Genomic DNA, 71,065 nt, shown 5'->3' with positions numbered 1-71,065 from the left:
CTCGTAAATCCCAGCCAGTCAAAACAATGGTTGTGGCGGTAGCCTGGGTTGCCCAATGCTCTGAGGCCCTTTAGAATGCGCCTCGGATGTGGAGTTGGCGCTATGCTCCAAGGTGGAGGCACCGTCTCAGACTTCCCCTGCGCGAGAGAGAATCATGGGAGGCTGACTGCAAAGAAGGGCGCGGCGCGGTTGGTCGCAAGATGGAGCTTACCTTCTAAGTTCTGTAAATTTGGAGTTTTTTTGGCAAACAAGCAAGACAATCTTCAGTGCTCCATCACTGAACAGCGAGAAGCCCATGTCCACCGTACCGTACGGGCGTACGTTAGGGTGGAAAAAGTTCTGACACACGGAGGACCAGCTGACTAGTTGGTGAAAGGCACTCTGGACCGCATGGCCAGTTTTTCAGCTGATGTCACAGCTCCACCACGCCATGACATCACTTGTCCACCCAACCGTTCGGCCGTACGATAGGGTGGACATAGAGGTGCCCTCGGACCAAACACCAGGCGTCGGACCCCCCCTTCCTGTCAGAAAATCCCCTTTGAGGCCAAGCAGGCAACACCACCCCTTTGTGCCTCCAAACCCGATTGATGTGTAAGGCAATACTTAAGCTGGCTGTCTCTAGCTTACAGTCCTCCTAAGCCACCCATCGCCTCTGTTTCCCCTTCCACAATCCCCATGTCTAACGCCAATTTTCGAGATGGGAAACCACCAGGCACAGTCGCCAAGATCAACGCAATCTATTCGACGTTGCTTCCAAATTCCAACTCGCCCTGCTCTCGCAGCGTGTCAGCCTTCCTCAGGACTCTGCTTAACTTGGTTCCTTCCAAGAAGAAACCTCCGTCGGACGAGTGGAAGATACGTCCCCTGCCACACAGCTTCCACGTCGGCTCAAACCTGCCGGACTCCATCCCCGTTCACGCAATAGATCCGATTCCAGAGGCTGCGCTCCTAGTCAAATCTCAAACAGTTGACCCGATATTCAGAGCTCTGTTTCAGCAAGACCTGTCCCGCTCTCATTTCCCAGGTCAGACCTTTGCCTGGGATCACCCGTGGGACGCGCACTGGAATCAAATTTTCGCTGCTTTTGTGTTCAAACACTGGTCGAATGCGTACAAGGAAGGAGCGTTCAGTCAATTTTTCATTGATCCCGCGGATGCGGGTTCCAAATCCGTCGTACTCGGCCTGCTCCACCGCTGGTTCATTGGCAGGCAGGAAGGACTTTGTTTGGGTCGATTTTCCGCTGTGAGACAATCAAAAAAGCAGAAGTCTGAATCAAAGACAAAGATACAAATGCAGGTCAGGAATTGGCATCCTTAGTAATTGTTCTTTCCTGCATCCTGATCACTCATTACCACACCACCACAGATCCAACAACATCGCCAGGAAACACTCTCCAAGCTTCCAGTCGATCCTGCTCTCAAAACCTTGTTTGACAACATCAAAGCAACCTCTGACACCAAAACTACACCTCCACGTTCTCTGGTCAAGGTGCCTTTGGCTTGGCGGTCGGACGAGTTCACTCGCTTTGCTCAACAAGTTGATGCGATTTATGCTCAGAAGAAAATTAACACCAAGGGCCGGGTCTTTGCGCAAGGATACATATTGGAGTGCCGGCGAAAACCCTTGGATTCAATTCCGACTATCGGCATCAAGCACGTTGTCCGCAGTCTACCCGTCAACTGCTATGACCCACAATACTTATCTACACTAACTCAATCCCAAAGAGCGCTCCTTGACGAAAAACCAGCTGCAGAGTGGCCAAATCTGACCATCCCGCACTAAAAGAGCAACTCCTCAGTGAGTGTGAGGTCTTCATTCCATGAGGTTTGTCATTAGCAGCTGTGCACACTCATACTGCTCGTTTACTGCAGCCGGTACACTTAGCCTGTAGTCCAGTCTCAACATTTATCAGCACCCAGAACATCAACACACTGGTGGAATTGTGCGCTTACAAAGTCAACTCCCCTTTCCGCCTCTGCACTTGAAAAATGTTTGTTTCCAAGCTCACATCCATGTAGTATTGGTACACGCACACCTGATATTTTTGTCCCAAACGATCAAGTCTATCAATTGCTTGGTTTTCACTTGCTGGGTTCCAACTCGGTTCCTTGAAGATTGAAGGACAATATCAGTCCGTGTGAGCCTTAGGCTCAATGAAATGCATGAAAAAACACTGACCATGAGATACACGTTCTGAGCGCATCGCAAGTCAATACCCACTCCTGCTGCTTGCAGGGATCCCAATAATACATTACAATCGTTATCGGCCCTAAACCGTCTGAGGTTGTCATCACGCTTGCTCGCAGTGAGATCCCCTGTGAGCCGTGTGAAAACCATCTGATTGTCTTCCAGAGCGCGTCCAACGCTGTAGTCGGAGGCAATCAGCAAAATTCATTCATTGCCTTCGGAGAAAAAACCCCTGCTTACATTTCCAAGTACCCAACAAAACTTGAAAATACAACAGCCTTTGGTCGTTTAATCCCTCGGACTCCACTCAAGAAGTTTTCCAGACTACTGATCAGGTGGAGAATCTTGCCTGAATCCTCCCATCGCCAGGTTGGTTGAACAAGCAGCTCGCTTCTTGCAAATAAAGGATGGTTGCAAAACTGTCTCAGCATCGTCAGCTGTTGAAAAAACTCGGTGTGGTCCCACTGCTTGCCAGATGACCGTAATCTTCCAAAAGTTGCGACAAAAGTTTGATGCAACTCCCTTGAGACTTCTTCCCATTGTGGACTGTTCCTGACAATGACAGCATGCTCGACCTTGTCAGGCAGGTTCAAAATAACCTCTTTGGTTCGTCTCAAGCAGACCGTCTGCATTAATGATGTCAGACTCCTGATTGCTTCTGCCGCCCTGAGATTCATTCGCGGAATCAAGCATCGCTTCCAAATCAGATCTTCATCCCACGGGGCAATCCTCAACGTCGTAATTAAACTCTGCAGGTCTGTCAGGCGATTTTGGACTGGCGTGCCTGTTAAGCAAAGTACAAACTCGGACTGGAGTTGCTGAATGTTCCGGGTTCGGTTTGCATCTGGATTCTTCATCAGACTAACAATAAATTTTAGCATTGCACGCGCTGACAAGCGGAAGGAGTAATTGACTCACTGGGCTTCGTCGATGACAACTCTAAACCAGCACAAATTAAGTGATTTGACCGTCAGCTGATCTTCCTGTGACCCATCGGCGCTCCCGGCAATCATCTCATATGTGGTCAAAGCCACCAGGGCTGACTGTAGGTCCTTCCTACTGCACTGTTTCCGAGACGCTCCATGGAAGACCTGGTAGGTGATGGCGTTCTCTTCAAAGTGGAGCCTGATTTCGGCCTCCCAATTAGACAAGGTTGCGAGCGGGCATATGACCAGAGTCGCTGCGGATCGCTGTATCCAATCGGCCCAGTGAAATTGAACAGCTAAGTCACTAGTTGACAAGATATGAGCCAGAGTCGTCAATGTCTTGCCCAAACCCATATCGTCCGCAAGTATAGATCCCCGGGACCTTGACACCTTCAATTTGGCCGTCGTTTCAATCCCGGCGCGAGAGGTAAAGCTCCGAAGCCAGGCGTTACTCGGGTGATTCCAAACCAACGACGGGTTCTGGTGGGAGGACTCGTTTTCTCTGAGGAATCGGAGGGCAGTCAGCTGGTGCGGTTTTAGCTTGGTACGACAGAGCCAAAGAGCGGGTGCAAGCCAATCCTTTTTAGCAATACCGCCATCTTGCGCACTGTTATCAGCATAGTGTGGAATGTCGAAGAAAACACTGGGATTGTGGTTCCAGATTGTTGTTAGCTCCACCTGCGCAGCTTCGAAAGCCGACTGCACAAGGGCTACATTCTCGTAACGACTAAAAACGCAACCGCGGAGCTCAAGCTGGGCGCCAGGAAGGGTCACTACAAATGCTCTTATCTTGATGACATCGGGATCGGTGGGGGAGATCTCGCGATTGGTCACCGGAGTTGAACAAGTTGATACTGGCCCTAGTAAAGGACCCAGATTTTCGCTTGCAGTATCGCTGAGATCTCCGATTTGCTTCTGTGGTGCTTTATACACGTGGACTCTCCGGCGAACTCTTTGCAGAAAGCCCACCTGTGGGATGGTGCTGCCGGGTAAGTGTGTCGGAGACGAAATAGGAATTATGAATTGTCCAAGGCAAAATGTACTCCTCATTGCTTCGGAAGGATTGGAGGTCACTTCTGCCAGGACTAACAGGTCAGTTCGGTTTACACTGATTTGCTTACTGTAGATTTTCAACAAATTTGGTGTCAGCATCCAGGAGTGTTGTGATTGATACATCCACAAAGCGTGTTGTTCAGGTGGCAATGTTTGGCTGGTCAGCTTGGTATGTTAGCCATCTGTTTGGACCGGAACGCAGAAAATCATTACACACATGTCCACAAGTTACCAACATGCTGCAATACCAAACATTACAAACAAGGAAACATCATCACCAATCTCACTCACAGCTGGGCTAATGGTCAGCATTGCTCAGGTGCGAGCGAATCCAATTCAACCATGACACAATTGTTCTGGAGACAGGTGTTCTGTGAGTGACTACAGAGTGGGAAACTTTGAGCTATGCAGCGGGGCCCACCCTCATGCAATGGATGATTGCTCATCACATAACATTGACTGCTATTCGATCATCCAGAAGTTGTAGGATATCATTACGCTGCTGCCATTTAGCTGCAGCTCAACCTTTCCACCTGACACACAGCCTGACAGGGCCATCCGCTGCTCCCCTGATTGAGTGCAGTGAAACAAGCTGCCCATGCAAAATAGCGGCAATTTGTACCCTTGTGGTTTCAAAGAAAGAAAGCCAAGGGGAATTTTTGGGGGGCAGAGGCCCCCACTCATTCAAGGGTTAGATGGGCTGAACCAAGGAGTCCCAATGACATCTTTCTGCAGCCTGGCGGACCCCGCCGTTGGGCCAAATTCAACTTGCAATCAGAAACAAAGCAGTGATCTGCCTGAAATAAATCAAGAAGTGCACAGGAATTTCAAGCAGTAACAAGAACTTTTCATAGAACTCCCCTTCTTCCGCAATGGCGCCTTTGCATCTCGCATCACATTTTCCCAGGTTTGTGGCATGGAATTTACCATAGTGTGTCACAGGTTGTGATTTATTCTGTGCCTCTGCCCATTCAGAACTGATCGACACCCTGGATGGAAGCAAGGTTGCCCAAGAACACATCTCCTAGATTGTGGCTCAGACCAGATTGATGTGGGGAGCAGGAATTCCACAACAAGAACCAGTCATCCCAAAAAGCATACGCCCAAATAGGTTCAAATGGAATGCAAGGGAAGCTGAGTCATAAACATACAGAATGAGTTAACAACAACAACACCATGCTGTTGTCTGCAATACACAGTGGGTTGCAGGGAAGGTTGGACCTATGTTGCAGCTGGCACATCAGTCACATTGGACCACTCGACACATAAAATTATGGTTGGGCACTCTCTAAAGAGTGCCACACTTTCTTCCCTGGTGTTTTGTAGCGGGCTTGGCGCTTTGCCATTTGCTACATTTTTTAAGGGGAAAAAAATAAAGAAAATAGTGTGCTTTTTTTAGCGCAGAGTAGCGGCAATCCGCTACGCTTCTTGCTATAGTAGCGGAAAAACGCTACTGTAGCAATTTTTCTGCGCTACCATAGCACCATTCAAACATGAATACTGCACATCATAAAATGATGGAGGATTGATGTTTGTGTACTATTTCTGGCATTTTCCACCAAAAGGCAGACATGCCTGCTATGCTTTTGGCACAAAAGCGACCCGGTTCGCTACGCTTTTGGCGATAAAAAGCGCTATTAGCGCCAAAAAGTGCCAAAAAGCGTCAATTTTTCCGCTGCGCTAAACTGTAGCGAAGCGCCAAAAAAAAGCGCTTCGCTACGCGCAGGCCAAAACTGCAGTAGCGGTTCTGGCGCTTTGCTACCGCTCAAAGTAGTGATTTTCCGCTAGCGCTAACGCTACTCTGGATCCAGAGTAGCGTGTTTCCGCTTCGCTACGCAAAAGCACCGCTTTTTGTAGCGAAGCGTAGCTCTTGCAGTGTTGCTTCTTCCAAGTATGTACATCTCTATTTTGGTACAGGGACATCCTCAGGTGGTCAGATGGCCTACTCAAACCTCTACCAGCCGCTTTAGCCGCTGGATCAATGAGCTTACTTCTCCTCAATGGTCTTTGCTTGCTTTGAACTCCTCCTCCCAAAAACTCGCCGCGCTAAACCAGCCCATGCTTCATTCCATCTACACCAAAATTATGCCTCCCCGAGAGGACCAACAAAAGACACCTTCAAACCTCCTGCCTGCTCACAACAGTGTAAGCGCTGCGCTGCAGATAGCACAGTGCAGCGGGTAGCGCAGCGCGTTTTTGTTCTGCTGCGCTGCGCTAATATGTAGCGCATTCCCGCTTGCGCTTGCACTTTTGGGGCTTAAGGCAAAAAAAATGGAAATTTTTAGCGCGCTACAATAGCAGGGTTGTAGCGCTAGTGCGCTACGTTTTAGCGCATGAAGCGCGCTTTGCGCTAAAAAAAGCGCATAATAGCGCTGCTTTTCATTTTGTGTATGAGTAAATAAAAAATTAAAAAGGGGCATAGAAGGGGGGGGGGGGGGGGGGAGTGCAACAAATTAGGGGCATAAAAGAGGGGAGTAGAACATTTTCATGATCATTTTCTACTGTAGTATTTTATCTTCTTTGCCAACTGTTTCTTGTCCTTCACAAATTTCTTGTTCTTCTCACTAGCTTGAATTACCGCTTGACAATCCAAGAAAGGTCCGCCAAGCTTGATCTTATCACGTAGCCACATGTGGCTGCTTATACATTGTTTGATTGTGCGTTTGGCTAGACCAGACCTACCAGAAGGGCATATCCTTGCTGCTGCTGAGAAAGTACGCTCCACGCTTGCCAAGCTTGCTGGAAAAGCCAGATAATCCCTTGCTAAGGAAGCTAGAACAGGGGAATCCTTGGCATGTACCTGCAATATGAATCATTGATGATTACACATTAAAATTCAGAACCAGGAAAAGAGGTGTCACCTTCCACCAGCCCAAAAGGTTGCCTTTCTTGTCCAAGAGAAATTTGCCTTTATTGTAGCGCTCAAGCTTGTTGTTGATCTCAATGGTTGCCAAGTTAGTAGGGTAGTAGTTGAATTCATCCTCAGATTCAGACTCGGTTGGGCTTCCATTGTTTTCTGACTGTGTAGCCTTTGATGTGGATGGTTCTGGTTGAAGTATTTTGATTTCATCTTTCAAATCATCAAACTTTCTGTGAACAAGCTTGGTGATGCAAGAAACGTGAGTCTTGAAGCGCATGGTGAATAGCATCATCCACCATGCCGGATGAAGAAAGGTAGCCATGATGACGTTATCACATTCCTGATAACTTATCTTGGCATGAAGATCATGCTTGACAAGGACATTGACAAATGGGGTAGCTAAATACTTCCCATTGTGATGCCAAGATATATACTTGAGCAAGAGGTGTTGGCAAATGTACTTCCATTCTTGATTGATGTAGCAGCAGTTGATACCGATGGAGGCTTTGTGGCTTGCCTTTGTGGTCCACACGTCCAATAATAAAGAGATTTGAGATTCTGATTCCTAAAATGCACGTCCAAATCCTGTTTGTTATGCAGCTCAAGAAACAGCGTATAACACCTTATCCCAGGACAAGACCAAGCAACTGCAATAGCAAACGCAAGCTTGTAAGCCTAGGTCTTGTAGCCACATAGACAAGACAGAAAGAAGCTGATGTTGAGGAGATTGTGGCCGGCGCACTGCAGTTGATGATCTACAACGACCACTGCCCCTCGCCCATCTTTCTCCAAACTCACTCAAGCCACAGGCACTTCTTAGCCTGCTTTCAGGTACACAGATAAAGATTTATATTCATTTCCTTTATCTCACAAATTGTACCTAGAATCTAATGGAGAAATACATATTTCAGTTGCTCCATTTCTTCTAATTCCAAAGCTTGATCTTTCTTTTCTGCAGTGAGATCTGTGGCAGATGGGGGAAGTATGGCGCCAGCTTTGATTGCATCTGATTGGCCAGGGCAGGCTGGTCGTGGTCGAGCTGCTTCACTAGTTGCCCCATTGCAATGAATCTTGAGGTTGTAATTGGATCTTGAGGATGCTTTGAATTGATTTGGGCACCATTGACATGCAAAGGCATCTGAGCCGGCTTCCTACACAGATTAAAGGTATTGATAAGGCATTTTTTAAAGGAAATAATGGTTCAAAAACCTTGAAACAAGAATAAGCTTACTTTCTTGGGTCCTTTGCCTGCAGGGTAGAAGTACGACCAAATCTTTGAAAAGCCATCCTTGTCAAGATCCAGGTTTTTGGTCTTGTGCGCTGGTGCCTTTTTGTTAGCTTTGTCTGAGTCCTGCGCCGTATCTATAGTGATTGAATTTCCAGTGCGCCTTGCGACTTGTTTGACACCTGCAAAAACCTAGAGATGATTTGATGTATGCAACTAATATAGTACATCAAGCGCGTCTGGGCACATGCCCCAGTCCCGCGCGGCCGAGCGCCACCGGGGGTTTGGGGGGTGCCCAGGGGGCTTGATCGGGGAGGTTGGGCGGGCCGCGGATCTTGGCACATGCCCAAGTCTTGCCTGGCCGGCCCCAAGCTCTGGGCCGATGAGATCACCGGCAGCCGTGCCGGCAACTACACCTCAACCACCCACCACACCCACTCAACAACAACACAAGAACAAAAAATCTTTCCAGGTGAGTAAATTTCTACTACTTAGTGACTGCTGAGTCCATTTTTCTGATTGAGGGTTTTTTTCTTGTTGACCACTTTTTTGTAGATGTCCACCTCCGAGGAACTGGAGCTCAAGGCAAATCAAGAAAAGGCCAAGGCACTCGTCGAGGATCTGCGGGATGTGAACAAGAAGATTGCTCAACAGGAAGTAATCAAAAAGGCCAAAGCCAAGATCGATGATAAACGAACCTACGAAAACGATCGACTTGCCCATAAAGAACAAAAACCAAATGCAATGATTAAACCCGAGGTCCGCGAACTCATACGCGAGAATGTTATTGGAAGCAGTATGAAGGTGGTTGATGCTGAGAAAACCTTCAAAGTATCGCGACGTCAAATTCAGCGTATCAAAGCTGAAGATCCAAACCTTGTCAAGACGCAAAAAAAACGCCCCAGCAAGTTCACCGACGAGATGAAGACTGAGATCCTCATGCAGCTTGATCAGCGATCCTCGACTACACTTCCAGAGCTTGCTAAGTTCCTCAAGGACGAGTTCGACGTCAAAATATCGACTCAGGCAATCAGCAACCTGATCCATGATATGGACATATCATGGAAACAGGCTACCAACATACCGGCGTCGTGGAATCAGCCCTACCTTACTCAGCAACGGGCTAATTTTGTGAATCGCCGTGGGCTTGATCTTGGGCGGAAGGTCGTGTACGTTGATGAGGCTGGATTCGATCTTCACTCGGGTCGATCTCACGGATATGCTCCCTCCGGTAGGTGTTTTCTCTTCCTTTCTTTTTTGGTTTCTTGCTGACTTTTGCGTTGAATCAAGGCCAACCTGCTGTCTTGAGTCTTGTACCCAAGGCAAAGCAGGTGACCTTGATAGGTGCCCTGTCGGAGGAGGGTTTCGTCTATCACAAACTCCTCAACGCGGACAACACCAAGGCTAAGGGGGTAGGCGCGGATCAGTTCTGCCTCTTCCTTGGGAGCCTTGGTGCTAGGCTTCCTCCCGATTCTATAATCATCATCGATAATGCTCCGATCCACCGAGGCGAGCGCTTTGACGAGGTCCGACAATCGCTCAGCACCTCGAAATCGATTCAGATCGAATTCCTTCCGAAATACTCCCCGTTCCTCAATCCAATCGAGTACAGCTTTCACTCGATTAAAACCTATGTCCGATCAAAAGAGCCGCCCAATCAAACAGCTTTAGTTACCGAGATCAAGAACGCAATCAACGAAGCAATTACCCCGGAAAAGTCAACCCATTTTTTTTCTCATTGTCGGCGTCTTTACCGCCCATGTTCTGAATACCAGGAAATCACTGGGCCCATCTTGGCTGCCCCTTCCTAAAATTAGGTATTCTAATGCTTATTACTATTATTATTATGTATTACACATCGATAAATAAATAAAAATAAAAATAAAGATAAAAAATGTATCTAAATAGTAGTAATATACATCTATGTGATATAGCTAGCAATGAATAACCCTAACATGCAAATCTGGAAAGTGATGACAGTGAGGAAGGGGTGCGATGACCCCTTCACCATGGAATGGTGAGCTTTAGTGTGCGTGGCACCCTCGTTTGGCCTCGGCCAAGCGGGGCTTTGTGCCGAACCCCGCCAACTTGGCCATGTGCCAAGCGGGGGTTTTGGGTGTGCCACGCGCGCTTTGGGCTCGGCCAAGCGGGCTTGGGCTTTTCACCCCCAAACTTGTGCATGTGCCCAGACGGGCTTGATGCACTATAGTTAGAATCAAAAAACATATTATCATTTTAATTTTGATTAAAATAATTGTTACCAATCCTTTTGTTGCGCTTTTTTCCTAGCTTGGAGAGCATTCTCTTTGGGTTTGGAGGCTGATTCATCTTCAATGACCATGGCGGCAGATGGTTGCTTTGACTTAGTTTTCTTTGGGGGGGGGGGGGGGGGGGACAACGGCTCAGCAAGAGTCGGATGAGGTAGGTATGAACCCAGGTTGAGACATTTATGGTGTTCAAAGTTGGTTTGCATAATTTTATGCATGCATAAATCATAAAATCATAGAATCTTTTTTGCAGGGGATATGACTGTCTGATTATGTGATACAAAATTTCCTCACCAAAATATTTTTATGACTTTATGATTTATGCATGCATAAAATTATGCAAACCAACTTTGAACACCATAATTGGTCTGCAGAGACAAGTCGATTCACGTCGAACAGATTCAGGTGCTCCGGGGTTGGAATTGGGAATATTTGGGGGGGTTGACAGAGTATCATCATTGCTATTGGATATATCTGCCATGCCTGGTTGAGCCAAGCGTAGGGTAACCAGATAGCGGGGATGAGATATGATCATATGAAGGTTGAGGATATGGTCCTGGACAGTATATCTGCCATGCCTGGTTGAGCCAAGCGTAGGGGAACCGGATAGCAGGGATGAGATATGATCATATGAAGGTCGAGGATATGGTCCTGGACAGTTGATCAGGTTGGGCTCAGGCCCACCGGGGTGATAGACGTGCGCGTCCATATGGCTGCGCAGTCATAGCGGGTAGCGCTCTTTGGGTATAGGCAGGCGCAGCCGTATGCCGCTGCGCAGTGACAGCGGGTAGCGCTCTTCTAGCGGTACTTAGCGCGCTTTACGGCGATTGCGCTCTCGCTGCGCAGTTTTTTAGCAATAGCGCAACGTTTTGCGCTGCGCTGGCGCTTTTGGAATTCAGGCGAAAATATTTTGCGCTTTTCTTAGCGATAGCAATAGCGGAACCCGTGTGATGCTCGCCGGTTTCGAGAGCGGGAAATATACGAGCGAACTGGGTTGGTGTTCCATTGCAGGGTAGAGAGGTTCTATTTATAGATCTAGGGGTGGAACAGCTCGATAAGAGAAGACAAAAGAGCTACAAGGGAGTCTCATTGGATGGATGAGCTCTATAAGGTCTCGAGAGGATACAAAGGGAGTGGCCGGACTTGGAGAAGTCCGTTCGCGAATAAGGTAATCTAGTATACAAGGTTTGGATAAACAGAGGTCTCATAGATGACCAAGGAAGCCACGAAGGCTATATATAGGATATAGAGCCGAGAGCGGCTGGAAGTAGATAAACAGTCTTCGCCGGGAGCGGCATACAATGAAACGGAGATGCCGAGAGCGGCGGGCAGCAGGGTTGAACAGATACATGGAAGAGACCGAGAGCGGTCAACACGAGGGAGAAGATGGCCAGAGGCCTTTACCTTAAATAGAGAAATGGTAGGGTTTACCATACTCGGAAGTGGGAGACTTCACACCCGCTACTGATCCGCTTTTTGCACGCGCTGAAAGCGCGGCCGCGCTGCGCTGCGCTATATCAGCGCTTTTTTTAGCGCTGCGCGGTGGTTGTTTGCCAAGTAGCCCAAAGACGTCACTGGCCAAACGGTTGATTGGTTTCTTTGGGCAACACAGCCGGCCGTTGAGATGTCTCAACTTGAGACAGCAGCAATCTTATCAAACAGGCTGGTGTCAGGAGATCATTGGCTTACTCTCTCTAGCTTTTGGTTGTCACTAAATGCTTGATATGAACATACAGTTATATTCATGGATATATGTACATAAACTTACACCTCCAGTCTTATTTTTTGAAAAATAGGGGGTAGGTGATTAATCAAAACTCTGTTTTCTTTTTTCCTTTTACTTTTTTTGTGGGACTGAGATCACTTTCCATAATTTGTTTCATAATCTTGAAGCCGGCAAGAAATGTATACATTTGCATTTGTGGTATCAGAAACTTCTACCATTAAATTCATGGTATGGGGTAAAACCATTGGAATTCCTTTGCCAAGACAGTTGGTGTAGAATACTTTCAATATTGTTTCTACAGCAAGACTTGGTGTTTCTTAGATGTGATTTTTCTCATACTACTTGATGCTTTTATTGGTGAAATTTAGCTCAGATACATACTATTCACTGCAGATATGATAGAAACTTCATGTGATGTGTAAATGAATCAAGTTTCTTTCATATTTGAGCCAAAATGCAATTCAAAATTCAAAGTTGGGGGGCAGGATCTCAACTGGCTAAGGCCCAAGGGCACTCAGGGGGTTGTCAAGCTGATGCCCTTGAAAGTACGGCGGCATAGCCACCTTGGACTCTAGTCTAGCACTTACATTCACCCATAAACCAGTTCTTTGCTCACGAGTCCCTTCAGTATATTGACACCCTCATCCCAATATCCTGATTATTAAAATCTCTTATATCCTCTTCTTATCTCATGATCTTGCACCAGATCCATATTCTCATTATTTTTCACATCAGCGTATCTCCTGTATCACTGCCTGTCACAATGCAATCCTGCTCTTAGGCAACAATGGGAGGTTACTTTATCCGTAACAAAAAGTAACAGATAACGTAATTGAATTGGTGCCGTTATTGTTGTGCTAACGGCAGCGTTGTTTTAGTTACATTTTTTTTTTCTGTTTTATTAGACCCGTTACGTCATCCCCCGCAATCTGGAGAGGATAACGTGCGGATAACGCGGGTTTTTTGCCCATTTTACGGTGCCTTTACGCCAGATAATGCAGTTAGCGCGTTATCGGCGTTATTTTTTGCGGCATCAAGGCAGAAAGTCCCCTCCGTTACGTTATACATACAAGCGCAGGAACATTTCACCAGATAACAATAACGCGTTATCTAGTAACGGTGGGAAGTTATGTTACAAAAATCCCGCTGGATAACGTAACATAAGTAACACTGCATAAATTAATTTGTCGGACACGCCAGGCTGACGAGTGCTCGGACTGGGTTTGCCCGACGAGTTCTGCAGTTTGGCACTGCTGGGCTGCTGAACTCGTCGGACCAATTCAGTCCGATCACTCATCGGACTTGCTTGTTCAACGAGTTACTTCATGTGGTGTAACTTCCCATTGTTGTCTTAGGTATGAAACAGAGCCCACCATTTACTTTCTCTTTCCTTTTCTAAATTTTGCTCTCATCTTTTGTACAAAGACCTGATGAAATGCATTACTCTTAGTCCTTTGAAGTCTTGCAGATTTACAGTCTCAGTCTCAATGAGCCAGTGATGTCTCCAGCTTTAATTTCAATAATGTTGAAATTATGAGTTTTGAGGATCAGAATCAAAGGACAAGGCAAGAGATGGGTCTCTTAGAGACCAAGAAAAAGGGCAAGTGAGTAGGAGATCTCACTGGATGTGGTTCAGGAAATGGCGCGGATAAATGGAGGAGGAGAACCGATGTCTTTTAATTGCTGGTTTTATACTAGGTTTAAGTAGACTAACAACAGGCGGCCAAAATGTGGTTGGAAGAAAAAATAAAAGGAAGGTGACTACAAGACAAGTTTCAAGTATTCTATCTCAGAGAATATGCTTTATACACGTATGACAAAATTTTATCTACTACTCACGGTTCTAGACTACATGGTGTGATAACCTCTGTACTAACGGTGACTCTGACAATGCTTGAGAATGATATAAAACAAGTTTTGGAGGTGAAAGTAAAAGGAATCTGACAGAATTCCAACAAATATTAAGGGACAAGTGGGCAAAATGTGGTTGAGGTAAAATGAATATGCAATGAAAATAAAGAAGCTTTCTAGAGCATTTCACACAAAAGTATATGCAGCGCTAGAGTGTTGATGAGCCAGGGACACCGGGGTTCAAACACTACACTGTGTATTGGTCAGACATACATAACAAGAAATCTAACAGACTATGGTGTATGGATGACTAAAAGCAGAAAAAATAAACTTTAGGAGTTGGGAATTTGGAGTGAGAAATGAAGAAGAGACATAAATTCAACACTTTGTGAAGTTCATATACTGAAATAGAATCCTTTTTTCCGACTCTTCAAATCCCAAAAGCAGTTGAGTCAATTTTTGATGATCTTTCTCCAATGAGTTTATCCCTTCAAAATGGGATTTATCTAATTCAATAGCCTCTTGGTAAGCTTTCTCAATGATTTTCTTTTCATGAGGATCAAATGCTACCAGCAAAGCGTCCTTGTTCTTATATTTCAAAAATAATCTAAATGTGTCCAAGGAAAAGAAGTCTTTCTGCTTCTCTACGATTTTCCAAAATAAATCCTGTTGCAACTTGTTGGGATACTTGGCCAGTAATTCCTCAATTCTCTTGTAGTAATCCCCAACTGAATGTTCCAATATAAGTTTGTAGAACAATTCTGCTCCCTCATTACCCAATACCCTTTCTAATTCAGACAAGTCTTCTGGCAGTTCATGCAAAAAATACCGTCCTTGATGATCAGGTATGTTCACTTCTTTTTTGGATGACTTTGAGTCTGATTTTGTTTTATGATAAATTTTGGATCAAGTGGTCATTATTGCACATTCTTGTGTCTGAAAATCAAAGAAGTTGTTTTGAAATTTGGAAAGGTGCTTACCACTTAAAAAGACCTTGGATTCACTGGTTTCTGTAGCTTTAGATTTTAATCATACAGTTATCATTCCATCCTAAGGACTTAATTTATTCAGATTCAAAATACTGACTTTGGGATGATCCAATTTCCATTTTAATTAATTTGCCATCATTCTCTTCCCTTTGTTGATTTGAGCATAAAAAACTACTTTCTCCATGGAAATTTTCTTTCATCTCTGGGGAATCTATTTTTATATCAGTTTTGGTTGATCTATCTGTTTCTGATAATTTTGAGGATTCATGAATAACCAATATCTATTCGGACTTACTTCGCGCACTGCGAAAAGCTCTTTGCGCACTGTGCAGTGCGCGAAGTTTGCAAACACTTTGCGCACTGCGCGTGAAGGGCGCAACTTTTTCAAATTATTTTTTGACCAATCAATAGAAAAGCTTATTATTGTCCTCTGTGAATTTATTTGGAGTTTTTTGAAGCTTCTCTGTATGCTTAAAAATTCCACCAATAAAATGAACAAGTACAGTCACTTGGGGACCTGGAATCCATATTCCCACAAGTAAGAAAATCCAAATAATTTAGTGAATCATGATACATATGAATTCAAACTTTTTAGAATTTTTTTGCCACTTTGTGCAAGAATAAGGCTTTCAAAAATTAGAAAGTTCACCACTTACTGGCGCATTTTGGCATATCTTGAGAAAAAGTTACTGGTTTTTGAAAGCCTTGTCCTTGTACAAAGTGGCCAAAAAGTTCTAAAACTTTTAAATACATATTTAATATGATTCACTAAATTATTTGTATTTTTTGGCCTGTGGGAATATGAATTCCAGGTCCCCAAATGGCTGTACTTGTTTTTTTCATTGGTGGGATTTTTAAGCATACAAGGAAGCTTCAAAAAACTCCAAATAAATTCACAGAGGACAATAATAAGCTTGTCTATTGATTGGTCAAAAAATAATTTGAAAAAGTTGCGCCCTTCACGCGCAGTGCGCGAAGTGTTTGCAAACTTCGCGCACTGCACAGTGCGCAAAGAGCTTTTCGCAGTGCGCAAAGTAAGTCCGTATCTATTATGAGAGGAGTTGTTACAAATTATAAAAGTGTACAAATTTAAAATTTTGGCACTAGTTTGTGCAAGAATGTACATCTCAACATCAATACACATAACATAATTTCTGCAAAATTTAAAATATCTGATTTATAACCAGGTCTTCCAAACAGGGTCTTAGAATGAATTGCCACTTACCCCCACTTGTTAAATCATTTTGATTGTCTACCCCAGATTTTGCAATCAAGTTTCAGAAGTCTTCATATTAACAAAGTTAATGTGATATAAAAAAACTAACCTTGTGGTCTTTTAGATTTCTCAGAAGCTAAAGAAATCATAATTTTCCAAGAATATTGACCTTTCATCAGCAAATTGTGGTTGAGCCCAAATCCACAGTTTTGGCACAAATTAGGTCAACAAGAAAATTGACTTACAGCTTAGTTCTACATCTTTTCCATGATCAGCTGATAGATGATATAATACAAACCATATGAAATCAACATTTGAAATAAAATTGGGAGAATCATTTGACATGAGCCTGAGAAAATTCACAGGTACCAGCTACTTTGCCAAATTGTGATTTTTCTGATCCTGTGTGTGCAATATCTTGGATATTGTCAGAAAGGGCTCTCTTTTCAAGGGTGTATGAGGGTGAAATGGTGCGGGATGAAACATTCTGGTAGCTTAAGAGCTGGATTGCAACTAAGATCTTTGTTAACAACATGTCTGTCAATGGTCAACCCTTGATGTGTTTTGTTTGGCTGAAATCAGGTAAGTAAATGGTGAGAAATATGCTGAGGAAGATGGGATGTTGAAGCGGTTCAAACTGTAGAAAACCAGAGCCCTTCATAATCCCTTGTTGCAGTGGTTGCCTGCACAGCCATGTATGCTGTATACAGTCCATGAAACTATTTCACATTGGTCAGGACTCAAAACAAAAAAATGAAACTTGGAAAAAAAATCAGATGGACAGTGTTTCTCTTTTGCTGGACCAGAATACAGTTTGGCAAATTTATGTGGCTTGTACTTGACACTGCGGCCGGCACCATCAGACGGTCCTTGTTCTTAACGGTTTGTCAAATGATGTACATAGTACAGGCTGTCCATGAGACAGACCAACACAGTCAGAGGTTTCATGTTTTCCTAGTTCCTGCAATCAGCACTGCAAGAGCTACGCTTCGCTACGAAAAGCGGCGCTTTTGCGTAGCAAAGCGGAAACACGCTACTCTGGATCCAGAATAGCGTTAGCGCTAGCGGAAAATCGCTACTTTGAGCAGTAGCGAAGCGTCAGAACCGCTACTGCAGTTTTGGCCTGCGCGTAGCGAAGCGCTTTTTTTTGCCGCTTTGCTACAGTATAGCGCAGCGGAAAAATTGACACTTTTTGGTGCTTTTTGGCGCTAATAGCGCTTTTTAGCGCCAAAAGCGTAGCGAACCGGGTCGCTTTTGTGCCAAAAGCGTAGCGGGCATCTCTGCCTTTTGGTGGAAAATGCCAGAAATAGTACACAAACATCAATCCTCCATCATTTTATGATGTGCAGTATTGATGTTTGAATGGTGCTATGGTAGCGCAGCAAAATCGCTACAGTAGTGGTTTTTCCGCTACTATAGCAAGAAGCGTAGCGACTTGCCGCTACTCTGCGCCAAAAAAAGCGCGCTATTTTCTTTAATTTTTTACCCTTAAAAAATGTAGCAAATAGTGAAGCACCAAGTCCGCTACAAAAAGCTTAGCAAAGCGAGGCTAAAACCGCTACGCTGCCGCTTTCTGTAGCGTAGCTCTTGCACTTTTCCTGCAATCAACGGTGGGCGGCTCCGCTAAACTATCCGTAGCGTGCGCTATCCGCCAGTTCAGTGTTGCGTAGTTCCTGACACAGTTCTGCTAGCTGTAGCGCCCGCTCCGGGCGGCTAGGCTACACTAACGGGCGCTACCAGCGCGATCAGCTTTTGTAGCGGTTGTGACAGCTCTGTTTATGAAGCTTAGGGCAAAAACCCGTCAAAATAAGGGTTTTTGGGCCCTAGCACTATAACTGTGCTGATGTAAACACTAGTAATGTAAATTACTAAACTTGTTTCGTGGTAATTTAGCCACTACAAGGGTTTTAAACACTCTTTAAAAAGAGGAGGATTTATTATGTAATTAATAATATATAATTATTAATTACAGGGAATAAATTTGGCGTAAAAAGTAGGTGGTAAGCGCTTAAGCTGATTGGCTGCTTGTCAGAGGCGGGGGTCTTACGGCAACTACTTTTAAGGATAAAGCTTGTAAATATGCTAATAAGGGATTTTTGATATTTAAAGGTTTAATCCAGTGGGTTTTACGTGCTGGGGATGGTTTAAAAGGAAAAGGGGATACAATAGTAGCAGAGGAGAATATTCACGGCAAACTTACAGTTTATGGGCGGTGAATGGTCTGGGGGATCTTTTCCTGAGGGCCAAAGAGGCCTCTATTTATAGAGGGGACTTCAGAGGGCGTAAAACACTGAGTCCTTTCTCCCTATGGGAGTATCCAGGGCTGTAGCCGTGAAAAGGGCTTGGCTGTGGGTATTTTAATTGTATTGAAATAGACTAATTTCCCTGACTCTGTCACATGACATATTTATAACCAATTGTCATGTGAAAGAGCTTCTGTAGAAGTCTACATAATACTTTCACGGGGTATTTTTACACGAGTAATATTACTCATTATTGTACAACAGTTTATTTTTATGTACTTTAATTGTTTTACTAAATTTTTGTATGTAATACTATTTTTGGGCGCTTTCTGTGGCCAATTCTTATTTATACAATTAGTACATGAAGGAATAGGAATAAGGGGGTACTTTGAGTGGGTGACCCCCCTTAATTTATGATGAGGAATCTGATTCTGCAATAATAATTCAATAATTATTATTGTTTACTGAGTTATTGCAGTCTTTTGGATACTTAATGTATCTCTAAGGCTGACAGGTTGGATAGCACTGCCCGCGCTGATAGCGGCAATAGAGGCCCTGTATTTCCAAGGGGTGCCTGTTAGCGGCAGCAGGCACACACTTCTGGCTACCGGAAAACCCCATCATTTGCAGATTAGATCCGCTACGATGCGCTGAACTACTGACTGAATTTAGTGTAGCGGCCCACCATTACTGCAATCCAGCAAATGCTGTTTGTTAAATACAATTTTTTCTGATGTCCCATTGCACAAGCTCTGTATAGTGCACGGCCATCATGGCCCTCACTCAGCCCACTCCCTCCTTGGGGGAGCAAAGCAACCTCAGAATGAGGGACTTACGCACTATGTCGCCCCTGAGGCAGCAGAGAATCAGGCCTTCTGGTGGGGCCTTTTTTAAACCCAATCTCCCGCACGAGTTTCTGCACCTTTTTAGCTCTAATTTTCATTTCTGGGATGGCCCCAGCTGTCTCCATTTTTCTGCTATTCTTTCTCACCCCCACTCTGCTAGTTACGCTGCAACCAGTGTTATAACACCATCCATCTCAGATTCTGGACCGCGCAGTCAGTCACAAAAGACCATCATCTCAACAGCCTCCCAAGGCCCTGAAAAATAGTGGTAATATGTGCAAAGATTATTCATGATCTTGTGTGTTTTCTGTTCCCTCAGAGTGTCATTGCCCAGTGAGAAATGGTGTGTCCAGACAGGATCAAAAAAATGCCATTTTCCTAATTCTCTCAGGCCACGGGGTTGGCTCAGGAAGTCCCTCCTTCGGAGGGTGCCTGCGGGCCCTCCAACAGAGAGACTCCGTCAAGTCAGACCACAGCCATTGGCGCATCATCATGCAGGAGTCAGGCTCGCATGCACACACTGAAAAAACAGATCATCCCCGTCGAAAGCCGCCCACCGTGTTCGGAAAACGACGACGAAAAAGAGGAGCTTGGGCGGGACGAAAAAGGGACGGGAGATCTAATCTACAGCGGCGGGGGTTTCCGTGTAAGCCCAGGCGGGTCTAAGCATCCACGCACGGCGGGCGATGAGTGCAAAACGAACAAGAGGCTGAGCGAGAGAGAGGGGGCAGGGATAAATACAGCAAACCAAGACGGGAAGGAAACTCTAGATAAGGGCGGGGGGAGAGGAAGAGGGGTGCTTTGAGGGGAGTGATTACAGATATCATGGTGCGAGAGCGAGGAGCGAAAGGCCGAATGCTTAGAAGTTTTGTGGTTCCGGAGAAAGAAGAAGCTCTATATGTTGAAGACGACGACGCGGTCCCAGATGCGGAGGATATTACAGCCCATGGACAGATGGTGAAGGCACACGACGAGAAGAAGAGAAACGCGGGGTTTCGAGCGGATCCCATGCGATAGTACAGCGCGCGGAAGCGCGAATATATATACAGGTTTTCCAAGACCAGTGGAGCGAGAGAAGCGGCTGAAAGCGGGGGAGGGAGGGGGGAGGATGTTTCCAAGACCAGGGAAGCGCGGAGGGGAAACTCAGTAGTAGCCTAGTTTATGTTTGGTGATCGACGACGAGCGGCGGCAGGGCGAGGAGATGGTGCCCGTCGCGGGGTGTGGGGGGTAGGCGGGGCTGGCGAACAGGCGCAGGGTCTTCCGGAACCGGCGGCGCTCGACAACCATCTTGAGGATGCCCTGGATCTTCTCGAACTTGACAAGCTCTTCGATCTTCTGCTTCGTCGCCTTCCGGTCCAACAATTCATGCAATCTAGAAAAACCCAAAACCAAGAAATCATTAAATCCGGCCTGGGTTTGTGCTTAGGGGGGGGGGGGGGGGGGGGGGAGACTGACTGCATCGCTTGCTCGTCCTCGATCAGCGTGTAATGCGCGACCAGCAGCATCATCCGATTGAACGAGATTCCGCGCCCGGCCTTCTCGGTCAACAGCGCCTCCTGATAGAGCTAGATGGCGAGAAGCCGGTCAGGTTTCTCCGGGATGAGGAGGGGGGAAAAAGGACGGACGTGGTTGAAGAGCTCTTTGCGCTGGGCGACTTTGGCCCAATCGGCCTGTGCGAGCCGGCCGTTGAGCTCGTCGACGTCGAGCGAGCGTGCAGGATTGACAGCACTGGCGACCGTCCACGCGCCGCGCTTGGCCTCGGCGCCGATCCCGGCGGCCCCGTCGACCAGGTTCCTCATCTTCAGGGTGTCCGGGTAAATGCTCACATCAAACGCCCCGCTCAAACGCTAGAAAAACCCATCCCATCTCACATTGTCAGTCTTTCTGGTCTTAAATACGGGCGGGCTGTGCTTACCGAGAAGAAGGGGATGAATTGGTGCCGAGCCAGGTATCCCGTCCGGTCGCGGTCCACCTCGGCCCAAGCTTCCTTAAACCTGCGCACTAAACCGGCCCGGAACCATGAATTAGCCTCCTCTGAATCCCCCAGCAACAGACTCAACTATGCACCTTCTTCGCGATCGATGGCTTTGACTTTTCCAAACAACTGGAAGACGTAAGCGAAGTTATCGACGACCAACCCGGTGAACATGTCTGCGAAAGCCAGGCTCGATGAGCACGAAGATCTGTCCCGACGGGGGAAGGGAGGCCAGCTTACTGAGGACGATGTACATCGAGATGACGTTCCACGAGATGAACAAGATGTAAGCGGCGGCGGCGCTCCCGCAATCGTTGAACAAGAAGTTAGGCGACGAGACGCAGTACGGCGGCTCGACGGTGTACTGCGGAGGAGAAGAAGTCAGTCGGGCGCGGGCAGTGAAAGAAAAAAGGGGTGCTGAGAAGCGAGGAACTGACGTCGTGCATGAAAGCGTTCCATCCCTCGCTGAGAGACAGTGGGAAAGAAGTTTCAGTGGATGATTGTGAGCGAGAGAGAGAGGGAAAGTGAGAGAAGACGGACCCAGTGCTTTGGATGGCGAGCATGACGAGGGCGTTAGCGAGGCTCTGGTAGTTGGAGTAGCGGGTGAGGGAGGTCGGGCCGGCGCGGGTGAGGCTGAAGTTCTCGACGAAGAGGATAGCCCAGACGAGGAAGAAGACGATCCAGAGGCCCATGAGGTTAGCGATCGAGGGCAGGCTGGACAGGGCGGTCTGGAACAGCTGGTTGAGCTCGTTGTTCTTCATCACCAGCTTGAACGCGATCGCCACCAGGAAGAACTTCTGGAACTGGATCGTCACGTTCGTCACTTGTCCCGGCAACACGATCGTCGGCACCGTCGTCCCAAACGTCCCCGCGATCACCACCACGTCGTAGATCCGCCACCCGTTCTGCTGGAAACTTATCCAGCCTAAGCCCAGCAGTCCCACCACCACATCCACGAGATAAAACGTCGCCAGAACAAGAAACGCTCCGTCTGTAAAAAAAAAAAAAAGTATTTCAGCAATCATCATGGCAAGAGAGAGAGAGAGAGAGAGAGAGAGTACGAACCGCGATAGACATCGAGCTTGGTATTGCTATTAGACCTCGCCAGGGTCATCAACAAGCCGACATGGATGACGTAGAGGGTGGTCATCATATTGGACCACCAGCCGTGCTTGAGGGTAGCCTTCTGGTAGCACCAGTCGCGGACGGAGCTCTGGGGTCTGGCCTTGGGGCGCTTGGAGGGCTGCTGGAGATAGATGAGTTTCTTGAGGTTGATCCACTGCTGTTGCTCGGTGGTGAGGAAGGCGGAGCCGGAGCGCTTGAGGAAGGAGTTGATGATGACGGCGAGGAAGAGGGTGAGGACGATGGTGGCGCCGAAGAGGTTGTAGATCAGACTGTAGATCGCGTTCCATTGCGAGCCGTCCTGCTGGGGCTGGCTGTCCTTTCCGGTGATCGACATCAGACTGGTCATCACGCTGATCCAGCCTTCCTCGGAGATGATCTCGAACAGGATCGACACCGCCGTCCGGAAGGAGTCGAAGGAATACACGTAGGGGTTCTGCCAGGCCCGGGGCATGAGGAAGGCGAAGGCGGCCGGGGCGCCCTCGAGGCTCGGCGGGGCACTCACAAACTCGTCGATGCATTGCGCCTTCGTCGCCCTGCTCGAGTCGTTGCAGCCGTAGAGCAGCCCGGCAAACAGGTTCTGGCCCCAGACGGCAAACGGGACGATGTACATGATTGTGAGGACCGAGGCGTCCATGAGGTTCCCAAAGCCGAGGATCAGCACGTTGTAGAACGTCTCGCGCATGCTCATCGTCAGGTTGATCATCCGCAGCGCCCGGAAGGCCTTGAGCGAGCGCGTGAACCGGCTGGTCAGGCCGCCGTAGACCAAGGAGGCCAGGATATCGGAGACCAGCGTGCCGAGGACGAGGAAGTCGATGCGGTTCCAGGTGTTGAGGAGGTAGGCGTTGGGGGTAAAGATGAAGCCGTCGGCGAGGACCTTGATGACAAACTCGAGCACGAAGAACAGGCCGAGGATGACCTCGGCAAGGGTGAACCAGGTATAGATCGACTCGCCGTTGATCAGATAGTAGTGCTGCTTGTAGACCGGCGTCGCGATGGCTGCGACGACGACGCTGCCCAGGATGGTGCTGAAGACGATGAGCTTGAAGACGATGACGCCGATCTTGTTGGCCGGCCGGCCGAAGGTCCGTTCGCCGTAGGAGGGCTCGACGAGATACTGGCAGAGCTTGCGGAGGGGGTTAGTCTGGGAGATGTACCAGAAGACCTTATCGTAGGTCGGATGGTCTTTGATGAACTGGGCCTCTCGCTCGAGCTTCTCGGTGTTCGAAGTGATGTAGAACTGCTGGCGCTGGCTGGGGTTCATGGAGAGGAACTCCATCTGGCGGGCGGCCTCGGCCTTGGCGCGTTCCTCGGTGGTGATGTTGGATTTGAGCAGCTGGGGATCCGAGAAGGGGCCGTCAAACGGGTCGAGCAGGAAGGCTTTGCGGGCCCGGCCGACGAACGAGCGATGGTCGGAGTTGGACTTCTGGAGGCCGGGATAGCCGTCGCCCTTGGCGCCGTGCGGGCCGTCTTTCGGATGCAGGAAGTCGCGCACGACGGACTTGCGGCCAGGCAGGACGGTCTCGGCGGGAAGATCGTCGGCATCGAGGGTGATCGTCTCGTTCCGACCAAGCTTGTTGTTGGAGGACGGGCGGAAGTAGGGGTTGAGGCGTTTGAACCAGGCCGGGAGCTCGGACTGGGGGTTGGAGCGATTGATGAGCGCGCGGATCTGTTCCTTCTTCTTCTGCTCCTCGGCGACGGCGAAGCCCTCGGAGATGACGGCGATGAACATCTGGAGGAGGACGAAGTTGGAGAAGAGGAACCAGAGGGAGAGGAAGATGGCGGAGATGAACGCCTGGCCGTAGGGCGCCTGGGCAGCCATGCCCGAGTACAGCACCGTCGTCCAGTTCTCCGACGAGAAGATCTGGTACATCGCCAGGAACGCGTTCCACATCGAGTAGAACGTCATCTCCGTCTGGTCCGACTTGGGGATCACCCCGCGGAGGTATTGGGCCGCAAACAGGGCCGCGAAGAAGTTGATGGCGAGCAGGAACAAGATCATGTTGACTAAGCCGTTGAGGCTGCCCCTCAAGCCTTGCTACGAGACCGAAACAAGATCGTCAGCATAGTTGTAGGGGTTCAAGCTGTTGAGACGTACCAGAAGGTTTCCGGTGCGCGGGAAGGCGACGATGACGCGGTAGAAGCGGGCGATCTGGAAGACGGTGAGCCAGGGATAGACGACGGAGCGCTTGATGGGGGGGATCTGGATGAGGCTGGTGAGGATAGCGAGGCCGACGTCGGCGAGGTTGGTGCCGGAGCGGAGGAAGAGCCGGGTGGAGGCGGGCAGGTATCCGGCGAAGCGGAGCAGGATCTCGGCCAGGAAGACGATCGTGAAGTAGGCCTCGATTTGGTCTGAAAAAACACACACAGTCGTCAGGCTATCCCGCTTCGCGAGAGAGGAGGAGGGGGGGAAGGCTGACCGAGACGCGCGGCCCAGGCGGGGTTGAAGGCGCTCCGACTGGCTTGGAAGGAGAATTGGGCGAGGACGACGAGGACCCAAGGGTAGTAGAGCTTGTTGTTGAGCCGCCTGAGCCAGCCGGTCTTGAGCTTCATCTTCTGTGTCCGGGAGAGCTTGGGCGTGTCGGGGGCGAAGTCGGGCGGCGCAGGCCCGGAGAGAATCGGTCTGCAACAAAGCGGCGTCAGGGGGGGGTGCGGGCGGGGGCTCTGGAGGGGAGACGACTGACGCAGAGCTGACGGCAAACGCCGAATGCTTCGTCTCGTCCATGATCTCCGCAAACGTGTTCGTGATGACGGCGACGAGGATGTTGAGCAGCCAGAAGTTGAGGACGAGCAGACAGACGATGAAGAATGCGCATGAGGCGTAGTACTCTGCATCCATCAGACTGTACATCATGTTCGACCAGGTATTCGCTGCAAGAAAGGCACAGGTCGTCAGCGGGGATGGCATGGGTAGGACGGAGACAGACGGACCGGAGGCGATGATCACCACTTGCATCGCCGCGCCGGCGACGTTGTCGAAGCTCTGGGTGCCGTTGTTCGGGTTCCCCGTTTCCTGATGACGACCGTCGGCAAAGGATGAGCTGGCTGCGGGGGGCGGGGGGCAAAGGAGGAGGAAAAGACGGACCATGCAGAGTTGGCCCTGGGGGCAGATGTAGCCCTTGGAGGAGCCGAAGAGCTTGCCGGTGGCGTAGTGGACGAAGCCCTCCTCGAGGCCGGTGATCGGGTTGTACTGGCCGCCGCAGGACTGGGCCTGGAAGGTGTAGTTGCTCTGGCCTTGCGGGTCTGTGTGGGGAGGGGGAGCGGACGTCAGCGGGGCCCCGGAGAGAGTCTGGGGAAGAGAGACTGTACCGATCCAGACACAGTGGCGGTCGAAGGAGCCCTTGAAGCTCTGGACACCCACGATGCTGAACAGGGCGGCGGCGAAGAAGATGAAGAAGACGACGTTGACGAGCAGCGGCGAGGCGCGCTTGAGCGAGTTGAGGATTCTCTGCGAAAAAGCATGGATCAGGGAGAGGGAGGAGGAGGAGGAGGAGGGAGGGAGGGAGACTGCTGACGGTGGTGCCGGAAGTGACGGTGAGCAGACGCATGAGCCGGAGCACGCTGAGGGCGCGGAAGAGGTAGATCTGTTTGGCGGCCTCGGCGCCGGAGGAGGCGAGGACGAAGGCGATCCAGAAGCCGAGGACGGCGATGAAGTCCATGCGGTTCCAGGACTGGCGGAGGTAGGCGGTCTGCTTGATGAGCTGGCGCTGCTGGCGCTGGATGCCGGAGTGGAAGGGCGCGGCCTGCTGGGAGAAGAGCGGCTTGGCGGAGGCGAGCATGGCGACGGGGAACGAGTCCTTGCGGGTCGGCTGCTCGGCCGGCCGGCGAGACGGGGGGAGCAGGAGGCCGGCGGAGCCGCACGACAGGCTGGGCGACGGCTGGGCCAGCGGCAGCTTCCCGCTCGCAGCCCCGTACGGCGACGCCGGATAGCCGCCGTCGAGCGCCGTGAACGGCGTCCGCGGGCTGAAGCTTAGCACCTCCGTCGAGCCCTCGCCCCGCCCCTCGTACGGCCGCCCCGCGCCCCCAATCGCTAGCTGCCGCACCGCGCGCTCCTTCCGCCCCAGGATCCCCGCCCCGCGCGCCCGCATCGCGCCCGAACTCAGCTCGATCCACGACTCCGAGTTCAGCGCGAGCCCCGAGACGATGATCCGGGCCATACATTCGAGCCTGCGAGAGAAAGTGGTTTGAGTATGCTGACACAGGGAGGGAGGGGAGGGACGTACGTGAAGATGCAGAAGAGGATGAAGAGCACGGCGTCCTCCCAGGTGTGGAAGTAGCCCTTGGCGGGGCGGGGATGGTCCCAGACGGACTTGGAGGCCTGGATGGTGAGGACGACGGCGTCGAGGATGATGAGGAGGAAGATGAGGGGGTCGATGTGTCCGGCGTGGAAGGAGCGGAAGAGGCCGAGGCGGAGCGGGTGGCGGGGGCCGAAGAGGCCGAGGGTGTTCCCCTTGAGCTGGGCGGGGAGCGCGCTGCTGAGCGAGAGTCTGCGCCGGGAGCCGCGCCGCGAAGGCCGCAGGTGCTCGTCGGAGTCCTCCGAGTCCTCGTCGCTCGGCTCGTCGAGCCGCGGCTGAGGCGGGCGCGAGAGGCCCGCGTAGTCCAGCTCGATGCTCGTGCGCGACAGCCGGGAGGGCGAGCGGGGCCGGGTGGTGCGTCGGCGTCGCCGGGGAGAGGGCGCGGGCAGGGGCTCGTCGGCATGGTCTGTGCCGGAGAGATTGACGACCCTGCGGCTGGCGGAGCGCAGCAGATGGGTGGCGGTGCGGAGGGTGGACCTGGAGGGCTGGAGGCCGGCGCCGGCGGGGGCGTGCGGGGCAAGGGCGGCGGGGGCGAGCGTGCTGGCGAGGCCGTGGGCGAGGGTGGGGCAGGCGGCGAAGGCGAGGTCGTCGGCGGGCTGGAAGGACTGGGCCTTCTGGGAGCGCGGGCGCGGGTCGGATGGGGCGAGGGTGGCGGGGTGGAGCGGGTGGCTGGGCGTGCTGGCGGAGGCGGAGTCCTGCGAGGCCATGGGGATGGCTGGGTCGGGCGGGCGGAAGGTCTTGCTGTGGCGCTTGTGCAGCCCGTGGGGCGATGGGGATCTATCGGCTGGTGCTGGTGCTGGTGCTAGTGCTGGTGCTGGTGCTAGTGCTGGTGCTGGTGCTAGTGCTGGTGCTGGTGCTGGTGCTGGGCATGGCTGGTCGGGCTGTCTGAGTGCGCTGGCGTAGGGGGCGGCGCTGTCGAGGTGGTGGTCGGAGTAGGCGGAGGCTTGATCGGAGGAGGATGCCAGTGAGGATGCGCGGGAGGGGGAGAGCGGCTGCTCGTGGTCGTTGTCGTTGCTGGTGAGGCCGAGGGTGCGCATGGTGTGGCTGCCTAGTCTCGGTCGCTGGCCATGGCGGGTGCAGCGACGATAACTATTGGCTACTTGGTGCCCGAGGAAGTGGTCACTCAGCTTACATAATCCATCCACCCTGAAAAAAAAAAAAAAAAAAACTGCCATAAACTCAAAGCCATCAGCCGGAGGAAAAGAATGGGGGTACAATACTATGTATTTCTGCAGCTCACCCATGCCCATGTGCTCAAGAAAACACTGGAGAAAAGAGAACGACAAACCCAGCACGCAAAGAAGCACAAGGGGCTCTGCAGCATGCACATGCATCAGCCACAAACAGCTGTGCTCACCCTCTGCTCACGTAGAGCCAACCAAAGAACCAAGCAACACCAACCCAGCAGCAGAAACCTAAATATCCCTCTGCACATCCAGATCCAACCCATAACAGCTCCCACCTCAGCAAGCCCCAGCCACGCCAGGAGGCTGTCTGGAGAGCACCCAGGCCGCACGCCCAACACTGATCAAGTGCAGTGTCCTCCACCTCCACTAGGCCCCTTGATGCTGCGGGCAGATCAATAGAGGGGATCACAGCCTCCACAAGGAGAACACCACTTGGCACCAAGGCTGCCCAGATGAGAGCCCAAAAGCCCAAGAGACTCCTCGTAGTTTTGTCTGTCTTGGCAATCAATCCCCTTCTCTTCTCTACTCAAGTGGAGACAGACCGCAAGCCAGATACATCTTGTTTCCTTTCTATCTCTGTCATTGATCCATAGTCCTGAGTCATAGCTTGTCAAGAAATACAATCCTAGAATTGTCAATTCTTTCACATTTTAAAGGAGAGAGCACTGTGTGGAAGCTGCCAGACCTTTTCTGTGTAAAAAAATACACAGTTTGGGTCTTTTTGATGTTGTTTGGGGGTTGGAGGAATGGATTGAGATATCTCAAATGTGCAGGAATGGTAAAAACTAAATTTATGATATCCCTTTGGATAGAAGCATTACAAAATGACATAGGGTACCCAGGTTTTCCACGTTTGTACCCGGTTTTTGCAGACCCCCTTTTCCATAGGTACCCTTTGTTTTCTGCTCATTTCTACCCAACACAAATCCAAGTCTATTAAAACCACAGCTTTGTGGAAACAAAATCAAGGGTTCCCTGTAAGAATCGGATATACGTACAAGTTTATTAGTCATATCACACACAATGACATTTCAAGATTACATAGCTGTTATTTCAAAGTTGTCAGCTGGCTACTATGGCAGAGCCACCGTGACATAGAAATAATACAAACAAAACCATAAAAAGTAGTGTTACATATGAAAGAGACATTATTACTCTTACATATGTAAAACTACGCAAAAACATTAAATACATATATAAATAATTAATTACTCAGCTTTATGTAATTAATATGTGAAATATTATAGAAGATTCTTATTCTACGGGTAAATTAACCTAGGGTACCTCACTTACAAGTACCCTTAATTATTACCCCTTCCTTGTGTAAACTAACTACAAAGTTTACGCACGTGGATGCACTTGTATGCATATATATATATAAGTACATATATTTACAACCATTTCCAGTGACGTAACTGAGGTGTTGTGTACAGTTCAAAAGATAGCTTTATTTGTTGCGTGGCGCACCCAAGCCCGCGTGTTCTGTTGCCTAGAGCTCAAGCCCGCGCCCATAGTGTACATATATGCATAATGCATAAAGTAGCCCGCAACCAAAGCGCTCAGGCTACCAATAAGTAAGAATGAGCCAGAATACGCCCCAATAACAAATATTACATGTGTTATAGGGCTTGTACACATGTAATTAATCACCAAACAAAATGTAATTACCACGTCATTCAATATAAAACATTCTAGATGGAAAAGAGCTCTTGCAGCGTGCACAGGAGACACTAGAAAGCGCCCCAGCTTCTCCCAAGCCTCACTACACGTAAATTACAACTGTAGTAAATGTGTAGAAGGGATCAAATGAACTGGAGCACTTAATAAGCGCCTCCAGAACATGTATGAAGCACTGCTTGCACGTGTACAAGTGCACAGAAGCCAGTTCTAGTACCTTCTGTGGCACATTTCCACGGAAATGAGCGTCACAGAACCCCCAAACCAGCCCCCATGACGTGTAAGGCATGTGTAAGATCACGCAGAACCTCTGTAAATGGTCCTTGGCAACCCTTGTATCCAAGCCCCAAGGTTCCACGACCCACAGCGCCTTCTAGCGCAACCAAATTGCCTCAGAATGCGCCCACAAGTGTCCCCATGTCCCCTGGGCGCCCCTGGAGGCCTGCCTAGGCTATAAAAAGGGCCCTTTCTCCGCCCAAAAGGAGATTCCCCAGCTTTACATTACATATTAGAATTTTACCCGCCTTCAACAGCCTCATTTAGCCTGTGATTTGCCAGGTAAAATACCTACTTTCGTGATTTTTAGCCCTAATTTCCGCCCTGAAGCTGTCCAGTAATCACCCTGCCCTCAAGATTACCTCCTCTGAGCGCCTCCAACTGCCCAACTTCACGCCTGAAGAACCTCAAGTGACTCTAGGGTCTTATACTAGTAAGTTTAAGCCCCTTCTCTTGAGATTCTCCGCCATTTCTTTCTGGGATTTGAAACACCCCTGTTTACAGGCCCCAGTTCTTCATTCTAGAGGGATTAAACACCCCTGATTTATCAGGCCCCTCTTAAAAATTAATTATATTCATTTTATTACGTCAAATTGGCCCAAATTGGCCCAAATTGCCTTATTCTTACGCCATAATTCCCAACAATTACGTTGGAATTAACCCTTATAACCTTGTCTTAGAGTTTTGTAACTCTAATCTTTTGCTTTGCACCACGTGTAGCTAGAAGGATAATATCCTTGGCATCAGGTAGGCTGACAAAAGTTATGAAGCTGACAAATAATGGATAAGCTTATCTCTTAGCAGTAAACCCAAGACAATAGGATTTACAATGAATCACATTCCCTAGGATCGAAAGCATCATGGTTTTCCTGGCTTATCGTGTTCTCTCTACCTTTTCATTGTTTTCCTATAAAAACCCTAATGCGCGCATCACTTCTTGTATGTCCCTTATCGCAATATTTTGTTATCTCTACTATCATCTTCATTTTTTGTAGAGTCACATTCAAAACCATAAATCTTATTTACCATTTGAGTTTGTGAGAGATCTGCCAATTGTTATCACTAGCTTGTCTGAGATATTCTGAAACGTTCTGTTTCTGGCACGTGTAGTATTCTAGTCATTACTTTCCCCTTACACTAGAAGAAATTTACAAAAAAAATGGCAGGGCTTTCCAGCCCAAAAGACAAAAAAGTACACACAAATTGAAAGGCTTTCCCCACTGAATAAAAGCAGGAATTATGTATTGTGTTTTGATAAATGCTTGGACATTTGATGGCTTGGAGTTACGTGGTTATGCTGCACAGCAGCCTTTTCTGCCTTGGGGTTTTGCCACCCACCGCGGCAATTCATGATATCACATGCCTTGCTGTGATTGAACATTGGCAAGCATCCCACCCCATGATCCAATCACCTCCACGACCAGCAGTCTGGCCAGTTGCTTCTCTCAACAACAATGGCCTCACACTGATCCTAAAAGTACAATGGGTTTCTTGTTGGAGGCTCTGAACACCAAAGTGGGGATCACACAAAATGTCACTCAACTAAGGGGCTGCACACCGGCGCTTGTCATCCGGAACATCTGTGGGCAGACCATGGTAGAGAATCTTTCTATAGACCCGTGGCAGGTACATGCCTTTGCCTTGTGGCGCCTGTTTTTCTGGAAAGAGCGCTGTGACCCCTTGATCAGCCTCAAGCACTTCCCTGGATGGGACGGGGGCTGGTACATGTGGGGCTCCTCCCCTCCCCCAGACCCCGTCTGGGCTGCCGAGTCCCAGACAGGTTCCTCGGATGATCGTCAACGACGTCACAATGTTTGACGCTATCAAACACAGGTCGAAGTCCGGTGACAAGATGGAAGAGAACGACCAGGGCGGAGGCGGCGATTAGCGCCGTGTCCGATGTTGCGCCTCCTTCAAAATATCGTCTCTTCTCTTTTTTGGTGGCCAGCTGCTGACTTGTGACTTTGTTTGATTCCACAACTCAACAATGATACCAAGTATGATACCTACTCCCCATCGGCACATCAGACCCTCTGCTTTTCATCCCCCTCCTCTGTTGCCTCGTGGAATCTGCTAGATTTTTAGACGGCCCTGCCGCCCTTGCTTCTCTCACACCAAGATCTGTTTTCAGCAATTATTTCACAATGACGAATACTTTAAGCTATTGCGCTTGACTCCCGTTGGTTGATGTTGCAAGAAGATAAACAAATTGATGATTGTATCTGGTTTGAAGATGTGAGTGGCCACCCCGAGTTTCTAACATTGGCAATGGCCGCGGGGCTGTCCTTCACGCAGGGGACACATGATCCCCCCCATAGGGCATAAGAAAAATCTGGCTGGGAAGGACTGGGAGCTTTGTTTAATTTTCATAAACAGCTCTGCCTTCGAAACTTCACTTGACACGCATCTCTCTATGTAGTTCCTCAAAGATCACTGGCGGGTATCTTCTCTGCTGCAAACAGCTAGGACCTGCAGCATCATCATCTCACTGCTTACTTCAAAACAAATCACAACTGTCTTAAGAATCCATTTGATATGTCCTGCAGAAAAACACCCTGCATCTTCCCGGCTTAAATTCCCCTGTTATGTGTACTTCTGCCAAGCTAGAGAGATGTACAATAGCTAAAATAAAAGCTCAGCCAGTCGGACTGGGACCCGCTTGTGATGCACCAGGAGAGTGACCAGAACTGCGACGTAGAATTAATGGTAGGAGCCATGATGCACCGGTTGGTACGCGGACTTATCATTGAGCGCAGCTAAAAACTTATTTTTAGATACTTGTTGAGACCCATAGTTGGACCGACCAGGGCCGACCGCCTCCTTGTCTCACGGAGAGCTTGTATTTAGCATGCAGCATTTGCCATATCGCAAGAACCAGGAAAGCATGCAAACTCCGGCCGCCTTTCCCAACTGGTTTCGTCTCACGGAAAACTTCTTCTATCTAGCAAATATCATTTGAAAAATTGCAGGAACAGTACATGAAAACCAAGGCATTTTCCATTTGTCTTTGTCTCATGGAGAGCTTGTATCTAGCAAATATCATTTGGAAACTCGCAGGAACCAGATGAACATGCAAACTCGGCCGCATTATCCAACTGGTTTTTCTTGTATCTAACAAATAGCATTTGAAAAATTGCAGGAACAAGGTACAGCAGCTTCGTAAAAGGAAGGCAACAGGGTAATGTATTTTCCAAGCAAGGATTCTCCTCACACACCCAATTTTACTGCTAGATTTGGCACTACTGCCAAACTTTGAGTGTGCAGAAACAACACATGTCCTATACAGGCCCCCACCAGGGTGCTCTTTTGCCCTGTCAGCCATCCGCGAGTCAAGACTGCACAGAAACTGACAGAGCCGCTATGGCTAGCGGCTTTAGCCTTTCACAAATTGAAAGAGCGCGGATACCCGCAGCAATTGAAGTAACAGGCGGATGCCAGGTAGCAAGTCATCCTCCGGTGGGATATAAGCACGAGCTTCCCTCCGCAGAGAGGGATCTCCAGTTCAGAATTCTTGAAAAGCAAGCTTTGTCTGGATGAGGAAACTCATTATTTGGAAAATACATGGCCCCATTGCCATCTCTTTTTGAAACTGCTGTAAGCATGAAACCCAACTCGGCTCAGACTGAAGTGCAGACAGTTCCAAGACAGGTACATAACTTTGTTGGGTCAAATTTTTTCTTGTCTTGACAAGCAGCAGCACTTGGTGTGGAAGCTTTTGTAAATCAACCTGGCCATTTTTTTCTATATAATTTTTATGTGCTATACATTCATGTACTTTATACATTTGTTTGCATAAAATAACTGCAATATGACTATAAATAGCCTTGTATTCATACATTTTGAAACTCCTTGCCATACAATCTTCCCCCATATCATTGCCACAATCAATTTACTTCATTTGAACCAAAATAAAAAATTCAAGAGTGAAAAATATATAGAAATGTTGTTAACAAAGATCTTAGTGTCCATCCAGCTCATAAACTACCAGAGGGTTTCAACCCATGCCATTTCACCCTCACATACCCTTGCAAAGAGAGCTCTTCTTGATAATTTCCAAGAAACTACTCACACAGGAGAAGGATCAGTGATTGGTGAAGTAGCTTGTAAACATGAATTTCCTCAAGCCATTTTATAAAATGCTTGCTCCAATTTTCAAGTCTGACAATTTTTGTTCTCGTTTATTAGCTGAACATGGAAAAGATGAACAATTATGCTGTTTGTTATTAATTTTTTTTGCTGGCCTTCATACTAACATTCTGGATTTGTGATCAGCAGTTGCTGATTAATTCTGAATATGTTTGATGGTACTGATTTCTTCAGCTTCTGCAAACTTTGAAACTGCTCAAGGTTGGTAATTTGTATCAAATCCCTTGAGTTTTTTACCATGAATACTTCTGAAAATTTACTGCTTACCATTTGAAACTGGGTTAGCCAATGAGTCTGGATTAGCCAATGAATCTGACTTGAAAACCAGCGGTAAGTAAAATGGCAATACATGCTATGTATCCCACTCCCCTGATAATATATATTGGGTACTCATCACTATCTAATCTGACCCTTATGGGAAACAGATGAGCATGTATCCTATGAAAGTTTGAAATTATTTGCAGAATCACCACAACCAGAATGGTTCTACAAAAATATCTGGAATTCTTTCACTGATGCAGAAAAAGATGCACATGCACATGCTCGCTACAAAAGTGCATTTTTCATAGCAATAAAGGAATTATCAGCTTTATCAACTGAAAAAGCTGAAAAAGAAATAAATGAAGTGCTTATGAAAAAATTAACTGAGCCTGAAAAGAAGATTTTATTCAAGTATCTGAAAATGTCAAAAGATGCTATATAAGAAGACAGATACTTTGGTTGCCCAAGAAAACAGTGCATATATGATCAAACCTAAGCCTTTGCCTCCGGAGCTGACCCTTTCAAACTATCCTTTTCTGTTAATTCAATCAATATTAAAATATTTCATTTCTCTTCCCACTTGACCATGTTTTATGTAGTCCTCCTACTTGCAGGCTACCATTGACGGTGGGCAGGTACATCATGTGTTACAGTACCCAATTTTCAAAAATGGATAAAGCAATTTAAGTTAAAATATCCATTATTGCAACTGATATTACTAGAGGCCAAGGCGGCTGCGCCGCTGCAGGGCATTTATGTCCCTCTTTGCAATTCTGCATAATTTTTATGACTGAGTTCTGGTGAGGGGGATCTGGTTCTGGGTTCAAGATCTTTTGTGTATATTGCAAGTTGCAGAGGAATTGGGTTCTCTCTCCAGCATGGCTCTATAGAGATGAGCCATGATATGTACAAGCATAGAGCCCTCATGACTCATAACAACAATTCCCATTCCCCTGAAACTCCACAAACCCTCAACACCAAAAAACTGTGTCTCACCATCACTTCTCTCCCCAAGGAAAGCAGTTGTGAGCTTCCCCATTGATCTTCTGTCTTTGTGAAAAACAGCCCAGTGCCTGGTCTACCTCAAAAGTCAAGCCAGGCAAGCCAAACATTTCAAGGTCTCTGGTTACATTCAAACTAACCTTGTAAATAGAATTATTGCAGAGTTGAATGTAATAATTTGTCTAATTTCTGTTTGATGCCACAACCTTGGTGAATCCTGTTAAATTTTAGAGTGGAGCCAAACTGATGGTTTCAGGTTCAAAAATAAATCTGTTCAGGAACAAGAATGCCCAAAGCCTCCCAAGCACAGGCTAGCTTGATATTGAGTGATACTTTAAATTGCTTCAACACTCTACTTTTCAATGCCAGAAGATAGCAGAAGCTGACAATTGCAAGTTTAAGCAATATATTTGTATCAGGATTGGCCAATTTGGGCTACTGAGGCTTCTTGCTCTGCAGGACACATTAATAAACTTATTAAATGCTTGTGTGCATCAAAAAGCTGTTGACAACTGGATTAAAAGGCAAGGGCCTTAAAATCCATACAAAAATCAGATTCCATCCTTGATTACTGGAATCATGAGGTGGAAGAGTAACCTCAGGCATATTATTGTGTCCAATTCCCAACCCAGTTTAAAGCATGTAGGAATTCAAGATCAAGTAGGAGCCCAGTACCACAATTTGCAAATAAAAATTTCAGCTGGCTTGATTAAATTGGATGACTCTTGGTTATCACCCAAACAAACAAACAGAACATCTATAGTCTGATACATCAAACAACACGATTACATTACTACAAGCAACCAGGCAACTACACCATAACCAACAAAAAAACCATTAAAGTAAGCTAACAGCAACAGCATGTCAAGTGTTAAGAAACAAAATTGGACTATTTGGTGGTCATGTTAAAAACTGTCATAAAACTGCCTGCGTTGTGTTTTTTGGTACTATCCCATGAGGCGAGTGGCTTGTGAAGACAAAATTGGGTGCAAAAGAAAACACTTTGAGGGTGTATGTGAGAAGAGACAAGAGATATCAGCTTCACAAAGGAAGGAGCTTGACAGAGGCCTTGTTGGAGTCATGAGAGCCATTGGCAGACAGCTGATTGTCTAAAGCCGCAGACCAAGGGATCTTAGAATTTTCCAGTTGGGAAAAGACGGGGCACTCTTTGTGTTTTGTAGTCAAAGTCTTGGGTATATAAACCCTCCTCTTTTCCCCCTTTGTCTATTCTCTCCAGTCATCCAGTTTCATTTCATTGTATAGCATTTAGCATTGTTCCCCTTCCATATTTATGGTATTCAAAATTGCATATGTCACTATTTAAATACATAAAATCATAAAACCAATGTTGGCTGGGAGATGTCAGCGTGCATAAAACTTAAAGTGACATCTCCCAGCCAAAATTGCAGTTTATGATTTTATGCAAAAAAATCTTATGCAATTAAGGTGTTCAAAGTTGAAATCATAAAATTTTCAATACATAAAATCATAAAATCATAAAACTTTCAAGTGATGATTTCATATGTACCATCCTAGAAATGTTGCTGTAATTTGAGTGTTTGGGTGGTACATATTTTTTCAGTTTAGAATTTTATGATTTTATGGTGTTATGATTTTATGGTGTTATGATTTTATGGTGTTATGATTTTATGCAAGTCAAATTTGAACACCCTTAATTATGGTGTTAAAAATTGCATAAGATGTGTTTACATAACAGCATAACATGTGATTTTGGCTGGGAGATGTCAGCGTACATAAAACTTAAAGTGACATCTCCCAGCCACAATTGCAGCTTATGCTGTTATGTAAAAAAATCTTATGCAATTTTGAATATCATAATAGGGGGGTTCACAATTGAAATTTACAAAACTTTAGGACACATTTTAAGGTGGTTATGAACATTTTTTTAAAAAATTGATAAATTGCACTGATTCATCAGTACGACCTGCTGCTGTGCATTTTCCCAAAATTTCAAAATGTTGTTCATAAAGGCCTTAAATTTGGCTCTAAAGTTTAGTAAAATTCAATTAGCACTGTTCACGTAAGAAATCTATGACCATGTGAGAGATATACATCAGCATACTTTCCCAGCCAAATTGGCTGGCACAATGGGATAAACTTTATTTCAATCTTGCTGATGTTTACCTTACGTGAACAGTGGTATTGTGAACCCCCCTAATTGGTGTTTCACTTGGCGCCTCTTTGCGCTCGCCCCCGGGCTCCCCCGGGTTCAGTACCAGCGCGTACCGCTAACCACAAACACATCCTTCCACGACCACACTATTGCTGTCAGGCGGCTTGCATTCTTTTGAATTGATAAGTAAGTAGTGAGCTGGTCAAGTGTCACATAAAGCAAGAGTAACTTGTTTTGGCAGCAATCTCCTCTTTCCTTTTTTTGAAGTAAAGACAAACTCCGCCATTTCAAATCCACTTTGTAACATGTTGATAAAATCTCCACAAACATAACAATTATTTACTTTGAATAAGATCTGGCAAGTTGGGTTGGGTACTGGGTGTCCCAACATGAGATCTGGCATACCCAAAACCAAGGCCAGGTATGCTGGATCTGGTCAAAGCTGCACTGTTGTGTCCTCATCTTTTGCCTTGGACAGTCAACCACTTGATCCATATGCTCAATTAGGGTGTTTAAAGTTGGCTTGCATAAAACCACACCACCATAAAATCATAAACTTCCAGCTGAAGAAAATATGCAACACCCATACAATCAATGTAGAGAAATACTTCTAAAATGAGAGACATAAAATCATCACATAAATTTTTTATGATTTGATGATTTTCTGTATTGAAAAGTTTATGATTTTGACTTTGAATACCTCAAGATGGCTCTGAAACATCCAACTGACAGATTCAAGATCCCCATAAACCCAGAGCTTGAAATTTTGATCCCCACACAACATGGAACACCCAAAATGACAATAAAAAGGACCCCTGAAGCACACTGAGACCTACAGGAAAACTTACTTGCACCCCCAGCCTGTCTTGCCCTTGAATACACCCTGGAATTGCTCCTTTAGACATTATTGGCAGGGGCAGGCTAGGCACACCAACCTCTCACTGCATGCATGCCAAAAAAGGTGTAAACCTTTCACCACTCCAATATATTTGGAGTGGGATGTGGTTCACTCCCAAACCAGCCCTTTTTGGAGTACAAAAACCTGCACTCCTATATGGAGTGAACACCCTGGCACTCCATTGTACTTGTCTCCATGGCCGCTCAGCGCCGACCATCAAGGGCAGTATGTACTTCAATACATACAAACCCCTCCCAATGACCAGTACAGACCAGTCATTGAGAGGATTCATCTCTCTCAATGACTGTTAGAAACTGGAAATTGGGAGGAAAAACCCCTCTTGATGACCTGTTGGTGCCGGTAATGGAGGAGATTCATCCCTCTCAATGACAGGTGCAGACCAGTCATTGAGAGGACTCAATTCCCTCAAAGACTGGAGTGAGTACCCTACACTTTCAATGAGGGGACAGATTGGCCATTGAGAGAGTTGAGTCCTCTTGATCCATTCTGCTAAGCTAAGCATCCCTTCTTAGTAGTAGGTGGTTCCTGGCTGCCTGGTTTACTATAAGTTTTGGTGAAATTCTTTGTTCACTTGTGTTAACCCAGGTGCTACACCTGTAGCTCCTCAAGTCTCCCCAATATAGGCTGAGAGGACTTAGCTTCTTTCCTTCCTCTCTCAGTGTCTCTTTCTCCGAATCAGACTTAAGGAACTCTTAAAGACAAGAGTGGGAATTATCTGAGGGAGAGATCTGATTGTCTCTCCCTCTGCAGCTTCAATCCTTGATAGTGTTGGGTATTCTGCTCTTGCAAACACCTCTAAGGTTGGAGCCCGCTTTCGTAACTCAGGCGCAGCCTGAGCCTGTCTCTGTACCTAAGAATATTCCTCAGCACAGATATTCCCATTAGCAGATGTTCATTGCATTGTATTCATACAGGTCAACATGACTTATGGTGTTCCAAATTGCATATGTCACAGTTTACATAAAATCATAAAGCCAATTTTGGCTGGGAGATGTCAGCATACATAAAACTTAAAGTGACATCTCCCAGCCAAAATTGCAGTTTATGATTTTATGTTAAAAAAATCTCATGCAATTTTGAACACCATAACTCCACTTGAGCAATTAATTCGTCTAGTTTTTGGGGTACCACTATAATCAGTTGGTCTCAGTTCCTGTGCCCGTCATGTATCCCTCCTGATAGGGCTTCCGGTGACACGCGTGGCCACAAGATTTATTTGGTGTTTGATCATCATCTTCCGAATTATTTTCCATTTGGATTTGACAAATCTATTGCCTGACTTCCTTTTGTGGAATACTTAGCTGGGTGTTCAAAGTTGACTTGCATAAAATCATAACACCATAAACTCATAAAATTCTGAGGTGAAAAAATATGTACACCCAAACACTCAGGCTCCGTTTGGAGCCAATATAATTGCGTGATATAATCTGGAATTTTGTGACATCTGATCAAGTTTTGGCGGACCTGATCAGATGTCACATAGGATGTCAGGCAAAAAAACTCATATATTGCCCGGATTATATTGGCTCCAAACGGGGCCTCAAATTAGAGCAACATTTCTAAAATGGTACATATAAAATCATCACTTGAAAGTTTTATGATTTTATGATTTTATGTAATGAAAATTTTATGATTTCAACTTTGAGCACCTTAACTGATTTGGTGGTTGAATTATATGTCCCAACAATGAATATCTTGCTCTTTTTTGCTCCAATCTTGATTAGCATTAGCAGGCCAAGCTGTACCACGATGCTTTCTCCAGCCGGGCGTGGGAGGCAGGCCAGAAGGAGGGAGCAAGGAAAAAGAGACTGCAATGTCGGGGATAATAGATGAGAAACCCCCTAAGATCAGGGGCAGCAGAGCTGATATTTATAAGCAGCTGGATCCATGGCCGGCGAGCATTCGCTCAACACCCGCGCGCTGCTCAACTTCAGCTGCCGCCTCCTTGCAAGCTCCATCTTTTTCGCGCCGATCTCCGGAAGACAAACCTGGCTATGTCCGAAGCAGACCGAGACCGGCTGAGCAGTTTGGGCATGCTCATGAGCCGGAGAGCTTCCCCTTGCTCACCAGGAGCTTATTAATACTAAAATATGTAGTCTAGAACGATGACTTTCATGGTATCATGGCCGCTGGACCGGACTGTTGACAAGGGGGACCAACTGTTCTTCATGGATTATGGCCGTCTGGGTTTTTATCAGCCCGGGTGTTCCGATTGGATTTTTTCTCATCCTGCAATCTGTCTCGGGCATGACTTTCTCCAGAAGCACTGTCAGATGGGCAGCAGGGTTTTCTCCGTACACACAACAACCGTTTCTATCCACGCGTCTCATTTTGCCCGGTCTCTAATCCAGCTCTGTTACAATGATGGTATTTCTCATGCCTATGTAGATTTTGGGTTCCTTTTTCCTGGATCTTGATTGAAATTGCGTGAAGTATGCACATCACGGCCGTGATGGCTCACGAGTTTCAAGTACTTTCCATGGCTATGTATGTCTATCTGGCTACATTTTGTGAAATTTTCGTGTAGGAGGCCCTTCACATCGCTTTCCGTGGCCACCATCTTGTCTAGTAGCCTGGGTTGAGAATGCATCACGGATTCCATAGCTTCCATGTTTATTTTTTTGCCGCCACACCTACATAGATGTTTGGTTGATGATCAGGCTGCGGCTGCCCCGCTCTTGCCTTTGCCCCTTTGATGATCTTGGTCCGAGGATGTCGTGATACCGTACAAATACATGCAAGTTCTTGAGCTGCCAGAATCTGAACCGCCCCAGGATGTATCTGCTCTTGTCTGCTCTTGTTGTACTATCGAGGTGCTGCTGGCTTTGAAACTATTACGGCAACGGTCGGTTGGTGGCCGAAGCGGCGGGCAGGCAGGGCGGATTACGTAATTAAGTCTCGGGGATGTGAAGCAGGTTGCCCGGCTGACAGGGTTTCAGCCAGTTTCAGCCAGTTTTGTCCATCGCATATCACCATCATATCATCACCTCATCATCCCCCCACCGCCCTCCCGCTGGAAACAGCCGCCATTCGCAGAAGAAACCAAAAAAAAAGACACACACCCCCAGAGACAACCGATCAGAAACAAGCGAGGATGGGCAAGAACGACGACTGGCCGGAGGTCGACCAGCCATTCGAAACTGAGGTAAACGAACAGCCTGCCTCCCCACACATCCTTCGGCCCTCTCTGACCCTGATCGTCTGTCCCTCCCGCACAGGATGAAGACCTCTGTCCCCTCTGCATGGAAGAACTGGACATCTCCGACCTCAACTTCCGCCCCTGTCCATGCGGCTATCGAGTAAGCAGCTCCCTTTGATCAGCAGCAGCAGCAGCAGCAGCAGCAAGCCCATCTAACACACCCCACCCACCTCACAAAGATCTGCAGGTTCTGCTGGCACCACATCAAGGAGGATCTCAACAGGCGCTGCCCAGGCTGTCGCAAGGAATACGATGATAGCGTGGTCGAATTTAAGCCGATGAAACCGGAGGAGTACATGCTCGATCATCCCATCACCATCCGAGATACCCTTGGCTGACCGCGCGTCTCTCTCCCTAGGTTGAAGCGTCTGCAGCAGGCCAAGAAACAGCGCGACAAGGAGCGCAAAGATCAAGAGCTCGTCAACCGAAAGCATCTCGCCAACGTCCGAGTCAAACAGAAGAACCAGGTCCACGTCCAGGGGCTCACGACCAAGGTTGCTAACGAAGACGTGAGCTGCCCCCTTGATCGGCAGACCACCATGTGCTCTCAGGCTGACCCTCTCCCAAACAGACCTTGGCCCAGTTAAAGACTAGCGATCTGTTCTCCTCATACGGCCGAATCCAGAAAATGTTCATGTCCAGGCGGACGGGCACGACGAGCCTCTACACCCCAGATGCAAGATACCAGCACGTGAACCTCTACATCAACTTCTCCCGGAACAACGAGGCTCTTGCCTGTATCCACGGTGTCGATGGCGTGACCCTGCCCGATGGTCATCGGCTGAAAGCCACCCTGGGCAGTACCAAGTATTGCGCCTCCTTCCTAAGGGGGCTCAAATGCACGAACGACAACTGCACGGGCGCACACGAACTGGCCGAGGAGGTCGAAGGAGGAGGGACAACGGCCAGAGAAGAAATGTCCACCGCGTATGATCTCACTCTCTTTCACACAACTAGTCTCCTCAGACCCCTAAGCTTACACACAAACTTGCTTTGCCCAGTCGACATGCCCAGAAAGAAAGCGAAACTCGCTATCCCGCCCGGGCCAACCTCCACCACCAAACACACCCCTCCACCTCCAACTCGGCTCATCCCAACTCATCTGGCGTCGCACTACCTGCCACCGCATCCTGGGCGACCAAGTCCGCCTCGATCAGTCAGCCTGCCTCTCCAGCCCCAGCCCCAGCGCACCCTCTCGCCCACCATTCCGGAACACCCAACGGCACTACTTCGGTCTCCCGTCCATTCTCCAAACCTCCCAGTATCCCTCCGCCCAAATCTACCCATCCACTCCCTCCCAAGCCCCGGCCGAGCAACTCTTCTGAAGATGTCACCGCCCGCCCTGGCGATCCATCCACTACTCACTTGGCCCCCAGCAAGAACAACGAAGGCACAACAACAGCTAACAAGCCTTCATCCCAGGCCTCCCAATCGCTTGCGCCTCAGCAACAAAAGGAACGGATCTCACAACAGGCCGAGCCAGCACCAGGTCCCAGCGCCTCCATACCCACGGGTCCAGGCCCAAGTACATCGGCTGTCGCGTCTAATGCTGTGTCGAGTAGCTCTCTACCCCCAGGCTTACTTCCCCCAGGTTTGACCCCGCCGAGGATCGACAACGCTAGCCGATCGACTCCCTCGTTGCCTCCTGGATTGTCACTCCCATCCAACGATTCCAGCTCAAACTCGTATCAAAACTCCTTCGATCTCCTCGGCTCACTCGGCCTCAAACGCGCAGAGAAGTCGTGGATCGATCCGCTCTCAGACGATCTCAACAATGTACTATCAACCTTCTCGCCCAACTTTGGCGATTCTCGGCTCTCGATCTTCCCCAATAACAACGACAGTCCGTTCGAAGCCTCACGCGCCTTCGGACCCTCAGGCTACTCGGGCACATTCAATCCGTTTGCAGACACCGATTTTCCCTCGACAAAGGATGATGGATCGGTGTTTGGTATGCAAGCAGATCTATCGACGCCACGCGCCGAGAGCTCGTTGAACGATCGGCGAGGATCCCGGTTTGGATTCGCACGACGAGACTCGTCTGGCTCGGTGTTCGTGCCCCCCGGGATCGCGTCGTCGCCCCTCCGAAGCATCTTCTCGCACCAGAACAACGAGTCCGATAATAGTCCGACAGCCTTACAGACCCAGCTCCAACGACTCGGGAGAGCGCCCCCGATGGGCTCCTCGCGTCCACAAGACTTGGCCGGCAGCCATCATCTGGGCAATAACCCGGGCGGCGAGAGCACACCCGATGCGTCAGTGCTGTTCCCGGGGGTCAACCTTGCGGCCTCGTACTCGGCCAACGCGCTCCCGGCGGCCATTGCCCGGGGGGTGCGGTCTCCAGGAGGCAACGTGGGTCTGCAGGCGATCGACGGCCAACAGGTGGGTTCTTTCCAGCAACACCTCTCAGGGGTCCATGGGCGGGACGGAGTGGGCCACAACCGGATGAACGACCGACTGGCATTCGTGAACCGCCAGGCGGCTTTAAGCCCGACCTCGTTCGGCCACCTGCATGCCCCGGGCCACCACGAGCAGCAACAACACCTCAACGGGGCCGTCCATGGCGCCCGCGAGCGACGGATGGATCTTGCGGGGGTCGGCGCCGGGTTCGGGCCCTATGGCCAGACGGGCGCCGCCGACCTCGGCTCCGAGTTCAACGACCCGGCCATCGTCAACATCCGCATGGCCAACAACGCCCAACAAGCAGGCGGCTTCCTGGCCATGGCCCAAGCCGGCCCCGTCGACCAATCCGGCCTCCAAGCCCTCACCTCCACCAACAACACCGACATCCATCCCCCCTTCTCCCTCCCTAATAACTTCAACCATCTCCTCGCCGCTCGCAATAACCCTAATCCTGCGGCTGCTGCTCCCAACGCTTACCGCCCTACCCTTAATCAGAGTAACGAGGGCCAGGTCCAGAACCAGTTCGGCTTCCAGAACCCCATCCTCGCCCAGAACGTCCCCGCTGGATCCATTGGCGGCCGCATCCAACAGCAACAGCAACAGCAACAACAGCAGCAACAGCAGCAACAACAACAACAGACGCAGTCGGGCGGACAGACTTTCTATCATCACGCGGCTGCTAATCCGGGCGCGGTCGTCGGCACTGGACAGGCTGGATTGATGGGCCGATGGTGATCTTTCCACGGGACTTCTTCCTTCCATCCCTTCTCTCTCAGTTTCTTACATTATCGGTCCGCTTGAAGCCTCATATGTGCATGTTTTTTTTTTGGCCTTCGATGGTCCTCTCCTTTCAGCTCATACATATCTCTGTCTCTTTCATCTAACACAATAAACCAACCCAAATAAATTGTTTCTTTCTTTGTTCGGCTCCTGTTTATCGTCTCTCACCATGTGTTATAATTTGATTGGTCTGCGATTTTTTGTTTTGGTTTGTGTGACCGGCGTTTTGGGGCGCTGGACACCCCGGGCAAGCGCGGGTCATGTGCGCCAAACATGTTGCGCGGTCCTGTCGACCTTTCCAGAGGCAACCATCGTGACTTCATTGGATTCCTACTGCAGCTGGTCCTCCGACGTTGTCATTCCCAACTTGCAAGAACATGCGGAAACATTTCAAACTAGCGCAACAGGTGATGAAACAGACTGGATATCTGTGTACCACACGCTTTCCTCCACGATCCACCTTGAGTACTCAGTCTAGAGAATGTCAAGCTAGACCCTGGTACCCTCTGGCACCAGGGCACCCCCTGGGTTTTCAGCCAAAGTCAGTACCTAGTACTGCACCCGGCACCGTCTGGCGGGTACCAGCGGTACTTGAGGTGGGTGCCGCTGGCTTTTTTCATTGAACATGTCAGCGGTGGGCTACTCCTGAGTGATTAAAATCTGCTTGATGGAAGTTGACTGGGATTTTCCAGTGGCTCACAGGTCGTAGACAGGCTTTGATTGAATCCAAGGAGTTCACACCCAACCATTGATAAGTTTTGAGAAGTTCAGGCTTAGAGATCCAGACAGTGATTGATTGATATGGAGGGATCTGGCAATCTGAAGCAGTGATATGTTGATGTATCTTCAAATAAAGAGGAAGGAGTAAATAAAGGGGATATTGAATTTTACAAAGTGTTTTTTACAAGGTACAAGGCCCTGTAAAAATTTTCTTTGTAAAAGTACACATTAAGGGGGGGTATGTGTAATTTTACAATGTGCTGGCTAGATTCCCACCTTGTAATGTAAAAGCAACCTTGTAAAATTATACCTGAAGTCTTCCATGTGGAATTTTAATTGGTGTTTTTTTACAAAGTGCCACCTGGTAAAAAAAGTACCTTGCAAAATTGCATATTTGCAGCAAAAACCTGAATTTTACAAGGCAAATTTTGAGGAAGCAGTACACCATGCAAAACGTACCTTGTAAAAATCAAAAATAATGGCAACCAGGTTTGAAATTACAAGGTGTTGTGTAAATTTTACAAGGTGGTTTTGGTACACTGCACAAAATCTACCTTGTAAAAATCAATAAAAGTGGTTACAAAGCTCAAATTTACAAGTTGCTGTGGGAAATTTACAAGGCAGTTTTAACACTACTACCAACTGCACTTGGAAAATATGAACTTCTGCTGGAATTATAAAGTTTCTGGGAGGCATGAATCACCATAAAACCCTTGGTCAAAGTGTATGTCAGTGGAGTGAATTCTCTTGTTGCTCCTGCACCTTCAATAATTTCAGCAGGAGTGCATATTGGACAATGTGCAGTTTGGGGAAATAAATTTTTCCAAATGAAAAAGGAGTAAAAACACCCTGTAAAATCTCCACAACACCTTGTAAATTTGAACCTGGTAGTCATTGTTATTGATTTTTGCAACACATATTTTGCTTGGTGTACTGCTAACTTAACTAAGTCCCTCTCTATGTGGAGGGGGACACCGTCCTGTAGGGACCTTCTGAAGGAGGGACTTAGGCACTGTGTTGACCTCGTGGCCTGAGAGCATTTCAAAAATGCTGTTTTTTGATGTTTTGTAGCAGCACCAATTCTCATTGGGTGATTAGGTGTTGGGGGAACAAAAGATGCAGAGGACCATGGAGAATCTTCCTACATATTTTTTGTCAGCCGGCTACGCAGCGCAAGCCAGCGTAACATATATAAAAATAATTATAAATAATATTAATATTACGGATGTACTTCGCGCACTGCGAAAAACTCGTCGCGCACTGCAGGGGGCGTCCACTTGACGTCCCGGCCACAGTGCGCGGTAGCTCAAAACGCTTCGCGCACTGCACATGAAAAGCTTGAAATTCCCCCTTTTTTTTCTGCCAGCTGGCAGAGGGGATTTTTCTTGCCCCTCCTCCATTTTCTTGGGGTATTTGGACCCCTCAGCATGACGTAGAAAAAGGATGATAAAGAAATACAAAAACTAGGCAGAGCGCCTCCCCGGGGCGCACCCCCCGTGGATTTTCAATCTGCCAAAAGTCCATGGATCCGGTACACAGCCCCTCGAAAACAGAGTTCAAGGGGCAGAAGTACATACCCCATGACTTCGCCGTGCCGATGGCCGGCACAGGCTGGTCCCGGAGCGGAGTACAACATGCAAACTCCCCCGATGACCGGCCAGCACACAGGGGGAGTGCAAATCACCGGTCATCGAGTGGATTAAGCACTCCTCTCGATGACTGGAACGGTCCCGGTCATCAAGAGGGCTAAATGGTCATCTCGATAACCGGGAACGTTCCGGTCATCAAGAGGGCGAAATGGTCCTCTCGATGACCGGGAACGTTCCGGTCATCAAGAGGGCCAAATGATCCTCTTGATGACAGGAACCGTTCCAGTTATCGAGACTCAGAGCATTAAACCCTCTTCTCGATGAACGGGTCCATTCCGGTCATCGAGAGGAGGAAACACTCCTCCTCTCAACGACTGGAACAGACCCGGTCATCAAGAGGAGTCTTTAATCTTCTCTCAATGACCTGGGGAAGTAAAGAGCCCGGTCATCAAGACTGATCCTCCTCTCGATGGCCGGGTCTGTTCCGGTCATTTAGAGGAGTGAAGACTCCCCTCGATGACCGGAGGGAACCGTTCATCACTCCTCTCCTTGAACAGTTTGCTCCGGCCATTGAGGGAGTGCTTCTCCTCTTGGTGACCGGAGCAGACCCGTTCATCAAGGGGATTAAGTTTTGATGACCAGGTCTGCTCCGGTCACCAAGAGTTTCTCCTCTCGATGACCGGGACTGTTCCGGTCATCGAGAGGTTTGTTTACTCTTCTCGATGACCGGGACCGTTACGGCCATTGAGAGGTGTGTTTACTCCTCTCGATGACCGGGACCGTTCTGGTCATCAAGAGGTGTGTGTACTCCTCTCAATGACCAGAACGGTCCCATTCATGGAGAGGTGTGTTTACTTCTCTCGATGACCGGGACCATTCCAGTAATCGAGAGGACTGCTTGATCCACTCGATGACCGGTGATTTGCACTCCCCCTTGGTGCTGGCCGGTCATCGGGGGAGTTTGCATGTTGTACTCCGCTCCGGGACCAGCCTGTGCCGGCCATCAGCACGGCGAAGTCATGGGGTATGTACTTCTGCCCCTCAAACTCTGTTTTCGAGGGGCTGTGTACCCGATCCATGGACTTTTGGCAGGTTGAAAATCCGCGGGGGGTGTGCCCCGCTTAGTTTTTTTATTTCTTTATCATCCTTCTTCTACATCATGCTGAGGGGTCCAAATACCCCAAGAAAATGGAGGAGGGGCAAGAAAAATCCCCTCTGCCAGCTGGCAGAAAAAAAAAGGGGATTTTCAAGCTTTTTCATTTGCAGTGCGCGAAGCGTTTTGAGCTACCGCGCACTGTGGCTGGGACGTCGAGTAGACGCCCCCTGCAGTGCGCGACGAGTTTTTTGCAGTGCGCGAAGTACATCCGTAATATTAATATGTCACATTTTTTAGTGACAGATATCTATGTGATCTGTCACCTATAATATAAATCCAAGTTTATTAAATCCACAGAATCACAGAAGGGAAGATCATGGGTTTTGCCTATTTTCATTAGCAAAAGACATATTATAAGTTGAAAATAATCCCCAAATACCCCAAAGGGCACCTCGGATTGACCCTCCAGCTTGTGACGCAGCAACAAGCAAAAGTGGGCCAGTCAAAATGGAAATAAAGGGGGGCCTAATCAAATGATTAGCGCGCTCCAGGGAGGGGGTAGGACAAAACTGGATCCCCTGGGGAATCACAGGTGCCAGAACTCACCTCTTTTATAGTCCACATAATCCTCGCCCTTGCCACCCCACCCTTGGTGGCTCCCCTTTGTCGCCAATGCCTCACCCAGCCACAACCCAGTTCTTGCAATGAAACTAGCTCAACAGACAAGGATGGTGAGTACGTGCGTGGAAGGATGTTATTTCATTGCAATGACAAAAAAGAAAGGAAAAAGGAGAAGAAAAAGACTCACCTAGCTCAACGGACAAGGATGGTGAGTGTGTGCGTGGAAGGATGAGGAAAGGGAACTTGCACGCACGCCCGTTGAGCTAGATGCCTACATACAAAATGTCACAGAAATGAAGAAAGACAAGTGAAAGGTTGGAAGCACACAGGACAAAGAAATCAGGAAAGAAAAGAAAACAGAACTGCAACACCCCCCCTTGCTGACAACCTGAACAGAAGAGAAAAGCAGAAAGAAAAAGAAAAAAAAAGGAACAAAGATAGGAAGAAGCACAGGATAGAGAGTAGAAGGGAAGGAGTAGAGAGAAAGAAAAGGAATAGGGAGTTAGACGAGTCCAAATTGTGTCCGCTGAGATTTGAGAGAGGTCCTGGAGAGAGGCTTGTTTAACATGTCTGCCAGCATGTCCTTGGTCAACACATGTATGACCACAAGTCTTCTGGCTTTGATGCAATCACGGACAAAATGGAAGCGCGCGTCTATGTGTTTTGTCTGGGAGTGGTGCTTGGGATTTTTTGCCAGGGCTTCAGCGCCCGCGTTATTGAAGTGGAGTGGCAGAGCGGATTTGGGACAAAGACAAAGTTCTGAAAGGATGTATTGGATCCACAAGCCTTCTTTGCATGAGTCCGAAATTGCTTTGTACTTTGCCTCAGTATTAGATCAAGGGACACTTGCCTGTTTGCAAGACTTCCAGGAGATTGCACCATCTCCTATTCAAAACGTGTACGCAGAGGTTGAACGCCTGTCATGGCGGTCTTCCGCCCAGTCCGAGTCACTGTATCCTGAGCAGTTTAAATTTCCGCCTAGCCGGAGCTGGAGATCCTTTGTTGAGATGAGGAAGTTCAAAATTCTCACTGCCGCCTTCCAGTGGGAGTCCAAAGGATCTTGGAGAAACTGTGACAGACGGTTTACCGCAAAGGAGATGTCTGGCCTGGTGCATTGTGCTGCCCAGAGCAGGGACCCGATGAGCTGATTGTACGTACCTGATGAGGGTGACTTGTTGGGTTTTTGTGGAACCAGATTTTTGAACAGCGAATCGGTTGGAGTCAAGACTGGGATGTGTTTGTCCCATAGAAAACGCAGATGGAGTTCTTCAATGTAGTGAGATCGCAAGACGTAAACCTGATTTTTGGGAATGTCCCGCATGATCTTCATGGAGAGAAAGAGATGCAGGTCTTTTTCCGCACCAATTTTGAATTTCTTACCAAGATTGCAAATCAATGGATCCACGAAGGACGGTTCACCCACAATAGCCAGATCATCAACGTGAACAGTGACCGCACCAAAAAGAGCATTGCGGTCAAGCTTGAAATACAGAGTTGGGTCATATTTTGACTGAGTGAGACCACATTTGACAAGCCCGTGGTGTAGCTCGATATTCCATTCTCTTGGGGATTGTTTTAGACCATAAATGGATCTTGTCACTTCGCAGACCCAATCAGGGTGTTCTGAATCCTCAAAAACCGGTGGCTGCTCCATGTAGACCGGCTCCAACAGTTTGCCATTGAGGAACACCGTCTTGAAGTCAACTTGACGTCCCTTCCATCCCTTGATGGCCATCAAAGAAAGGATCAGTCTCAATGTTTCCAATCAAAGAGTGGGAGCAAAAACTTCCTTGTAATTGACTCCTTGCACCTGTGTGTAACCCATTGCTACCAGGCGTGCCTTGAGTTTTTGAATAGTTTCATCTGCCCGTTGCTTCACCTTAAACACCCATTTGGATTTGATAATTTTTTGCTTAGCTGGACGCGGGACCACTTGCCAGGTGGACATACCCAGTAGCGAGGAGAATTCATCGTCCGCCGCTTTAAGCCACTTGCTCTTGTTAGGCAATCTCATGAGTTGCTTCCAGGTCTTGGGGTGTCTACATCATCCACCAGATTGGCTGATTTGGCACAGTCCCTGTAGCGATCCGGCGGACGGCTGGTTCTTGACGACTTCCGCGGCGGGAGGGTTGATTGAACAATGGCCTTCTTCTTTGATTTGGAAGGCCAGGACACAGGTTGTGTCTCAGGCACCGGAGTATCTCCTGCCGTTGATGATTGAGGAGGAGGCGATGAGGAAGTATTGGGCGGAGCGGGATCGGGCGTAGACAATGGCGCATGAATAGATGCCGTCAGACATCTGTCAAAACGCGGCTCCAGTTGAATGTCCAGAAGAGGGAGATCTGGTGTGGGTGTTCTTACTGGAGGAGGGAGATCCTGGATTGGCTTGTTTTGAGGTGCGTTTTCAGGAGAGACGGGCTGATGGGTCTGGGTTTTGGGTGGGCAGAAATCGGACGGCCACAGCAGTTCAACGAAGACAGGGTTGGCTGGTTTTGAGAGAGGAGAGGCGTAGGGGAAACAAGTGTCCTCACAAATGATGTCTCGAGTTTTCACCACAGAGCGACGTTTGAGATCCCAGACTTGGAACCCGTTTCCATGGACCATTATTGAGATACAAGAGAAAGATGGCTGCCCGTCCTCTGTTGTTGAGTTTCTTTCTATTGGCCTCTGGAACTTTGTACCATGAAAGGCAGCCAAAAGGGTGAAGATGCTTGGGCGAGACAAGAGTGTAAGGGTTGAGTCCCTTCACTGGAGCGGATGACGGAGGAGCGGCGGAATGGGCGCAAAGGAGTAGTTCTAGGACCAAACTGGGGGGCTTTGATTGCTGGCTGGCTCAGAGAGAAGAGGGATCAGTTCTCTCTTGTGAGAAGCATGAAAGAGAAAGACAAGAGAAGGAGGAAAGAGCTTACCTGGCTCAGAGAGAAGAGGGATCAGTTCTCTGCTGAGCCAGGGATGAAAGATGAGAGGGCTATATACAATACTGTGACAGGCTTGTGTCATCCAATGACATCTTGTAAGCCCAACTGAGGAGGGGGGCTTACAGTCTCCCCTCCTATAAAAAAGAAAGAAGGAAGACAAGTTCAAAGAAAACTGGGATGTAGCATGGCAAGAAAAAGAGACCGGAGGACTAGAATGGAGGTTGGAAAGAAGGAGGCAATCAGGAAGTGATAGACTAGGAGGGAAAGTCAGGAATGAATGAATGGAGGGAGTTTGTCGGGAAGAGCAGGGCGCCGTAAGCTGTACAGTCGGTCTTGTTCGTTGTTAAAGGCAGCAAGTGCTTTGACCATGGCCTTGCGGTATTCTTCATTTTCAGCGCAGATGTCTGCCGGGCTGGGGGTCTTTATAGTCGGGACGGGCAGGTTGTATTGAGCAGGCTTGCTGGACAAGGAAGAGAGGGTGGTGGACAAGTTGGAGAATGTAGGCGGAACTGGTGCAGTCAAGGCGCGTACGGCAGTGGCCTGAACATTGGTTGACGAGATTCTTCTATCAACGGTAGAAGGAGTGTTAACAGGCTGAAGACTTGAACGAGCGGCAAGAGTTGATGGGAGCAAACTCATTGAGCAGATTTGCGGGTGGCCCTTTCGGAGATCAGAGGCGGTCGGTGTGGTTGAGGAAGATGATGAGGCAAAGGAGGAGGAAGATTGCGAGTAATAGGCCGTGGTCAGAGAGGTGGACGGCAGCGGCGATGGAAAGCGAGCTCGCGGCAAACAAGCCGAGAATCGATGCGGTGTGGAGGAGATTGAAGGCACTGAGCACCTTGACAAACGCAAGAGTGAGTGCTTGGGCAAGATGTAGGAAGAGGAAGGCGTCGATGAGGGCGTCCTGGGGTCTGCAACCTGCAGGATGTCCTTAGTGGGGCCGGCCGAGACACTCATTTGTTGCTGATCGGTCATAGGGAGCAGTGGGGAGCCGTGGGGATGTTGGGTGGTAGCCGAGGGGGCGGGCAGAACCAAGGATGAGAACGGCAGCTTTTTTGATTTTGGTAAGAGTGATGGGTTAGGCAATTGGGCGGCTCTCGTCAAGCGTTGGACCAGCGAGGGAATGGTTAATGGCCCTAACCTGATCGATTGAGTTGAGCGGGGCAGGGAAGGAGGGCAGGCTGGCGAGCAAGGATGAGCACATGGCGGAGGTTGTTGGGGACGTCGGGAGGAGGAGGAAGGACTGGAGGGCTGTAGCCAGACGGGCGATCAATTGGAGGAGCTTGATGTGGGGACCAAGTTGCAAGATGAGAGCTTCAGAAAGAGTGCCGTCCCTTCAGAAACTAGGGGTTCGAGGCCTCGATCAATCAAATACCAGAATGATCCGACCGGGGGAGCCGTGGGAACAAGTGAGGACCAGGCAGGCTTTGTTCTAGTTAACAGAAAATGTACAACATCCTCCAGAGGCTGGATGCGGGCTTTGTAGCTTTCATTGAACTGGTCGGAGTCCATACCGAGAGAATGAGGTTGGCGATGGCGGAGATTGAGCTATGTTTGGTCAAACGGATATTTTCAGAACAGAGCAGAATGGGTTCAGGCGGGCGGGAGGAACGGGCGGAAAATTTTTAGTTTGAGTGGAACGGGTGGGCAGAACGGGCAGGCAGAACGGGCGGGCGGAACAGGCGGGCAGAACAGGCGGGTGGAACGGGCGTTTTAAGGCAGTCAATGAAGAAAAAGGAGGGTGTTTGGGATTTAGAAAAAAAAAGTGTAAGGGTTGAGTCCCTTCACTGGAGTGGATGACAGAGGAGCGGCGGAATGGGCGCGGAGGAGGAGTTCTAGGACCAAACTGGGGGGCTTTGATTGCTGGCTGGCTCAGAGAGAAGAGGGATCAGCTCTCTCTTGTGAGAAGCATGAAAGAGAAAGACAAGAGAAGGAGGAAAGAGCTTACCTGGCTCAGAGAGAAGAGGGATCAGTTCTCTGCTGAGCCAGGGATGAAAGACGAGAGGGCTATATACAATACTGTGACAGGCTTGTGTCATCCAATGACATCTTGTAAGCCCAAGTGAGGAGGGGGGCTTACAGAGAGGCTTGTTGAGAATTTTGTTTGGTGCCAGAAAACCAGTTGGCGTACGGCAGGGAAAAGAGTTAAAAGAGTGAAAAACGTGTCTCAAGGCATCCACCCAGAAAGTTTTGGGAAGATGTGCGTTGAGCAGGGAACACCTGACCAGATTGCCAATGGTCCTATTAGTTCTTTCCGCCACCCCATTTAGCTCCGGTGAGTGTGGGGGGCCAGGCTCATGTGTAATACCCGCGTGACTCAAGTAGATCTCAAACTCTTTCAAGACATACTCTCCTCCGTTATCCGAGCGCAAGAAAAGAATTTTGTGCTGACCAGTTTTCTCAAAGAATGCTTGAAAAATTTCAAAGCAGGAGAGAACTTGAGATTTTAATTTCATGGGAAAAACAGAAGTGAATTTAGAGCAGTCGTCAACAAATGTAACAAAGTATTTATGCCCTTCTCTTGAAGCTACCTCGAAAGAGCAGACATTGGAGTGAATAATCTTTCCCGGTTGATCGGATTGGTAGGAAGCCCGGGAGTGGAACGGACGACGGTGCATTTTTGATTGTATGCAAGTAGGGCATTGCTGAACTTCCACTTCGTTCAGAATCGTTGGTTGTATGTCGAGACGTCGAAGGAGTTGCTTTAGAGGCCGGAGGCCTATATGAGACAGACGTACATGGAATCCCATTAGGGAATTGTCATGTCTCGACAGAATGGAGGTAGAGGCTGAAAAAGACCTCACATTGGTTGAAGGGAGGTAGTAGAGATTTTCCCTTTGATACCCTTTTCCGACTGGAGTTCCCGACACCGTGACCTTGTCGGACCAGTATATGTCGCAGGTTGATTTGTTAAAAACCACCGTCATATTTGTGTCGCATACGCCGGAGATGGAGACAAGAGGTTTGTGTAAATCAGGGACCACGAGTGCCGGAATCGAGGTGTTTGATTTTATTGGCAGGGTGAAGAGACCACGGTGAGTGGCCTCAACTAGGGAGTGGTCAGCCAGAAGAATGGGGGTATTGTTGGAGGCAGGGTTCTTGACCTCCTCTGCGTAGGGTGTCATCGAGATAGAGCAGCCCGAGTCAAGGTTTGCATCCCTCTTGGCGTTTGAACAGGCCTTGGTGGTCTGATGGAGCAGCTCGGTGGCGTTTCCTGCTTTGGCAGGGGCACGTGAGGAGGTTGAGTAGTTGTCTGCTTTGGACCCGGAGTAGTCTGACTCATCGACATTGTCGTCCCCCCCTAGATCCACTACCGTAGTCTGGCCCGCTTTTGCTTGGGAACAACGTTTAAAACGGTTGCCTAACGACCTCCCTGACTGGCTGCCTGCGCCAGAGCGGCGATTTGATGATGAGTTCCGGCAATTGTGTTCGGCTAAGATCCTGGCAGCGTTCTCGCATACCTTGAGGTTGTGTCCGGAGCGCTTGCAGAAGGAACAGTAGAGGGCGTGCTTGGAACCTGGGAGGTCGAGATGAGTTGGGCTGAGAAAGGGAAGCCATGGCCACGGATTCTAGCAGGCTCTGGTCCTTGTTCCTTGTCTTTTGCCTGAGATGTTCTGACTTGAGTGCGTCAATTAGCTTGGTTGGCGCAACTCTTGGCTTGTTCATCATCGAAGAGACGCAAGAGAGCCAGTCGGGAGAGAGGGAAGTAAGAATGGAGGTGGAGTAGATGTTGTCAACAGTGAGGGGGGCTTCAGGAGTTACTAGCGTGGAAAGCTGGTCAAAATCTTTGGCCATGCTTTCCAGGTGAGCGAGGAGATTGTCACCGTGCATGCGAGCAGAGGTGAGCCTCCTGAGGTAGTAGGTTATACCTCCGGCTGAGGAGTCCTGATGAGCAGCCATGAGGGCAATCCAGAGGGCGCGTGCGTTGTTGGTGATGTGACAAACCAGTCGGACATGGGCGGAATGGATGGTGCCAGAGATTGCTCCGAAAGTGGCCTTGTTGTTGCGGACATAGGTTGGGTTGGTTTTGGCTTTCTCCGGCTCTTCATTGATAACATAAATCACATCAGTCGTGCTTAGATGTGCTCGCATGAACCAGGTCCACTCAGAATAGTTGGACCCTGGCCCAGGTACTTTGAGACGTTCGATAGTGGCGGTTTTCACGGCGGGGTGTGTCCAGGTTTCCTGGCCAGTGTTCGCAGACATGGTTGGCTTGGGGTTGGGTGGGGAGTTTGTGGGCAATGATGATTGGTTGATGGTATTTTTGGTGTTCTTCATAAAAGGCAACGGTGGAGACTGCATACGTCTCTAGCTTTAACATCAAGCTTACGGATCCTCCAGCAGTAATGGTAGTGTTGCGTCAGCGCTAAAAGGTGCTCATGACCTCTTGCAATGAAACTAGCTCAACGGACGAGGATGGTGAGTACGTGCGTGGAAGGATGATATTTCATTGCAATGACAAAAGAGAAAGGAAAAAGGAGAAGAAAAAGACTCACCTAGCTCAACGGACAAGGATGGTGAGTACGTGCGTGGAAGGATGAGGAAAGGGAACTTCCACGCACACCTGTTGAGCTCATACAACATGTCACAGAAATGAAGAAAGACGAGTGAAAGGTTGGAAGCACACAGGACAAAGAAAGCAGGAAAGAAGAGAAACAGAACCACAACACCAGTCGCCAACCCTAGTACAGTTTCCCAGTACGCAGCATAAACCCCACTCTTGCCACCACTCCCGGCTCACAGTCATTTCCCAGGATATTGCCACCACCTCGGTTGCCCAAAATCAACCAGTTCCCAATTCTGATCCTGCATAGGCTCACCATTGTCAACCAACTCGGGCCCACCAACACCCTACCATCACTACCATATGGATGTAGTACTACACCGTGTTGCCGCAATGCCTTACTCACAATAGCCTGATAGTGATTGGTTCTGTCTCTCCCTCGCCCTCTCTGCCCAGGTGCTCGCCGCCCAGCCTGCGCTCGGCAAACTCAACCAGATCTACTTTGGTGTCTGGGTCCACCCCAACCTTGGTTTCCAGGACACCCCCACCCCTTAACAACCGGCTTCAGCGGACTTAGATACCAAGGATTTTAAGAAAACAGCTGCAGGGTTGGTGGAATGAGTAAATCATCTCTATTCTTGCTGTACTCACATATATGCACCCACTGACTTGTTTTCTGCCTGGTCGGCGTTGCGAGCTCAGAGGTTTCAAGTGAGTCTCCATCTTCTCCACGCCGGGACAGCAGAGCTACTCATCCACATCACCACCTTCCCACTGGCTTTCTAGCTCCAAGCTCATGAAGATTAACCCTACTTTGACCCGCAAGCCTGCTCACACAGACTCTGGTAAAGGTGCCCCAGACATCCACTCCCATCTTCCTGTCTCCACTGCCACCTGTCAGGGTCCGCCCTGCAAGACGCCCAGTCGGATCCATAGCAAGCTCAGCTAGAGTTGCCCAAAAAGTTGCAACGGGAGCGGGGGGCGGGGAGGATCGCGAACACAGGACACGGTGAGTCTTCCTGCTGTCTTCCTATGAAAAAAATGCCCCTCGAAGATCTCACCTTTTGGTTGCATTTCTTTGGGGGCAGAACAACAAAAACTCTTCTTCTGTCAGAGTTTGTCTCTTATGCGACGTAACTCTGATGGGTTTTTATCTCACGAGCCGCGGTGGAGAGGTAGCGGCAAGCGGAGTAGAGGTCACACTACAGTTACTGAGAGTAACAAGTGGAAGAAAGTCCGACTCGACGTTGAGAGGCGGAGGGACTGGCACCCTTACGTATGTAAGGGGACGCGGCAAAAATCAAGCCAAGCGCCGTTGCGTTATAAGGATGAGATCACTTATCTTCTAGGTTAAAGGTGTGATAACTACACCTGCACATAGGGGAAAGATACACGAGGAGAAATAAAGCTGTAAGGGAAGAAAAAGGTTAGTGTAGATCATGTAAAACCCCACTCACTGTAATTTCAGTAAGGTACACGGGTTTGTATGGCAATAATCTGGGTGGGAGAATCTCTACAGGTGAGAGACCTCCCTTTTTATATTGCAGGGATCAGCTCCCTCCTTCAAGTCAAGGTCCTGAGGGATCCTTAACTCCAAGGAGGAATGATCACGGAATTCAGAAGGGGATTTACATAAATGGGTATGTAATCTCCCCATTTGTACATACTTTGAGCTTAATCAGGATAGATACACAGAGAGTTAAGATTATCTCTCTCTGTATGTACAAATATGTAATCAGTGTGAAATAAGGTTAATTACATATTCAAAAGAATGTGAAATATGTAATAAGTACATAATAATGGTACATAGGAAGAAAAGGTACATAATTAATGTAATGACAGGGAATTGAACTCTTGACTTCATGTACAAGAGTCAACTATTAAAGAAGTCTTTAACCATCACCACCCGCAAGCGGGTGTGGTTTGCTCCGCAGCCACACCCAGTGGTTTTCCAACTGAACTTGCGCGGCCCCCGGAAACCATCATTCGGGGTGATGATACGTCACATAACTCGCCCGGGCCGGTCATCTGGCTGGTCAAATGATGACCAGCCAAGTTGTGCAGGACACACCGATGACCAGACAGCTGGCCGGTCATCAAGGTATACATGCCTCGATGACTGGTCAGACGGCTGGTCGTCAAGGCAGACAGCTCAATGACCAGAGCCGGCCGGTCATCAAGAAGCTAGACACGTGATGACCGGCCATCTAACCGGTCATCAAGGATACACCTCGTTCAGCGCCGACCGGCCAGCTGGCTGGTCATTGAAGTGTCCTTGATGATTGGCTAGCTCCGGTCATCGAGGTACATGTATATACCTCGATGACCAGCCGTCCGACCAGTCATCGAGGTATACAACTCAATTCAATGACCGGCCAACTGGCTGGCAATCAAAATGTGTACCTCGATGACCGGCCAGCCGGCTGGTCTTTGAGGTATGAATGTACCTTGATGACCCGACCCGAGCCGGCCGGTCATCAAGGTGTATGCCTTAATGGCAGGTCGGCTCTGGTCATGGATGATCAAGGGCTTGATGGCCTGCTGGCTCTGATGACCGGCTGATCAAGGGGTATGCCTGGACAACCAGCCGGCTCCGTTCATCAAGGTGCCTGTATACCTTGACGACCAACCAGCTGACCGGTCATCAAGGTACACATTTTGATGGCCAGCCAGTTGGCCGGTCATTGAGGTGTATACCTCGATGACTGGTCAGATGGCTGGTCATCAAGGTATATACATGTACCTCGATGACCGGAGCCAGCCGGTCATCAAGGACACTGAAGAAATAATGGCCAAAGGCCTGAGACTGAGAATGGTGAGCTGGGAAATGATCAAGCACAGAATCTGTGCAGGGACTCAGAACAACAGATGAGAAGTCTCAAAAGAGCATGTCTCACTGATATGGGCTCGGAACTAAGTGAGGGTTGTATTTCATGAGGGGACAAATGAAATACATGGAGAGAAAGGGGCCTAAGAGGGGCCTAGGGGGCTAATGGACCCTGATGGAAAGAAAAGGAACAAGGAAGAAAATAAACCCTCTTCTGGGCATGGGGCATAATTCTAACACCCCCCCTGACTCATGACCAGAGGGGCTGAGACAAGAGCTAGAGTTGACTATCAAGAGGTGATTAGAAAAGAAGGGAAAGAAAAAAAAGGAGATGGGCAAGTTAGAGAGCAAGGAAGTAGGCCTGTTCGTCTTTGTTGGTAAGATCGGTGGGATCGTTGGTTGCAGCAAAGTGGACTTGGGGTGTTGAGGAGGAGGTCGGTCGCTTGTCCGGATGTTTTTGATAGCACATGTCGGCCGAGTGGCCGGTCTTCTGGCAGTGAGTACAGATCTTGAAAGTCTTCTTGCAGCTGGGGCAGGTAAGTTGACTAGGAGTTGATGTGAAGAGAGCCGCTTGATCAGGTCGATAGTTTTCATCGGTCAAGATTTTGTTCTGGGCTCCGTAATTTTCAAGTCAACGGAGAAGTGATTCTAGGTTTTCGGCTGCGAAACCCATTGTGATTATGTCGCGGAACGACTGGAACCGATCGCGGGGTAGCTTAGCGAGTACCATTAGATTTCCGAGATCGAAGTTGGCCATGATGAGCCGTTGATTGATTTGACGTACTGCCGCAATGAAGGCCGGTATGGTTGTGTACTCCAGTTCGTTGAGAGATTCCAGAGCAACAAGTTTTGCGACATCGTCATTGGCTGCGTACTTTGCCTTGAGAATGTTCCAAACGAAGCAGCCATCGAACTGTTGATTAGGGGGAACCGAGCCACCGATGAGAGTCATGTGCTCGACATCGACGTGATCAATGATCTCGAAGTATGCCTCCTCGTTTTTCTTGCTCCAGGCTGCTACTTCTTCAGGTTTCTCGGGTTTGACTGTCCGACCGAGGACGAAATCGAGGCAGTCCATCCTACGAAAGCGTGCGTGCATCTGGACAATCCAACCGAAGTAGTTTGTAGAGTCGAGCCGAATCTTGGAGGAAACCACTGTAGACGAGATCTTGTTTGCCATGGTAGACGAGTTGATAGCGACGGAAGGTAGAATCGAGAGGTGGAGGAAGCGAGGAGATGGTTTTGATGATATACGTAGCCGAGTCGATTGAGATATGACTGAGGTTAGCAAAGAAGGTAGATCAGGCTTCTAACCATGAAGAAATAATGGCCAAAGGCCTGAGACTGAGAATGGTGAGCTGGGAAATGATCAAGCACAGAATCTGTGCAGGGACTCAGAACAACAGATGAGAAGTCTCAAAAGAGCATGTCTCACTGTAGAGACTGTAAAATGAAGATGTGTCTGGTGAGAGTCAAACTCACGACCTCAGCTATGCTGAGACACATACTAGAGTGCTGCCTTTACCAACTAGGCTACAGACGCTTGTGGCTGCCAGCTGGGTGGTTGGTTGGTAGTGCTCATGGGTCAATCCAACAGCCCGCCATACTGTGGTGATGCATCATGGTAGCAGACTAACAGACAACTCAACACCCCCCCTTGCTACATGATGGGAAGTGGGGATTGACCCCAAGAGAGGGTGGGAATGAGACCCAGGAAAGATGATCAGCGTAGGGATTGAACCCGTGATCTAGATGTAGGCTTATAGGGGTTTGCGTGGTCTTACAAGTAAGCATTCACAAATTCATCAAGTCTCTATTGTAAGCAAGTAGCGCTCAGGTAGCTCTGGGCTCATAACCTGTAGAGACTGTAAAATGAAGATGTGTCTGGTGAGAGTCGAACTCACGACCTCAGCTATGCTGAGACACATACTAGAGTGCTGCCTTTACCAACTAGGCTACAGACGCTTGTGGCTGCCAGCTGGGTGGTTGGTTGGTAGTGCTCATGGGTCGATCCAACAGCCCGCCATACTGTGGTGATGCATCATGGTAGCAGACTAACAGACAACTCAACACTCACTGATATGGGCTCGGAACTAAGTGAGGGTTGTATTTCATGAGGGGACGAATGAAATACATGGAGAGAAAGGGGCCTAAGAGGGGCCTAGGGGGCTAATGGACCCTGATGGAAAGAAAAGGAACAAGGAAGAAAATAGACCCTCTTCTGGGCATGGGGCATAATTCTAACAGACACTTCAATGACCAGCCAGCTGGCCGGTCGGCGGTGATCGAGGTGTATCCTCATGATGACCGGTTAGATGGCTGGTCATCAAGTGTCTACCTTCTTGATGACCGGCCGGCTCCGGTCATCAAGCTGTCTGACTTGACGACCAGGCTTCTGACCAGTCATTGAGGCATGTATACCTTGATGACCGGCCAGTTGTCCGGTCATTGGTGTGTCCTGATGACCCGCGGCTCGCCGGTCATCAAGCTGCACAACTTGGCTGGTTGTCATTTGACCAGCCAGATGACCGCGGGCGAGTTACATATGTGCTGTATCATCACCCTGAATGATGGTTTCCGGGGGCCTCACGAGTTTTCCGGGGGCCTCACAAGTTTTCCGGGGGCCTCACAAGTTTTCCGGGGGCCGCGCGAGTTCCACTGGAAAACCACTGGGTGTGGCTGCGGAGAAAACCACACCTGCTTGCAGGTGGTGCATTAGGCTATAAGACATGTACTAAGCATTGTAGACACATGGACTTAGTGTCTCAGTGTCTGACATTTGCCCCCACCAAAAAATTACTCTTCAAGAGGAATTTTTAGATCTTTTGGAAGCTCTGAATTGCCTAAGCAAGACCTGACTGTTGTTGATATTTTCAGGTTCTAGCCATAGATCTTCATCTGGTTGACTATTTCTGAACCTTGCTAAAAACAACTTGCAATCTTTTCCTTGCTTCCTTACAGTTTTCTCTCTTAAAATTTTGAGGGGCAATTTTGAACTTTGTTCCACTTCAATTGGTGGAACAACTGGTACTGTAGAAGTTCTTACAGATTTGTTATCAGGGTCAATGTACTTTTTACATAAGCTAATTGGAAAAGTAGGGTGTCTCTGATTAAATTCTTCAGAAAAAATAACTTCTACAGCATTTCTTCCATGAAAGCTTTTAATAACAAAAGGGCCAATAAAAGCATCTTTTAGCTTCCTTGGTCCTCCCAGGTTGTTAAAGTTTACAGTTGAAATAGGAACTATATCTCCTATTTCCAGGTTATGGTCTTTATGAGTCTTATCCCAACGTTCTTTGTTGTATTCAGTTGCTTCTTTAACACATGTAGCTGCTTGTTCACCTGCTTGAAACCTCATTTTCTGGAAACATTCAGAGCTAGGGTGTATTTGGGATCCAACCTCTTTCGAGTTCAAAAGGAGTGATTCCTGTCGTGGAATGTTTGCTTGAAGGGTCAGCCTAAATGCACTCCAAAAAAATCCCAAAAGCACTCCAAAAGTGAGTGTATGGAGTGTGCACTCCAATGATTGTTGGAGTACAGACTAGAGTACTCCAACTCGATTGGAGTGCAGAACCGGGGACTCAAGAATCTTTATAGTGCACCACAAAGAACTCCAGTGGCCAGGAAATGTAATGAGTGCCCATGAGTCTCACTCCATCAGATTGGAGTGCATTCCCCCAGCACTCCATTCCTGATATTTCTCCTCCTCAAAAGGGGAGTGCAGTACTGTGCACTCCAGCCAGAGCTGAAGTGCCTACAACTTCAACTGGGCTATGTACAAACACACCCCACTTGATCCTCCTGATATCCATGACCGGTATAGACCGGCATTGAGCTGATTAACATCTCCTCTCAATGACCAGTCTGTACCGGACCGCCGGTCATTGAGGGAAATCACAGAAATCACACCTCTTGATGACCGGTCTGTGCTAGTCATCAAGGGGAGTAACATCTCCCCTCGATGACCGGTCTGTGCCAGTCACCGAGGGGACTCACACCTCTCGATGACCGGCGTGGACCGGTCACACCTCCCGATGACCGGCACAGACCGGTCATTGAGGGGACTCACCACTGCAAAAAAAACTTGGTCAACTGCTTGCAGTTGACATGCAGGATGCTCAAGCCAAGCTACTATTGTAACTCCACCTGAATGCACAAGTGCCTTTGTTGGCACAGTCACTGTGCAAGGTGCACAGTGACTGTGCATTGACGCTTTGGTTGAGTCAAACCTTGGGTAAGGCTGGTGTAACACCACAAGCTTCCTCAGAGTTACCGCATGTCAACTGCTCACAGTTGACACAGTTTTTTTTGCAGTGCACACCTCGATAATCGGTCACACCAGTCATCAAGGGGACTCACACCTTGATAATCAGTCACACCGGTCATTGAGGTTAATAACACCTCCTCTTGATGACCGGTCATCACCGGTCATCAAGGTGAGTCACATCTCTTGATGACCGGTCAGACCGGTCATCAAGGGTAATAACACCTCTTGATGACCGGTGATGACCGTTCATCGAGGTGAGTCACATCCCTCAATGACCGGTGTGGTGCGCTATCCGGTACACGCGGTGTCAAGATCAAATTCGGCAATGGTGCGCGGACGGGCGCGCAGGTTTGTTTCTCCTATGTAGTGTGGTGGCCTCTCTTTATTTTCTTTCCTTCTTCCATGTTTCTTTCCTTTCTACATTTGTCTGTTGTTTTGTTTCTTATCTGCGCGTGTTGGATGGTGGGTTGGTTTTGTCTGAGTTTAGTTGTTTTTGTTTTGGTTTTGTTCTTTTTGTCTGTCTCCTCTCTCTGTGTTTGTTGCCCGCGTGGGTGTATGATGAAGGTCCCGCTGCGTGCTGCGCCCGGAGTCTAAGTTCTGTCCGAACTTAGACGATGTGACGGCATGGGGGAGACTCTGAACCATATTTTTCCATCAAATTTTATTGATCCTGGTTATTCATTGCTGTCTGGAGCTTCTTTTGAGCTTTATCTGTCCCGCCGATCTGGGATACCTTCTTATCACGCACGTGGCATTCTCTGTCAATCCCCCTCACTCTGATCCCGCCTTCCGGCGCCCTTCGACGATCTCTTCTTTGCGAATTTTCCCCATCCTTCTCAATTCCTTTCCTCTCCCTCTTCAATAAATACAACCCCACCAACGCGCGCTCAACGCCGTCGTAAATCAAAACCCCTCATACCTCATCGCTCTCAGATCCTCACTTCTTTCTGCGACCAATCCCCGGAGGGCATTCCCCAACCTTTCCCCTCCAACAACTGCCGCCGCCTGGCACGGACGGAGTTCCACATTTGGTCCCCCGAGCCGGGATTGAACCAGCGACCTCAAGATTTACAGTCTTGCCAATTTTCACGGTTTCAAGACGCTTGGCGGTCAACTCCTCAAACTTTGATTTATTTCTCTTTTCTTTTTTTTAGTGTTCAGTCGCGGAGGCACAGGAGACTAAAAGTAAGTCCTCCCAATTGTGCACCTCCTAGGGCTTCTCTACGCTCGTGTCAAAGCATTACATTGCCACAATTGTGAGCCCTTTGGAAGCGCTTTTTCTCTTGGTTTCAGGTTGCATTTTCCAGTCATTTGCGATGGCCGATGCAGGAGCTGGCGTGAGACGTGCGAAGATCAAGCCACAGGATAAGGCCTTGGGTTTCAAAGGTACACATGTTGAGCGTTTCTTGGCGGACTATCAATTGGCCGCGGATTTGGATGGCGCGTCAGAATTCGACATGGCGCAGCAAGTGAGGTTCTTCGTGCGCAAGGCCAAAGTCAAGGACGTTTTGGAGACTCTCAACGGGTACGATCCGCCGGTTTGGTCCTCTTTGAAGGCTTCCATGCTTGCTTATTGGGGCCAAGTTGACACGGCGCGCTTTACTCTGCCGGACCTGGAGGCACTTACGCAATCTTGGACCGCGAAGGGAGGGGTTTCCTCTGTCGTGGATTATCAGGACTTCTGGCGCATCTGGGAGCCGATACAGTCGTATCTGTAGCGCAAAGCCCACATTGACTCTGTTGAAGAAGTGCGAACCCTCTACTACAGATCCTTGTCAACTGGCGTTCAGGAGCGCGTGCGCGACCATCTCATCAAGGCTAAGACAATGATCACTATGCTGGATAATAGGTTCAAGCTTCCTTCCTTTGAGATTTTGGAGGAAGCCGTCGCCGAGGTGATGAAGGGTCAGACGGCCCTTACTTTTGAAGATCCGAGGTCGTCGTTGCCAGTTCCTGTAGGGGCTTTCCAGCAAGGGAACGAGATCATGCAGCGAATGGAGAAGGATTGTTGCCCTACTGTGCCCGCGGAGCCTCCAAAGCCGTCGGCTACCGTTGACAAGATTTCACGAATGTTGCAGTCCTTTGAGCAACGGTTGGAAAAGAAATTCACTACTCAGCCCTCGCAGCCGTCGGGAAAGGTACCACCCTTGGTCTGCTACTATTGTCACCGCAAAGGTCACGGGACGGGGCGATGTTTCGAGATCAAGAAGGACAAGGAGGCCAATCTGGTGGAACAGAAAGGCAATAACTTCTTCTTGCCCAACGGGGCACTTATTCCTTTTGATTCCTTGAGGACCATCTGTCATGTTGTCGCTTCTTTCCAACCCGCACCGGCGACAAGCATGGCAACTCCTGAATTTTGAGCTATGTGCGGTTCTCTTGACCCTTGGTATCCTCCTGCAGTTTCTTTGCAATCTTTTTCTGGTACTTATCAGGCGGACCCGGCGCGCAAGAAGCACGAGGTGCCTAAACCCTATAAGGCCCCGCCGGTTTCCCCTTTGTCAGCCAGGAGACCGGGAAAGAAGCCTGCAGCTAGTCATATAGACTCAGATGCTGAAGGCTCCGACATGGAGGCTGAGCTTTTTGACCGGACCCCCGGACCCCCTGTGACGGACCCGGTTCCTTCGGAGCAGGACCAGACATCAAAACCTACATCCTCATCTCCGAAAGTGCGCTTTGAGCGCGGCATCGCCAAGGATCATCCAAACGCCGTCAAGGGCGTACTCAAGAAGATCTCCGGTCTCAAGGTTCCGGATTTGTCGGTTTCAGAGCTTTTAGCGGTGGCGCCGTTGGTTGCAGAAGGCATGAAGCAATCGGTTTCGCGCAAGCGCGTCAAGGTTGGAGCGGAGGAGCTGAAAGTTTCCTCGGGTACCCTGGCCAAGGGTGTGGATTTCAAGGCAAACGGATTTGAGCCGCGGCTCTACTTGTGCCCGCTGGGTTACTTGCCATGTCTGGTTGGAGACAAGGAGAGTACCGCGTCACCCCTCGTAGATTCTGGTTCCCAATTGAATTTGATCTCTGACGCGATGGCTAATAAATTTAACATCAGCCCACGCGTAAATTTTAGTTCGGCGGTGTATGGTATAGGCAATCAGGCCTGCAAGTTAGTTGGTGTCGCAGAGGACGTTCCTCTTCGCGTTGGAAAGACGATTGTGGGCACTTGCCACTTCTGGATCACTCGGATGGGCGGCCCCATGATTCTTGGACGTCCTTTTCTCATGGATTTCAACGCTACCCTCAGCTTTTCAGCAGAGGTGGGAGAGAGGATTTTGCTCCCAGATTCAACGGGAAGGCGCATCAAAGTTTCCCTCTGCGCGACGGACTCGGGGCGGTGGGAGCGCGAATTTCCTGGCAATGGGAAGAAGGCAATCCTGACGCGCTCAAGCACAGCGCGTGACGACCCTGTTGAGGGCCGTCATTTTTTATGAGCCAAGTTGATCTGTCAAGCGGTCGTGTTAATCTAGGATCTCGCCCACGTGCCGCTGGATCAACTCATCATCAAGAGATTCACCGGTCCTGTTCTCCTTTTTCGTTTATTAACCAAAATATCAAATCTAAAAAACATCAAGAAAATGCTAAATCCCTCAAAAACATATCATTCGACCTCAGTTCACCTTTGTTCTCCGACTCTCTTGGCATCTCTTCTCGCGGTCCCTTTCCTTTCTACGGCGCGGTTCTTGGGCGTTTTCCTTCGGCAATGGTTTCTTGGCGCAGGGTATAATGGGAAATATGGGGAATTTGCGGAGGATGGGGAGACAGGAAGTAAGTTCCTCCCAGTTATGCACCTCCCAGGGTTCTTCTGCACCGTCATTGGCATTAAATGCCACATCTGTGAGCCTCTCTGGTTGTTCCCCCCTATTTCCCGTTCTAGGCGACTTCCCATCTCCTCAATCTCGTCTCCCCAAAGAGAATAAACTAGTGTCACAATCTCGTCTCCGCAAAGAGAATAAACTAGCGTCACAATCTCGTCTCCGTGAAGAGAATAAACTAGATACGTCTCTTGACGTCCTCCGCAATGAGGGTAATCTAGCTAGACTCTGCAATGAGCTTAAACTCCCGAGCCTCCGCAACGAGGAAAAACTAAAGATCCTCCGAAATGAGGTAAAACTACGATTTTCTTTGAATTGTGAAAATGGCGTGGTGGAATTTGGTGTTCCGTGGAGGGAATTGGGAATAGAAGTAAGTTCCTCCCAATGTGAACCTCCAAGGCGTGATGCTGCGCAATCTTTCAAAACTCTACCTCCGGCCACACTCGTGAGCAAAGCCCTTCCGTTTGGTTTTGCATTTTCAGATAACGCGGCTTTTCGGGATCGCACAGAGCATCGCACGTGGAGTTTGATGGAGCACGGCCTGCGTTATCACGAGCAGACAGCACTGGTGGATGCATGGAAGCGTGGGGAGTTTCTTTCCTTCGCCACAAAGTACAAGCCGGTGGCGCGCAAGGTCAAACCGGTCAATCAAGCTATGCCTCAAAATTTGAACCCCCCCTTGCAACGTCTGCCTCTTTCACGTGATCCGTATCGCGGTCTCCCTTGTTCGCTAGCTGGCCCTTTTGTTCCAAAGGGTCGTGTCACGGAAGAACGGCTTGCGGTTGTCAACTTCGGCCCTGAAGGCTGGCTCTGGCCGGCTGAGTTGGACTTGATCAAGAATGTCTTGGCGGAGCGGAATCACTCAATAGCGTTCACGCCGGAAGAAAGGGGCCTGCTCAAGGAGACCTACGGGTTGCCTTACATCATCCCCGTCGTGGAGCACGAGCCGTGGCAGAAGCGCAAGATCCCTATCCCCGCAGCCAAGCTAGACAAATTCATCAAAGTTATTTGCGAACGTGTTGATACGGGCCTCTATGAGCAGTCGACATCGAGCTACTCTTCTCCAGTTTTTTGCGTCCTCAAGAGCAACGGCAAATTGCGTGTCGTACATGATCTTCAACCGCTGAACAAAGTCACAATCAAAGACGCCGGTGTCCCCCCGGCCACTGAGGAGTTCGTGGAGTCTTTTGCAGGCTGCGCCTGCTATGGGTTAGGGGATATTATGGGCGGCTACGATGAGCGCGCATTACATCCCATCTCTCGACCGCTTACTACTTTTGACACACCACTTGGCAGGTTCCAACTCACGCAGCTGCCCCAGGGCGCGACGAATTCTGTTGCGGTCTACCAAGCTCAGATGGTTTGGATTCTCCAGGACGAGATTCCGGATCACGCGGTAATCTTCATTGACGACGGCAGTATTAAGGGCCCCGTATCCGATTATGACGACGAGGTCCTTCCTTGGCATTCCGGCATACGCCGCTTTATCTGGGAATACGCGACTACCTTAGAACGCGTCCTTTTCCAAATTGAAGAATCTGGGCTTACGGTTTCCGCATCCAAGTCGGCGGCTTGCGTGCCTGCGTTGGAGATCGTGGGGCACGTTGTGTGTAAAGAAGGAAAAAGGATGGCGAAGGGCAAGGTCAACAAAATTCTTTCCTGGCCGACTCCCATCGATGCGTCTGAGATCTACGGCTTTTTGGGTGTAGTGGTTTATGTGCGCATCTTTATCCCCGCCTTATCCGAAATCTGCCTCCCTCTTCGACGCCTGACGCGCAAGGACGCAGAGTGGATCTGGTCGCCAGAGTGTGAAGAGACCTTTCAGAAACTCAAGACCATCGTGGGTCAGGATATTGTCCTAGTCAAGATTGCCTACGGACCCAACGCGGGCAAGATCAAACTAGCTGTGGACTCCAGTTTCCACGCCGCCGGAGCCGTGCTCACTCACGAGGATTCCAATGGCCTGGATTGCCCTGCTCTCTATGAGTCCTTGCTGTTTTCCGACGTGGAGTCACGGTATTCACAGCCAAAACTTGAGTTGTGCGGCGTGGCGCGGATCCTCAAGAAACTTCAGACGGTCCTCTGGGGACAGCATTTCGAGCTTCAAGTTGACGCGCAATCTCTCATCCAGATGATCAACGCCCCTAGCTTGCCCCACGCTCCAATGACGCGTTGGGTTGCCTTTATCCAGCTGTTCTCATTCGATATTGTTCACCGCCCGGGCAAGTCATTCACAATGCCGGACGGCCTTTCCAGGAGACCCATGGACGAAGATGAGTCTATCCCAGAATCTGATTTTGATGAGGATGAGCCTCACATCCGACCTCTGAGTTTTTGCCTAGCCTCTGCTGAAGGCAAGTACTCAGGCTATCAGCAGGGTTTTTGGAAGGGTTGGGCCATCGGGGAGAAGTTGAGACGTATCGACACGTCTCGGAGCGATTCTGGTGGCCGTCTTTGAAGAAGAGTGTGCTCCGTTGGTGCACAAGCTGCGAAGCATGCCAGAAGCGCGACCTTTGCCGGCCAATGGAGCTTCGTGGACCTACAGGTGAGAATTCCGTTTTTGGACAAGTGGCCATGGACGTCGTGCACATCAAGGCAGCCGGTGCGCAATATCTCATGGTGGCGCGCGATGATTTTTTGGACTGGGTGGAGGCCAAGTTTTTAAACACCCTCAGCGCAGAGTCCGTTGCCACCTTCCTTCATGAAAACTGGACTATGCGCTATGGATTGGCGCGCTCATATTTGACTGATGGTGGCTCTGAGTTCGGTGGGAAGCTCGCGCAGATGCTGCGAGAACTCCCAGGCCAGCACCGCGTCTTGACTCCCTATTATCCCAAAGGTCAAGGCATGGTTGAGTGTGGCCACGGTCCTCTCAAGGCCGCCCTTTTCAAGCTCGCCGGCAAAAGTGGAAAGAACTGCAGGAAGTATCTCCCTTTAGTTTTGTTTGCCGATAGGATCTCAACCAAGCGCTCGACTGGCTATTCCCCGTACGAGCTCGTCTTTGGCCAGAGGGCCGTCCTGCCTATTGATCTCGAGATGGAGTCGTACCTTGGGATTGACTGGGATGAAGTTCAAGATACTGCGGATCTTTTGGCTGCGCGCTCTCGGCAATTGGAGCGCAGCAAGGAAGTGCGCGAGCTGGCGCACCAAAAGTTGATGAAAGCGCGTGAAGAATCTGTCAAGTATTGGGAAGAGAAGTCTGCGAGCCGGCTCAGGACGCCTTTGAAGCCCGGCGACATGGTTCTTGCGTATAATCGCGCTCTCAAGGTGCAGTGGGGCAAGTTGTTTGCCAACTGCTGGAGTGGCCCCTTTTGCGTGGTTTGACAGGTGCGCGGAGGGTCTTACATTTTGGAGGAGCTTGACGGCACACAGTTGGCGCGGCCCTTTTCAGCGGATCAGGTAAAAAGGTACTATTCCCGCGGAGGCAGAGGAGACTAGAAGTAAGTCCTCCCAATGTATGCATCTCCAGGGTAGCTACTACCGTTTTCCAAAACACTACATCATGCCACCTTTGTGAGCACTGCGGCGGCCCTTGGTTCTTTTCTCTTTTCCGGTTTTCTTGGATCTTTTAGGCGCGGATTTCCTTTCAATTTTGACAGCAGGCGCGGAGCAGTCTAGGGACAGACTGCATTTGGGGGGAAGATGTGGTGCGCTATCCGGTACACGCGGTGTCAAGATCAAATTCGGCAATGGTGCGCGGACGGGCGCGCAGGTTCTTTTCTCCTATGTAGTGTGGTGGCCTCTCTTTATTTTCTTTCCTTCTTCCATGTTTCTTTCCTTTCTAAATTTGTCTGTTGTTTTGTTTCTTATCTGCGCGTGTTGGATGGTGGGTTGGTTTTGTCTGAGTTTAGTTGTTTTTGTTTTGGTTTTGTTCTTTTTGTCTGTCTCCTCTCTCTGTGTTTGTTGCGCGCGTGGGTGTATGATGAAGGTCCCGCTGCGTGCTGCGC

The 71,065-nt window shown here is 48.9% G+C and overlaps 4 protein-coding genes across 4 annotated transcripts; 3 read left to right on the top strand and 1 right to left on the bottom strand.

Annotated features, from left to right (window-relative positions):
* Positions 1–20,534: 20,534 nt before the first annotated feature.
* PtA15_10A271 (uncharacterized protein) lies at positions 20,535–27,820 on the bottom strand (the record flags this gene model as incomplete). Its single annotated transcript, XM_053160430.1, has 20 exons — positions 20,535–20,763; positions 20,847–20,956; positions 21,017–21,238; positions 21,307–21,392; positions 21,459–21,542; positions 21,607–21,730; positions 21,804–21,831; positions 21,907–22,357; positions 22,432–24,526; positions 24,587–24,840; positions 24,909–25,111; positions 25,173–25,359; positions 25,420–25,501; positions 25,574–25,731; positions 25,798–25,936; positions 26,004–26,655; positions 26,712–26,806; positions 26,951–27,091; positions 27,209–27,560; positions 27,666–27,820. 20 exons carry the CDS (start codon positions 27,818–27,820, stop codon positions 20,535–20,537), a joined length of 5,847 nt encoding a protein of 1,948 aa, XP_053024405.1.
* Positions 27,821–31,516: 3,696 nt separating this feature from the next.
* Positions 31,517–31,811, top strand: PtA15_10A270 (uncharacterized protein; the record flags this gene model as incomplete). Its single annotated transcript, XM_053160429.1, has 2 exons — positions 31,517–31,692; positions 31,757–31,811. The coding sequence occupies 2 exons, from the start codon at positions 31,517–31,519 to the stop codon at positions 31,809–31,811; spliced, it is 231 nt and encodes a 76-aa protein (XP_053024404.1).
* A 2,052-nt stretch (positions 31,812–33,863) lies between these two features.
* PtA15_10A269 (uncharacterized protein) lies at positions 33,864–34,772 on the top strand (the record flags this gene model as incomplete). The annotated part of the gene is made up of 5 exons (XM_053160427.1): positions 33,864–34,026; positions 34,109–34,138; positions 34,244–34,270; positions 34,355–34,399; positions 34,495–34,772. 5 exons carry the CDS (start codon positions 33,864–33,866, stop codon positions 34,770–34,772), a joined length of 543 nt encoding a protein of 180 aa, XP_053024403.1.
* Positions 34,773–41,479: 6,707 nt separating this feature from the next.
* Positions 41,480–44,722, top strand: PtA15_10A268 (uncharacterized protein; the record flags this gene model as incomplete). Its single annotated transcript, XM_053160426.1, has 7 exons — positions 41,480–41,530; positions 41,604–41,684; positions 41,764–41,876; positions 41,943–42,093; positions 42,156–42,511; positions 42,586–44,542; positions 44,633–44,722. The coding sequence occupies 7 exons, from the start codon at positions 41,480–41,482 to the stop codon at positions 44,720–44,722; spliced, it is 2,799 nt and encodes a 932-aa protein (XP_053024402.1).
* Positions 44,723–71,065: the final 26,343 nt, after the last annotated feature.

The sequence above is a fragment of the Puccinia triticina genome, chromosome 10A, assembly GCF_026914185.1.
Source record: "Puccinia triticina chromosome 10A, complete sequence".
NCBI lineage: Eukaryota > Fungi > Basidiomycota > Pucciniomycetes > Pucciniales > Pucciniaceae > Puccinia > Puccinia triticina.
The sequence above is the reverse complement of the archived record's forward strand: the minus strand, read 5'-3'. Positions and strand labels throughout refer to the sequence as shown.